Source organism: Humulus lupulus, chromosome 1 (genome assembly GCF_963169125.1).
Source record: "Humulus lupulus chromosome 1, drHumLupu1.1, whole genome shotgun sequence".
In the NCBI taxonomy this organism is placed as follows: domain Eukaryota; kingdom Viridiplantae; phylum Streptophyta; class Magnoliopsida; order Rosales; family Cannabaceae; genus Humulus; species Humulus lupulus.
Window position 1 is genome coordinate 238845598 of NC_084793.1, and position 72089 is coordinate 238917686.

At 40.5% G+C, this 72089-nt stretch overlaps 1 protein-coding gene across 1 annotated transcript; it reads left to right on the forward strand.

Annotated features, from left to right (window-relative positions):
- Window positions 1-13329: 13329 nt before the first annotated feature.
- On the forward strand, window positions 13330-51719 carry LOC133831313 (uncharacterized). The gene is made up of 4 exons (XM_062261571.1): window positions 13330-13720; window positions 50948-51095; window positions 51195-51315; window positions 51399-51719. The coding sequence occupies exons 1-4, from the start codon at window positions 13330-13332 to the stop codon at window positions 51717-51719; spliced, it is 981 nt and encodes a 326-aa protein (XP_062117555.1).
- The last annotated feature ends 20370 nt before the right edge of the window (window positions 51720-72089 follow it).

Consider the following 72089-nt stretch of genomic DNA (forward strand, 5'->3'; position numbering starts at 1 on the left):
CTGATTTACCATCAGTCTGAGGATAATAACCCGTACTAAACTCGAACTGTAAACTCATCATCTTCCGCAACCTTCCCTAAGGTTTGGAAGTAAAAACAGAGTCCTCATCTGATAAGATAGAACTTGAATTCCATGAAGGCCTACTATCTCTCTCACATAGGGCTCTAAATACTGATCAACTGGGTAACTTTTCCTTACTAATAGAAATGAGCTAACTTTATATACTAGTCCATAATGACCCAATCCAAATCACACTAGCCCACTATCTTGGGCAGCGCCACTGCAAAATCTATCGCGTTGTTTTCTTTACTTCCATTATAGAGTACACAAAGGTTGCAACGACATTACTGATTTCTGATACTCTGTCTTGACCTGCTGACATGTTAAGAACTTGGCCACGTATTCCGCTACGTCCCCTCAATCCCAGGCCACCATTACAAAGATTTTAGATCTTGATACATCTTCCATGAGATCTAGATGAAGAGAATAAGGGGGTAGTATGAGATTCATCCAGAATCTCCCATTTAATCTCAATGTCCATTGGGTCCCAAGTCTGATCCCTATACCACAATAAATTCATACCTGACACTGCATAATCCTTAGCTAATCCAGCTAAGGCATTCCCCTAAATTTTTCCCATCTATGGTTCACTTAATTGTTTTTCCTTTGATCCTCTCTAAAAGAGTAACTCAAACATAATGTTGACCATCTGGACCACCAGTAATTCTACTCTAGTTCTGATCACACCCTTCAAATAACATGATGCTTAGGCAATCACTATTTCCTATCAATGAGGTGTCATAACAACCTACTAACTGGTTCTGATCTGTAATAAGACTCAAAACTCTTCCACAAAGTACATATAATATTAAGCTCGTCCAAGGAAACTCCTACCCCTAAGGCGTTCCTTGACCTTCGCAAATATCCCACCGATAATATACCACAATACTGTCGATCAGGAAGATCACAAATCCAATTCAGATAATCTTTGAATACTATGTTCATCTAATCCATCAAAACAACCTGACATTAATCAAATCTTCAAAACATAACTCAGCACTCCTGGTGCCCATAAATGATACACAAGACAGTCTTCTGTCTATCCTTCTCCATGATCTTTAGTTGTTACTAACTAGATCAAAGATCCACATTGGAGAATACCATCTTACTCGATAACTAAGCCTTTAGTTCTTATAGCTATGCTAAAGTCGTTCAATACAATGCCCTAGACCTGATTCCGTCTCTGACACCAATCCAATCTCTCTATATATCTTTGTGCAAAGGTAATCCTAGGAAAATCCCCTGGAAATACATCTAGAAACTCACAGACTAGTCCACTCTATCCTGGTCCCACTGGCATGACCTAAGTGGTATCCACCACACTAGCTAGGAATTCTATGCATCCTCCTACAATAGATCTTCAGCTCAAAATATATATGTCATAAGCATAGTGCCAACTACTACAAGGGTTTCCCACTGTCAAACCGAAGAGTTACTATCCTTTCCTTGCAATTTATCATTGCCTCACACTTGGTTAACCAATCCATATCCAGGATCATACTGACATCAGTCATAACCAACCCTATCAAACCAGCTGATGTGTCCCTTCCACAATAATCTAACTCATAACAACATAACCATGCAATCTGTATATCAAATTTATGTCTCTCTAGATGCAACAAACACGGAACAACATGGCACCAAAATCAGTTAGCACAATACAAAAAATCAAAAATAGAAAGCTGACCTACCAACCCTGAGGAACCAGCCTTAGTCTCAGTCTCTAAATTTGACTACATCAGAGCAAACACTCGAGCTGAAGTCGAGCTGTCCATCCCCTTTTGATCATTCTTCCTTTGCTTTGGGAAATTCCTCTTACAGTGCCCAACCATTCCACAAAAGAAACATGCCTTTGCTCGGCATTCTCCCAGATAACGCCTCTTACCCCAAGTGCATTCCAGGTAGACTATCCAATTCTTATTATTGCTCAAACCAATAAATGGAGGTGTCACTACTTGAGTCCCATGCTGTCTAGCACTCTCCTTTATAATCTGATTTCCTGTGCTCTCAACAGCAAGAGCCTTCCCTACAACCAAAGCATAAGTAGAGATCTTATGCACTGGGGTAACTCTAATGCCCTAGGCTACACTGGGATTCAATCCCTAGATAAACATTTCCTTCCGAGCCACATCTGTGGGTATCATATAAAAAGAAAACTTGGCCAACCCATCGAATATGTTAACATACTCTATTATTGTTGCATTTCCCTGAACCAAGTTCAGAAACTCATTCATCTTAGCAATCTTGGCTGCATCATAGTAATATCTTTCATTAAACAACTGCCTAAATTCTTTCCAGTCCATCATAGTTGTATCTCGTGTCTGGGATACAACTTCCCGCAATACATATGTAGCACGAATCACCCTATCGTGACCTATCACCCCGACTGTCGAGAATGGAACTGATCATGCCCATCCAATGCTCAACTCTGAATGGATCGAGGCCTCCCTCAGAGAGTAGAGGGTAATACTCCTGGAATTTTCCACAAAGAAATTCCCACCTGTTCTCAACCCTAGGCTGAGCTAATACTGGTGCCACTCCTAGCATAGAAAAGGAAGATGTGTTCCCTAACAGATTCTGCTGCTGTTTCAAACACCTAATCTCTTCCTCTTGCCTCTACAATCTTAATTACATATCTGTAAGCACCTGCTGGAAATTCTGAGGGGTAGGTGAAGAACTCAAACCTTGGCTGTTATTCCCAATCTCGATATAACTACCACCAGGTCTCATTATCTGCCTTGGGTACATACCCTCTGATTAAATCTACAGTCAATAACTTGACCCGTTAAACATGATGAGCATATGTAAAAGTCTTTTCCACGGGAACAATCACAAACCCTTGCAGTGCTAAAAACATGCCCAAAGCATTTGTTCACCAATTCATAGCCCCTGCTCTTCCAACATACATACCATGCCTCCAACTCAAGCAAGTAAATAACACATTTATATATTCACTGAGCATGTAATCATATAATCAAGAGCCAGGCTCTATCAGAATCTCATGCTCCCTAATACAATATGTAGGTAAAGCATTTACATTCTATTTAAGCAGTTAAGCACATAACCACATAAATAGTTACCATACCCTGAGTGAAGCTTGTCTTTAGTGACAAGTGTACATGCCCAGCTTGTCTACAGGAACCCTTAACCTTGGCTCGCTCTAATACTAACTTGTAACGCCCTACTACCCAGGGACCGTTACATCATGCATTTTAATTAGTGCTAAACTCGCTTACTGAGTCATTTGGCCATAATCGTGTAACTAAATGTGATTAACAATTTAGGGTTAAAATTTTTGGTTAAAGATACAACGTTCCACTAAAACTTTTACTGTATACATTGGGATCCCACAAATATATTTTCAAGGCTAATTACAATAAAACATTTACAACCAGCCGACCTAAGCGGCGAAATAAGGTTTAACCCTAGTTCCTCTTTAAATCCTCGGTCGTGGCGGTCGAGCAACCGCTTATGTGCACATCGTCACCTAAGCTCTCCAACTCAAGGATGGTCCAGATTTGTTTTGCCTTTACCTGCACCACATTGCACATGTGAGCTGAAGCTCAGCAAGAAAACTCAATATGCTCATGAACAGGTAATAACATGTCACTGAATTGTAATAGGCATGCCTAGCAGTAATAATCCTACTCATGCATGCAAACAATTCCAAATAATGACGCATGGGCCCTGCCCTTTGTATATATGACTATCAAGTCATATGGAGAATAGATTGCTAATGAGTCCATCTCTGGGGATCTTCTTCCTAAATAGATGGCTTATGAGTCCATCTCTAGGGATCTGCTCCGTGAATTGATGGCTAATGAGTCCATCTCTGGGGATCCGCTCCCTGAATAGATGGCTAATGAGTCCATCTCTAGGGATCTGCTCCCTGAATAGATGGCTAATGAGTCCATCTCTGGGGATCTGCTCCCTTAGCCATGTGACGGTCGGTCACCTTAGCCTTTTGGCTATGGCTCTAAGTAACAAGCCCTTAGACTAGACAAGCGCTTTTTGATTTCATCGAACTTAAGGTCGATCAAGCATTTCATGCTTATGTTGATAATGCTTATGTCTATTAGATCTAATCTTTTCAGCTCTGCGCTCATTACGCTTATGCCGCTCTTGACTCATAGGCCAACTCCATACGACCAGTGCTTAAGTCAATACTACTGTCGAAATTGACTAATGAGTCACAGCTTCACAGTCAATACTGATACCCTTGCTGATTCCTGACTCATAGGTCAGTTCCACTCACAAGTAAGCAATGCAACCAAGCATATATCATATGGGAAATATCCAAATGTAGGGCATTCAACATGCTTACTCGACAATCACTAGCATAATTATGACAATGCACAATTACAGAGACTCAAGCTCTGATCAATTCCATATTCAGTATTTATATCATGCCCTAATCACATGTATCTTATGCATCACAAACTCGGTGCAGTTTTCTTACCTTTGGTCCAAGCACAGGTTATCAATAAATGAGCCACAAGCACGATCTTGTTTCCAAGCCCCTGGTGATAACCTAGTCATAACCATAACATAAAACCTCATCGAAATGAGTAAATAAATACTTCCAAACCCAAACCTAGCCTCCAGGATATCGAATCCTACTCAACTCGGTAATAAAATCGATCCCATGCACTTAGAGTTAAGTTCTAATGACTAAAACCAACTCTGGGAAAAACTTCCCTTAAGAGTCGCTCCCCCCCCCCCCCTAGCACTGACTTGCGACCCACCTCCAAATAGAGGCCGAGCCTCTTCTCTGTCAGCACCTTGTGTCGCGACGCTCCAACCTTGTGCCGCAGCCCTACCTGCAAATCAGCTAGCCTCCTCATTCTTCAAGCCTGGGTCACGGCGCCCAAGAATAGGGTCGCGGCCCAACCACGAACCCAGCCAAAAACCTCACTTTCTCCATTTAAAAACCTATCCAAACATCTCCAAATTCTCAAATCAAAGTTCCCAAACATTCTAATTATCTAATACCAATAAACTGAAGCCTCAATTCATTCAAGAACTCATCAAAACACAAAATCCCATCCAAGCTTAAAAAATTAAAACTTGGATTACCGCTTATTGAGTCGTTCCCCAACTAAATCCTCCGGCTAAAAAGCTTCTAATCTTCCCTAGAATTTCTATGCCTTGATCCTTGCCTAAATCCAAGTTCTATAACTCAAGTTTCCTTCGAAAATGCGATCGGGTATCGTAAATGGAACTGGAGGGAGAGAGAACGTTGTAAACGTTCTTTTATAATTCTGACAAGTTACTTCAAGCTTAAGTAACCTCAAGCAAATCCTCATACTTGGGGTCCAGAAAACGTCCCCGGGGGTAAAATAGTCAAAACTCCCAGAATTTCCCTCCTAATCTCACTAACTCTAAACTTCTCATCAAATATTTATTCCCGTTATCCAATATCCCGGTAATGTACTAAATACCCCTTGACTCACTCTGAGTTAAGTATAAATCCTGTTATGACTTTCCCACTAGCTTGCCTCCGAGGATCGTCTCGTGGTGAGTAACCCGAGCATAACCAAATAATAACGAAGCGCCACACATATATCACATATATGCCAAATATGCCCGAAATGACCAAAATATGAAAATTGCCCAATTAAACAGAAATGGGCCCACATGCATATTTAATACACCTAAACATGCATATCTATTCATATTATGATATAACTCACATATTCACATAATGATAAACATATATATCACATAATCGTATAATTCCAAGATTTTCCATCCTCGCCCCCTAATCAAGGCCCTAAGCCTTATTAGGAAATTTGGGTCGTTACATTATAATAGCAAAGATACTTGCGAGGTCAGTTGAAATAATGGCAATCGCAGTTCTGAAATCTGTTTCACATAAAGAACTAATCTTTGAAGTCATTCGAATGGCTGGGGAGGTCGATGATGCTAGTAGATTTAGGAAACTAGGTGAGGTAGTAGAAACTATCACCTCAAGTATTAACATCTAGATTGGCTTTCAGACAGAAAAAATATGAAATATTCTCTCGAGTGGGGACCTCCCACTCGTTCTTTAGGAAAATATATATTACGCGCCGCGAGGAGATGATAGGAATTTGGCAGGATCTGGAATGGGTTGAGCTTTATGTAATTCAGGAAGTCTGCGAAATACTAATCCATTGGGAGGAAGGCACTTTCCTTTAGGTGTTCATCGCTCCAGGCCCCGAAGTCATCCTCTAACTACGTACAACTCCACTCACCTTCAAATGGAGGTCGAGCGTAGAAGTTGGGTTTCCTCTCGATCACATAACTTAACATTATTTTATTTACTTTGGGTTGAGAAGTAATTTGACACACGATCCCCTCAGCCAAAAAGAATCTTTTAGGTCCTACCTCGATCTCCTTCTCCATGACTTGACCAAAGTGGGGAATGGTGTTCTTAGGGGCGACTTGCTTATCCTTGCCTTGAGAAGAGGATCCTATCACGATCCTATTCTTTTGAGATGCCATGACAATTTTTTTAGTTCACTTGATTACAAAATGACTCATTAGAGGCGACCTAGGGATGTAAAATAGTTCTAAATAATAGAAGAAACAATGACCTAAAATTCTAAGGAAACACTACTCGGCTTTACTACTGGATCTAAAGCATCAACGAGTAACGTGCAGGCTTAATACCCCGACGCGTGGTCCTACACGTGTCTCTAATTCATGCGCCCTAATCTCGAGAAGGTGTTGAAATTTCAGGATTTCTGTCAGACACAGTGGTTTTGAAAAGTGTTTCAATACAAAACCACCCTAGTATTGTGTCCTTTAAGTTACTTGGATTTGAGCCTAAACCCTTTACCTTCCAGACAAAAATCCCGCACATTTAACCTCTAAACCCTGAAAAAACCCTGAAAAATTACCTCTTTTCATGCACTAAATTTAACTATTTCCAATCGTATTTTTTTTGTTCTAGTATAAACCAAACTATACCTGTATAGAATCAAATTAAGGCAACACATAATGGGAAATTTCATGTACTTGAAGACGTATTTACAGATTGATTCTTGATCGAGGTTGTAAAAGAGGCGAAGAACAACGAAAGTTGCATAAAATGGGAGGTAACTATTTCAGGGATTTATAAGAGGGAAGAAACTTAAAAGGATTTCTGGAAAATTTTGGAAAGAAGTAAGAAAGGAAATTTGAATGTAAAATGTGGTGAACAACAAGTCTTGTTTCCCTATTTATACATCAAATTCTGGGCAAATCTGAGTCACACAATTAAAGCAGGTAGAGTTCCAAGGGTCAAAATCAAATAAACAAAACGACAACAAAAGGTTGACAAGACAACTGTCAGAATTTTTGAAACCCAAACAGACATCTATAACAAGCAAACAAGTGTCTCATATTTGAGTGAATGGGTGGGAACGTTTTTTCATAACAGAAGTCGAAAACCCTCTACTGCGCATGTCAAAAGTGACGTCATGCACGAGCCGGGGCTTGGGGGGAAATGATGTACCCTAAGAATATGAGCTCAATTATCTTGTTCGGGTACAACTGGAAAGAAATAAATAAAGGAGGCACGAATTCAAAGATATATTGCCAACTCCAGGTCAAACAGTTTGAGGCTATGTTACTTAATTCGGGATGGCCCAGGATCCTTCAAATTGTTTGAAGTGTGAATGACAAAGGTCAAAGTACCCAATGTCCAGTGTCTAGATCGCCTTCACTACGCCGAGTATTATTTGAGTCAGTGCATCCTAATCCGGTTACATCCAGTTCGAGGATGGCATCTAGCTCGAGGTAGTTCAAATACGTACATTGAAGAATCCCTACACACTTGGATGCCCGATATGCGCAACAAATGCACACAATTATTATGTACATTTATTGATTGATGTAAATGGCAATAGGCTTAGGATAATTACATATTCATTAATTAATTTTGGAAGTTACCCAATATTGTAAGTTACAATTTATAGTACAGCTACTCAATATTTTATATCATAATTCTCTATAAATACAAGGGGAATTGATAGTAAAGGGGACCAACATCTTGTATGTCGAAGCTCTGCTGAAATTGTCAAAAAAAATCTTCAAGAGTTCCAAACCAAGAATAAGAGTGACTTGTGGACTAGGTGGAATTTAACCACTGAACCACATAAATTTTTGTGAGTTTATATTTACGGTTTATTATCCAGCTTAATCTCTCTAATCAGATTTCTTAATCCCATGTTGGCGAAAAACTGCGTCAACATACATAATATGGAGTGAAATGAGAAGAAGCATGTTAAATACAATGAATAAGATAGATTTAGTGTTGAGTGTGGAGTTTTAAGACATTATGGGTAGAAAATACAATGTTGAAGATGTTCAACACGAACTGTTTATGCTCTGTGTAACGCCCTGGTTACCCCAGAACAGTTACGATGAACGGTGAACCGGAAATTTGACTCATTGCCTGAGTCCTTTGGTTAAAAACGTGTTCTAAGTGTTATTAACAGGTTAAGGTGAAAACCAATAAAAAGGAAAGGATATGCTTTATTTGATACATAAAACTATTCATCGGCCCACAAGAACATTTACAAGTTATTTACAACTCAAAAAGGTCATTACTGTTCCAAAATTTCAAACCCCGCCGACCTAAGCGACAAAAATAGGGTAAACCCCCTAGTTCCTCTGAGAACTCCTTGGCCGTGGTGGTCAAGCAGCCGTATATGTACACATCACCACCTAAGCTCTCCACTCAAGGCTGGGTGAGCTTTTCTTTCCTTTTACCTACACCACATAGCACCCATGAGCCAAATCCCAGCAAGGAAACATAAGATTATATGTAAACATCATCAAATGATTATCATTATAATCACACAGAGCTCATAGCTTTCAAACAGATGAGTGAATATCACTTGAGGTCCTGGTAAACCATACTAAGTGACTGACAAGCAGGTCACTAAATCAAATGGAATAGTGGCTGCTGGGTAAGCCACTAGCCTTCAGCAAATGAGAGACAGATGTGTAAGTCTCTACTTTAACAAATGAGTGACTGATGGGTAAGCCACACAAGCACTTATAATATTCATCGAACTTGAGGTCAGTCCGGCATTAATGCTCTTTGAGTCATCTAATGCAGAAAGTCAATTAGATCTAATCTTTATTCGCTTGCGTTGAACACGCTAAGGCCGTCCTGACTAATGAGTCAGCACAATGTGACCAGTGCCCAGTACCACTGCCGAACCTGACTAATGAGTCACAGCTTCACAGTTGATAGTAGCACCTTTTCCAAATCTGACTAATGAGTCAGTACCATGCACAAGTGAGCAACATTTGCTAGCATTCAATATTCAATCCATGTCCACATTTACACAACCAACATGCCTCATGAATAACCATGCATGTCACAAACGGTTTGCAGTTTTCTTACCTTTGATTCGAGATAGAATGAGCAAAAGAACGACCCTTGAGAACGGTATAGGTTTTAGTCCTTTAGAGGTTACCTAATCATAACACATTATAGGATACCATCAATAACATGATAATCAAGGGTTCTCAAACAAATATTTAGCCTTCGAGACATCAATCCTCACTAATCCAGGTAGTAGGAGTGATCCCGAGGCCTAAAACCATGATCCTGGGGTTAAAACATGCAAATGGGCTCAACCCTGCTCAAGAGCCGCGGCCCCCAAAAAATCCAGAGGCAAGTGCTGCGGCGCCCAACACCATGGGCCATGGCGCCCAGCGCAAACAGAACCTCCTCCTTCAACCTCGAGCTAGGGCTGCGGCCCCCCACCCTGGGCCATTCCCAAACGCATTTTCAACTTCTCAAAACCTCCAAATTCATACCTAAACATTCCCCAATCATTAAAACAAGGTTCCCAAGCTTCCCAATGCACCAAAACCCTCAAAACCCAAGGTTCAAACGAATCGAAAACCCAACAATTCACAAAGTCCAATTCAAAGCTTAGAAACTCTAAAAACTCAAAACTTTAAACTTAGATTACCTTCGATGAGATTGTTTTCTGTCAAATCCTTCAGTCAAGAAGCTTCTAATCTTTCCCAGGATGGCTATGCCTCGATCCTCGCTCGATTCTGACTCCTACAACTCAAGATTTCTTCAAATATGCTTCGAGTGGCAAAAATGAACTAACGAAGGAGAACGAGAGGTTTTCTAATCGTACGTTCTATCTGACAGCTACTTCAAGCTTAAGTAACCTCAAATAAAACCTAATGCTCAGGGTCCCAAAAATACACCCGGGGACATTATAGTCAAAATCCCCAGAATTTCACCCTGATCTCAAATATTCCCATTTTATCATCAAATAAACATTTCTATTACCCCAAAATTGACCCCGTTATGACAAAACCGCTAATCCACTAAATCTGACTGTCTCATGCCGAATAGCTCGAATATATCTCCATAATAATGGAATCTCATTCACAAATCACATCATGCACCCAAATACACAAATTACCCTCAATGGGCCAAATTAACAAAACAGCATAATATTTCAAATGTGGACCCACATGCATGCATATATCATCATATTATAATATAATTCACATAAACATGCATATATTCATTTAATGGCATAATTAAGAAATTACGGCCCTCCCGGCCTACTAAACTGCCACTAAACCACATCGGAGAATTCGGGGCATTACACTCTGTAACAGAAGTCTGAAACTTCAAGCTAAATCTTGACAAATATTTCTTCAATTTATGGTAAAACACATTGAACTAGAGGTTGAAGATCTTTCTTTTAGCTTCCAATTTCTTTTTGAATCGTCTAATATGGAGTTAAATCGAGAGAGTTATGGAAAAAATATGATCATTTGGCGTTGTAGGCTATTCAAATTGAGTTTCCGTGTTTTGTTGTACAATTAGCATCGTAATGCTAATTAATATATAGTGTTCCAAGAAGTATGAATTATCGCCCCTGTGCTATAAGGTAGCGCTACATTGCTACAACTCGTACGATTTTCGTAAAGAGCAAGAAAATAACATTTTTTATGGGGGTAAGAAAGTCTTTTCACACATAATCACTAAGGTTTCTGTTTAAACACATTTAGAGCGTTTTTAAAGCATTTTTTTGGCCATAAAACTCAGAGAGATTTCTTTTCTTCTCCTTCTTCTTATTCTTCTTCTTCTTCTTCTTCTTCTTCTTCTATTTTCTTTCTTTTATGTTTTCTTAGTTATTTTAATGGATATTATTATCATGATCATGTACTAATTTTACATTCTAGGGCTTTAATGGAGTGTCTTAAAACTCTTTATTGATTTAAAGTAATTTCTATGATTTCTTCTTCTATATTGTGATCTATTCAATTTTTGTTTATTTGATCACCATTTTCATGATTCATATATTTTTAATTCAAAATCTGAGAAGCGAGAGTTAATTATGCTATATATTTTTAATTCAAAATCTTAGACACAAATTTCGATATTAGATAAGAGCACCTGTATGGATTGTGTAGCTTTAGTATTGTTGTGCTTAATGCCTGTTATGTGTTTGAATTTATTACAGAAATGTAGAAAGTTTGCATAAAGGTTGAGATTTATATATCCTAGTACGAAAACATATTTCTTTCGTTAATCTGCTATGACAATAGGAAAAATATTAGTAGAAATCGTATTAATGAAATATTAGAGTGGATAGAAGATGAAGTTAAATGCCTTTGTATTACATCCATTGAGTTAAATATTATTATTTGTTTTTGCTATTTGTTATTTGTTAAGTATATTAATCTATGTTTTTGTTCTTGATATTCTTTAAATTTATGTTATATTAGCCAAATAGAATTAAGAAGTTAATTATTGGTCATTGATAATTCAATCCTCATGGGAACGATCTTTACTTAATCACTCTATTACTTGTAATGATTACGTATACTTGCGTAGTCAGAAAAATCCACAATAAGTTTTTGGCGTTGTTGTCAGAGATTGTTTTATTATTATCAAAATAGTTCATTTTTATTCTAATTTGGTTGTTCTTTATCAATTTTTCTAACTTGGTTATTTGTCTCAATTTTTTTCTCTTCTTTTAGAAAACAAGTTTGATTTATGCGACGTCTGAGACTTGAAGTATTACAACCTATTGATCTTGAGATAGAGAAGACTTGTAGAAAAAACTGGAAGAAGAAGAAGTTGGAGGAAAATATGGTTGGGATTCAGGGCCAAGGTTTAAATGGGGTTGGTGCTGAGGCTTAGGACCAAGGGGCAAGAAGTTTGAGAGATGATGTACTCCCCACTATGTACTCCCTCAAGCGAGCAATTCTGCAAATTGTCAATCTATTGTCCAGTTCGGTGGCCTACCTATAGAGGTCCCAAATTTGCACATTGCAAATTTCTTCGTGCTTTGTGAAACTTTTAAGATGAATCGGGTGAGTGATGACGCTATTATATTGATGTTGTTTCCATTCTTACTAAGGAACCGAGCTAAGAGTTTGTTGATTTCCTTACAAGCTATGTCTATTACCACATGGGTGGAACTCACTCAAAAGTTCCTTGACAAATTTTTTCCCTCCATCCAAAGTTGCATAGTTGAGAGGAGAGATTAATAATATCTAGCAAACTGACGGTGAATCATTATATGATGCTTGATAGTGTTTCTAAGAACTTTTAAAGAATTATCCCAATCATAGTATTGAAAATTCGATGTTGTGAGTTGTTGGAATAAATGGCCATGAAAAACTGTTAGTGGTCTGATGAGCGAGCGTCTATTAACAGAAAAGTAGCAGAAGTTCATGAATTAGGTGTTATAACTGCCTTAACTGCTCAAGTGGCAACATTGACAAAACAATTTTAGCAAAATACCATCTCAGGTCAAGCCATGCAGATGCAGATTGTGTGTGAAATATGTGGGGGGTTCTCATTCGTATAATCAATGTACGTAGGGGATGTTATAAAGATTCCTAGAGTAGGAATTTTTCCAAGACCACCTAACAATCCATACTCTATGACCGATAATCAAAAGTGGCAGAATCATCCTAATTTTTCATGGAAGAATAACCAATGAACTCAACATCCATTCCAACAAAATTAGCAACCATTCCAAAATCTTCCTCTACTGTTTTACAAACCTTCAGTCATACCACAACCTCTTGCTTAAGTAAAGCAAGTTGATGCTTAGTCTGATGTCTTGAACCAATTTATGACTGAGACAAGGCCATCTACTCGAAATTTAGAGACTCATATTGGCCAATTGGCTAACCTAATGACAACTTGTGCTCAAGGACACTTGCCTAGTAGTACAGAGGTTAATCCTAAAGAGCAGTGCAATGCAATCTCTTTATGAAGTGGAAAGGATATAGATGAACCTACAAGAAGTGGTTTCTGAAGAAAGGGTGTCTGACAAGAAGAAGGAAGAGAGTGGGTCAGAGGTTACTAAGAACCTTGGGGAGCATTCGAAAATAATCATAGATCACCAAATCAAGATCCCTTATTCGCAGAGCCTTCGAAAGAGTAAACTTGATAAGCGATTCTCTAAATTTTTGGACATCTTTCGAAAGCTACACATCAGTATCCCATTTGCTAAGGCACTTGAACAAATGCCAAGTTATGTGAAATTTATGAAGGAGATCCTGTCAAATAAGAGGAAATTGGAGGAATATGAGACTGTTGCACTCACTAAGGAATCTAGCACCATTCATCGGAAGAAGTTGCCTCCTAAATTTAAAGATCCTGGAAGCTTTAACATTCCATGTTTGATAGGGGACTCTATTTTTGTTAAGGCACTATGTGATTTAGGGACTAGTGTGAATCTAATGCCCTTATCTATATTTCAAAAACTAAATTTGGGATAAGCTAAGCCAACAATTGTGACACTTCAGATGGCAGATTGATCAAACAAGGATCCAGGCAGAATTATTGAGGATGTATTATTTAAGGTCAACAAATTTATCTTCCCTGTTGGTTTTATTATTCTTGATATGGAGGAAGATAAAAATATTCCAATTATTTTGGGGAGACCATTCTTAGCCATGGGAAGAGCATTGATTGATGTGCAAAAATGGGATTAAAAGTTAAGAGTTCAAAAAGAGGAAGTGATGTTTAAAGTGTTTGGAGCAATTGAAATTCCTACTTGTTGTAGAATTGATGCAAGGGGTGTTGAGAGGAGTCCTAAGAGTACGAAGCCAAAACTAGAGGGGGTACTCATTATGTTCATCATAAAATGCACCATATTTTCTATGGAAAGATGAAGGACGAGGATGCGGGGAATCTTAATTTTCTTAATTTTAAAAATCAAGTCTCTTCGTTGGTGATTAATGTGCAAAAGGATTAAATGGGTGGAATAGACCTTTGTAACGCCCTACTAATCCAGGACTGTTACACTTGCGTGTTTAAAATTGTGCTTAACTCGTTAAGCGATTCATTTGGACTTAAATGTGCAACTAAAATTAACTAATGGCCTAGGTATTAAAAATTTTGGTCAATGAAGTAATCATTTTCCATTAAAAGTTTAAGTTTGTACATGAGATCCCAAAAAGTGTTTAATAGTTAATTACAAACAAAAAATTAATACAAAAGAAGTCGACCTAAGTGGCAAAAACAGGGCTCAACCCTAGTTCCTCAGTAGAAATCACAGTCGTGGCGGTCAAGCAGGTTGCATATGTACACACCGCCCCTAAAACTATCCAACTCATGGTTGGTCCAATTTCTCTTTACCCTTACCTGCACCATATAGCACCCGTGAGCCAAGGCTCAACAAGAAACCTTAAATAAGAAAATACAAATAATCAATAGATCATAATTCACATGATTAGCAGCAATAACCATACTCAAGCAGGCATTTAACAAAATTATGCGACCATAGAGTCATATGAGTGCATACCGCACTTCATCTCTTTAAGCGGCTATAGAGCCAGACAAGTACAAATCGCACTTACAAAGTGGCCCAGCTATAACAGCCTGCTTTCCATATGCTTATGCCGACAACGACTTATAAGTCGATCATTTCAATCAGGTTCAATCAAGTATCTAATTTAGACATAACAAAGTCATTCAAATTTCAACAGATATTCAAAGGCATGATTATAATCATGTTCAATAATCGGAGCTCAGGCCCTAAAAATAACTCGACTGCAGTTTTCATACCTTAGACCCTATGAAAATAATGGTTCAACCCTGTAGAAATCTCTCTCTTCTAGTCCTATCAGTGGGCCCCAAATCTCCAGAAAACTTTCTCAGTATGTCAAACTTCAAGGCATAATCAGTCACTAACATGTGGCCCTGAAGTAACTTACTGAATAGAATTCTAAATCCTCCATTTCCATAGTATTTACTGCAATGGAATAAGATACCACATCCAACCATATTCGGGCATCCTCCCAAAACATGTAAGTGGCGCAGGCCACTCGCTCATTACCACCCACCCTCATGAAATCCAGGATGGTGGTTATCATAGTCATCCACTACTCAACCGTCGGTGGTTCTGACATGTCCTCAAAAACTGGAGGGTGCTGCATCATGAACCTCTCATATAGGGGTTCTCATCTATCTCCTCCTGCCTTGGGTTATACTGTCGCTGGTACCTCTGGCTATAACGCTATCGGTACCGCGGGCTGTAGGTTCTATACTGGAACTTGTTGCTGTATCAAGAGGCAAATCTCATCTTCCTACCTCTACAACTTGGCTAGCATATCAGCAAGCACCTGTTGCCAATTCTTTGGAGCTGGCGGTGGGGCCTTGCCCTGGTCATTATCTTCCCTGGCTTGAATCTCTTGGCCAACCAACCTCTCTAACCTTCAAGGAAGCATACTGATAGCTATCCCACTCTATAGTGATCAAATCAGTCGTTAGGTAAGTAATAACTATACCTCTTGCTTCATGACAGTCCATGGCCGAACAAACAAACAGATGTGATGCTAATAAGCATGCCAACACATAATAAATTCAATTATGGTGCAAATAAGCACTTTTTGATATTCATCAACAAATAACAATGCTAATAAGCATTTCTGGCATTCATAAGCAATTAACGATGCAAATAAGCATGTTCAAGCATTTATACATGTACAACAATACTAATAAGCATGTTCTTTAATCCCTACTAGTATTAGCAGTGCTAATGAGCATTTACTGGCCTATATGCAAATAACAATGCTAATAAGTGTGTCCCGACCTACATGTCCATATAACAACGCCAATAAGCGGTTCCTTTGCTTTCACAAGAAATAACAATGCTAATAAGCATGTCTTTATCATTCATGCAACAGTCAATGGCCAAGCCCGATCACAATATCTCATGCTCTCTAATAAGGCATGCAGATAAGGCGTATACATTTATTTAAACTGTTAAACATGTAATCACATAATTAGTTACCAAATCTTGAGTCGAGCTTGTCTTCAGTGGCAAGTGTACATGCTCGGACAGTCTTCAAGAACCCTTAAACCTTGGCAGCTTTGATACCAAGTTGTAACATCCTCCTATTCCAAGACTGTTACACTGTGCACTTTAAATAGTGTCAAACTTGTTAATCAAGTCATTTGGTTAGGGTTAAACATTTTGGTCAAAGGAAACGTTGACTTTTCATTTAAAAGTTTAATACATACATGGGAACCCAAATGGTTACAAACAGATGTTTGAAAAGATATATACAATCAAAAGTTACAACCAGCTAGCCTAAGTGGCAAAATAAGGAACACAACCCTAGTTCCTCTGAGATATCCTTTGTCAGGGTGGACGAGCAGTCGCATATGTACATGTCACCACCGAAGCTCTCCAACTCATGGCTGGTCCAGCTTTCCTTTCCCCTTACATGCACCACAGAGCACCTGTGAGCCAAGGCTCGACAAGAAAACTTAAACATGTGAATGAACAGTAAATGCAAATTCCATATACATATCTAGCATGCCCAGCAATAATAACCTACTCATGCATGCATACAATTAAAAATAAATGATCATAGGATCATTATATGGCATGCTGCTCTGGGTAGATGACCATAGAGCCAACTTGGGGCCCTATGCCCGAGCTAGGTGACCATAGAGTAACCTAGGGCCCTTGTATTTAGCTCTATGTAGCTAGCCAAGCGCTTTGTTTTCCAATGAACATAGGGTCAGACAACGTAATAGTACGTCCCTGATTGGGCCTAAGCCACTTGACCAGCATGCAACGAATATTGTTGCCCTTGACTAATAAGTCAAGACATTAACCAGATATTCAGATAACTAGACAAACATACACAAATGAACATAGGCATACTTCAGCAATACAAGTATACATACATATAAATCATATATCTCAGTCAACTAAATACAACCATAGTAATAATCATGTTCCTTAATGGGGTCGATCCCTAACTACGCAGGCAATGCATACGATCAATAAACAACAAGCCAGACATGGAGCATTCAAGGAGGTTTAATCAATGAGCACAAACATTACTTAATTACATTTATTCTCAGGGGTTGGGTCCTATTCATAGTTATAATCAACAACTGGCCCCTAATCACATATATAACATATTAGGTGCAGTTTTCCTACCATGGGTCCAAGTGGAATGTATATTAAGAACGACCCTCGAGCACGATCCCAGTTCCGAGCCCCTAGCGATAACCTAGTCACAACCAATAGAAAATCTCGTAAAAAACGAGTAAAGGCTTCCGAACTGAGTCCTAGCCTCCTGGACATCGAATTCTACTAAACCAGGTAGTAAGATCAATCCAGAGCCCTTAGGTTTGAGTTCTCGCACTCAAAACCCTCCCGGGGCTCAAAAACTCTTCACGCGTTGTGACTCAAAACAAAAGAGAAGTGGCCCACCCCAAGTCAGAGAGCCCAAGGCTCTCCTCTATTTCGATATGCGCTGCATAGCTCCTTTACAGGCGCCGCGACTCAAATGGAGGTTCAACGCCTCCTTCTCCTTCTTGTTCATGAGAATCATGGCGTCCCAAGAACAGGGCAGCGGCTGGCCATGAAAACTTATAAATTTCCCTATTTTTTTCAAGCCAAAATTCACCAAAAACCTATCCAAACATAGCTAAATCCCCAAGGTAAAGTTCCCAATCAACTCAACACCTCAAAACACACAAAACCCAAGCCTAAACTTGGTCAAAACCTCATCAAATCCCAAAAATCGGAACTGATTTTCTAAACTCCAGGACTTACCTAAAAACAAGAAAAACAGAAAGATTAAAGGCTAGAATCATTACCTCAGTTGCCCAAAGTGATGCTAAGCTTCTCCACAAACAATCCCGAGCCTAAGCTAGCCTCTGTTCCTCCTAGATCGCAAGAATTCCCAAGGAAAATTAAGAAAGTGGGTGTGAACTAGAGGGAGAGAGAGAGAGAGAGAGATCAATGAGAGATTGAACGTGTTTTGGTGTTTGGGTGTATACTTAGACTCCAAGCAACCTTAAGCAAATATCGAGGCTTGGGCTACCAGAAACGTCCCCGGTGGCAAAATGGTCAAAATCCTCGAAATCCCCTCCTAATCTCACTAACTCCAAATATATCCTCGAATATTTATTCTCACTACCCGATAACCCGGTAATGTACTAGATACCCAAAATACCCCTCGACTCACCCCGAGTCAGGTATTCAGTCCTATTGTGACTTTCCTGCTAACTTCCTCCCTAGGATCGCCACATGCCAAGTAACCCAAATATATCCGCATAATAATGTTTTCTCACACATATATCACATATATGCACATATATTTCAAATATTTCCCTAACGGGCCAAATTACGAAAATTTCCCTTCTAATAAGAAATGGGCCCACATGCATATTTAATACATGTAAACATGCATATCTAGTCATATTATAGTATAACTCACATAATCATATAATTCCACACATATATATCACATAAACACATAATTTTCCATAATTTTCCATCCTCGCCCCCTAATCAACACCCTAAGCCATATTAGTTAATTTGGGATGTTACAACAATCCCCTCCTTCCAGAAATTTCATCCTCAAAATTTTACCTGAACAGCTCATGATACTGATTTTGCATATCTGCCTCCAGATCCTAGGCCGCTTCCTCGACCTTGTTGTTCCTCCATAATTCCTTCTCTAAGGGTATAGTCTTGTTTCTCAGGACCTTGTCCCTCTTGTCTGACATTTGAATTGGCTGCTCCTCTTAGGATAAATCGGTCTCCAGTGCCAGATCCTCGTAACTCAACACATGAGTCTCATCTGATACATACTTCCTCAATATGGTAATATGAAATACATTGTGCACACTAGATAGTCCCAGGGGTAAGGCCAACCTATAGGCCATCTAATCGATCCTCTCCAGGATCTCAAAGGGTCCAACAAACCAAGGGCTCAACTTTCCCTTCTTTCCAAATTGTTTCACCCCGCTCAATGGTGAAACACGGAGGAAAACATAGTCCCAAACCGGAACTCTACATCTCTACACTTGTAATTAGCGTAGCTCTTCTATGTACTCTAAGAAGTGGTCATCCAAGCTCTAATCTTCTCAATAGCCTCAGTCGTCCTCTAAACTGGCTCGTGAACAAAATATTTTCTCTCACCCATCTAATCCCAATGGATGGGCGATCTACACTTCCTACCATACAGCATCTCATAAGGTGCCACTCCAATAGTCGACCGGTAGTTATTATTGTAGGAAAACTCTATCAGAGCCAAATAATTACTACCGGACCCTTCAAAGTCCAATACACATGCTCTCAGCATGTCCTCCAGTATCTAGATAGTACTCTCAAACTGACAATCGGTGTGAGGATGATAAGTTGTACTAAACTTCAGCTGTGTACCCATCGCCTTCTGTAAACTTCCCCAAAACGTGGAAGTAAAGATAGGGTCCCTATCAGAAACGATAGACATCGAAGTCCCATGAAGGCATACTATCTCCCTCACAAAGAGATTTGCATACTGGTCAAGCGTGTAATTCGTCCTCACTAGTAGAAAGTGAGCTAATTTCGTATACTGATCCACGATGACCTAGACTGAATCTTGTTGTCCCACTGTCCCAGGCAATCCTCCCATGAAATACATCGTGATGTCCCCCCATTTCCACTCAGGGATATCTAGAGGCTACCACAGCCCTGTGGGTCTCTGATGCTCTGCCTTGACCTGGTGAGAGGTCAGGCACTTCGCCACATACTCAGTAGCATCCCTCCTCAACCCAGGCCACCAATATAAAACTTTCAGATCCTGGTATATCTTTGTGGTGCCTGGATGTAGAGAATAAGGGGTAGTACAAGATTCATCCAAAATCTCTCGTATAATCCCAGTGACCATCTGAACGCAAATCTGATCCTTGTATCTCAATAAACCCATGTCTGACACTGTATAGTCCTTAGCTACTTCAGCTAGGACATCCCCTCTGATCTTTCCCAACTGAGGATCACTCAACTGCTTTTCCTTGATCCTCTCCAAAAGAGTAGACTGCAGGGAGATGTTGGCTAACTGGCCCACTACTAGCTCAATACCTGCTCTAGTCATATCCTCAACCAATATCTTAGATATCTGCCTAGAACTATACAACTATCCCAGATCCTTCCGGCTTAAGGCATTTGCTACCACGCTGGCTTTCCATGGGTCATAGAGGATCTCACAGTCATAATCCTTCACCAGCTCTAACCAACGTCTTTACCTCATGTTCAAATCCTTCAGGGTGAAGAGTATTTCAAGATCTTGTGATCTGTGTATATCTCACACTTCTCATCGTACAAGTAGTGCTGCCACACCTTTAGTGAGAAACCCACTGCTGCAAGTTCTAGATCATGTGTAGGGTACATCTGCTCATACTCCTTTAGCTGACGTGATCCATAGGCGATCACCTTCCCTGTCTGCATAAGGACATAACCTAGGCCCTGCCTTGAGGCATTACAATAAACCACAAACTTGTCCTAATCTATAGTTAGACATAGAACTTGAGTGGTTATCAAATTCTTCTTTAGTCTCTGGAAACTGTCCTCACACCTATCTGACCATATGAACCTCTTATTCGTACGTGTTAACTCTATCAGTGGTGACGCAGTCTTGGAAAACCCCTCCACAAAGCGTCTACAATTACCTGCCAATCCCAATAAACTTCCAATCTCTGAAGCATTCTTCGGCCTTGGCCAACCTCTGACTACCTCAATCTTCGTTGGATCCACCATAATTCAATCCTTACTTACTATGTGACCTAATAAAGTCACCTGTGGTAGCCAGAATTCACACTTCTTGAATTTTGCATACAGCCTGTGCTATCTCGGCATCTGTATTACTAATCTGAGATACAGCTTGTTCTCTATCTCTGACTGAGAGTATACCAGTCTATCATCGATAAAGACGATCACAAACTGATCCAAGTAATCCTTGAACACCTTGTTCATCAGATCCATAATGATGCTGGGGCATTATTCAGTCCAAATGACATCACCAAAAACTCATAATTCCCATACCTGGTGCGAAAAGTTGTCTTTGGTATATCCTCCTCCCTGATCCTCAGCTGGGGTTAACCAAATCGAAGATCAATCTTGGAGAATACCGTTCTACCCTGTAATTCATCAAACAGGTCATCAATCCTTGGCAGAGGATACATGTTCTTGATAGTCAACTTGATCAATCCTCTATAATTGATACACATCCCCAGAGAACCATCTTTCTTCTTCACAAAGAGAACCGGTGCGCCCCATGGCAAGAAGTTGGGCCTAATAAAACCCAAGTATAGTAACTCCCGTAATTGAACTTTTAGTTCCTTCAGCTCTGTCAGAGCCATCCTATAAGGTGCCCTAGAAACTCACGAACTAATTTGGTCTGTCCTAATCCCACTAGCACGACTTGAGTGGTATCCACCACACTAGCTAAGAATCCTATGCGTCCCCCCTCCAATAGGTCTCTAGCTCTAAATACTAATATCATAGGTATACAGGGTCTAGGCTTAGTGCCAACGAATACAAAGGGATCATCACCCTCAAGTTCAAAGGTTACCATCTTCTTCTTGCAATCTATCGTTGCCCCATACTTCTCTAACTAGTCCATATCTTGAATTATATCAAAGGCAATCATAACCAACTCTATCAAGACAACTGACAACTCCATGCCATCCACTGTCACTGGTAGTGATCTGACCCATCTCTTGGAAACCACTAACTCCCCAGTAGGCATCATAGTACAAAATCCCATATGATAAAAGTCACAAGGTCTACATTGTCTGTCAATAATCATACTAGAAAAAAGAGTGTGTAGCACCTTAATCAATCAAAATAGTATAAAGGGTCCCAGTAATAGAAAGTTGACCTGTAACCACCGAGGGACTAGCCTCGGCCTCTGCCTGGGTCAAGGTGAACACCTGAGCTGCATCAGGCTATCCACCTTCTTGGGCTCTTCTTTTCTGACATTTGGGCAACCCTTCTTCAGGTGTCCCATACTCCCGCAGACGAAGCAGGCCTTCAACCGACATTCCATAATATGGCGCCTCCTACACCGAGTGCACTCTGGGAATGCTTTCCAGGTCTCACCGCCACCCTGATGCCCTATCTGTATGCCTCGTGGCCTCCTATCTAGCCCTGGAGCTAAAACTATATCTGGGGTCTTTTTCTTTTGGTCACTAGGGCCTTCACCCCTACCAACGCTTGCAAATGGAGGACTCGGCCTCCTGGAATCCCTTCTGGTCACATTCTCGCGTTAGATCTTATTCTCTGAACTCTCAGCTGTAAGCACCTTCTTCACAGACTGTGCATAGTTAGTCATTCGTGGCACATTAGTAATATGAACATCCCAAGATATCATAGGTTGTAGCACCTGGAGAAACCTCTATTTTCTGGTCCCATCAGTGGGCACCAGATCCCCGAAAAACTTTGCCAATCTGTCAATCTTCAAGGCATAATCAGTCAGTGACATGTTGCCCTGAAATAACTTAATGAACTCTTCATCCTTCACAGCGTCATTATAGTATTTCTCATTGAACAGAGTTTTGAATTCCTCTCATTCCATAGTATTTACTACCCTAGTCTGGGATACCACCTCCCACCATATTCGGAAATCCTCCCGAGACATGTAAGTGGCACAGGCCACTCTCTCATTACCACCTACCCTCATGAAATCCACTACTCAGCCTTAAATGGATCTGAGCTTCCCTCAAAAACTGGATGGTGCTGCTTCTTGAACCTCTCATACAGGGGTATCCATCGATCACCCCCTGCTTGCAGTTGTACTGCCACTGGTACCTCTAGCTGTAACGTTGCCGGTATCGTGGGCTGTAGGTTCCCTGCTAGAACTTGTTGCTGTCTCAAGAGGCGAATCTCCTCTTCCTACCTCTGCAACCTGGCTTGCACATCAGCAAGAACCTGTTGCAAGTTCTCTTGAGCTAGCAGTGGGGCCTAGTCTTAGTCATTCTCTTCCCTAGCCAGTATCTATTGGCCAACCAACCTCTCTATCCTTCGAGGACGCATATTGATCGCTATCCCATTTTGCAGTGATCAAATCAGCCGTTAGGTAAGTAATAACTATACTCTTGTCGCTTGGCAGTGCAAGACTGAACAAACAAACATATGTGATGCTAAAAAGAATGCCAACACATAATAAATTTAGTCATGGCACTAATAAGCACTTCATGATATTCTTCAGCAAATAACAATGCTAATAAGCGTTTCTGGCATTCATAAGCAATTAATGATGCAAATACGAAAGTTTAAGTATTTATACATGTAAAAAAATGTTAATAAGCATGTTCTTTAATCACTGGCAGTATTAACAGTGCAATTGAGCATTTCCTGGCATATATGCAAATAACAATGCTAGTAATCGTGTCCTAACCTACATGTCCATATAACAATGCTAATAAGGGGTTCCTTTGCATACACAAGCAATAACAATGCTTATAAGCATGTATTTTTCATTCATGCAACAGTTAAGGGCCAGGCCATATCAGAATATCTCATGCACCCTAATAAGGCATGCAGATAAGGCGTGTACATTTATTTAAACAATTAAACACTTATTCACATATGTAGTTACCAAACCCTGAGTCGATCTTGTCTATAGTGGCATGTGTACATGCTCGGCAAGTCTTCAGGAATCCTTCAACCTTGGTAGCTCTTATACCAAGTCATAAGGTCCTCCTAATCAATGACTACTACACTATGTACATTCAAATTTGTTAATCAAGTCATTTGGTTATAAACGTGTAACTAAGGTTAATGTCAAGGGTTATGGTTAAAAAATTTGGTCAAAGGAAATGTTGACTTTTCATTTAAAAGTTTAATACATACATGGGATCGCAAAAGGTTACAAACCGATGTTTGAAAAGGTATATACAATCAAAAGTTACAACCAGCCGGCTTAAGCAGCAAAATAAGGGATACAACCCTAGTTCCTCTAAGATATCCTCGGTCGTGGTGGACGAGCAGCCGCTTATGTACACGCCCCCACCGAAGCTCCCCAACTCATCGTTGGTCCAGCTTTCCTTTCCCCTTTCCTGCACCACATAGCACCTGTGAACCAAGGCTCAGCAAGAAAACTTAAACATGTGCATGAAAAATAAATAAAGATTCTAGATACATATCTAGCATGCCCATCAGTAATAACCTACTCATGCATACGTACAATAAAAAATAAATTATCATTGGTTCATTCTGGGGCCCGCTGCCCTGGGTAGACGACCATAGAGTCAACCCGGGGCCCTATGGCCAAGCTATGTGACCATAGAGTCACTTGGGGGCCCTTGTCCTTAACTCTGAGTAACTAGCCATAGAGCTAGCTAACTGCTTTTTTTTCCAATGACCATAGCGCGCCATTGCCGTCCTTGACTAATAAGTCAAGGCCTAAACTAGATATTCAGATAACTAGACAAACAGATACAAATGAAGATGAGCATACTTCAGACAATACAAGTATCCATACATATCAATCATATATCTCAGTAAATTAAATGCAACCATATTAATAACCATGTTCCTTAATAGGGCTGAGCCCTAACTTCGCAGGCAATGCATATGATGAATAAACAACTAGCCAGACATGAAGCAGTCAAGCAGGTCCATTCAACAAGCACATACATTACTTAATCATGTTTATTCTCAGGGGTCGAGCTCTATTCATAGTTATAACCAAAATTTTGGCCAAGCCCTAATCACATATATCACGTATTGGGTGCAGTTTTCTTACCTTAGGACCAAGTGCAGTGTATATTAAGAACGACCCTTGAGCACGATCTAGGTTCTGAGCCCCTAGCGATAACCTAGTCACAACCAATAGAGAATCTCGTCAAGAACGAGCGAATAAAGGCTTCCAGCCCGAGTCCTAGCCTCCAAGACGTCGAATTCTACTAAACCGAGTAGTCGGATCGATCCTGAGCCCATAGATTTAAGTTCCCTTACTCAAAACCCTCTCGGGGCTCCAAATTCCATCAAGCATTGCAGCATAAAACAAAAGAGGGGCGTCCCACCCCAAGTCATAGAGCCCAAGGCTCTCCTCTATTTCGACACCCACCGTGGCGCGCCACTATAGGTGTCATGGCTCAAATGGATGTTTGGCACCTCCTTCTCCTTCTCGTTCATGAGAGTCGTGGCATCCCAAGAAAACTCATAAATTTCCCTATTTTCTTCAAGACAAAATTCACCAAAAAACTATCCAAACATAGCTACATCTCCAAGGTAAATTTCCTAATCAGCTCAACCCCTCAAAACACACAAAACCCAAGCCTAAACTTGGCCAAAACATCATCAAGTCCTAAAATTCTAAATTGAGTTTCTAAACACTAGAACTTAGCTAAAAACCAGAAAACAAAGAGATTCAAGGCTTGAAATTGTTAGCTCAGTTGCCCCAAGTGATGCTAAGATTCTCCCTAAGCAATCATGAGCCTAAGCTAACCTCGATTCCTCCTAGATCGCAAGAATTCCCAAGGAAAATTAAGAAAGTGTGTGTGAACGAGAGAGAGAGAGAGAGAGAGAGAGAGAGAGAGAGAGAGATGAGAGAGTGAACGTGTTTTGGTGTTTGTGTGGTTTACTTATACTCTAAGTAACCTTAAGCAAATCACGAGGCTCAGGGTACAAAAAACGTCCTCGATGGCAAAATGGTCAAAATCCCCTCCTAATCTCACTAACTCCAAATATATCCTCGAATATTTATTCCAACTACCTGATAACCCGGTAATGTACTAGATACCCAAAATACCCCTTGACTCACCCTGAGTCGGGTATTCAGTCTCGTTGTGACTTTCCCGCTAACTTGCTCCCTATGATCACCTCGTGTCAAGTAACCCAAATATATCCACATGATAATGCAGTTTCACACATATATTATTATATTATTTATAATATAATATAATGTAATATTATATTATTTTATAAAAAAATGTTTTAGATTAAATAAGTGTGACAAAGAGTGTCACATATTGTAACATATAATATAGAGTTACATTATTTAGATATATGTGAAATATCCAAATATGAAACTTATTTGGTGTTACAAATTCAATCAAAAATTTGTAAATTCCAAATATTTCCCATTATTGTGTAGATTTGTTGTTACACAATATTGAGATGAATTTCTTAAATCCATATGTGAAATGGCTGTTAGAGATGTGATTTTAACTCCCATAATGTGTATGGAAGTTACAAAATCAAGTGGGAATGAATTTGGAACGTTTTGGCAAATTTTGAAAATTGGTTGCTGAAAAATCGTCTTGGGTTGTGGCCAGTGTTTTTCAGGCCACGACCTAAGAGGAAGAAAACATCGTGGGCTGCAGCCAGTGTTTTTCAGGCTGTGGCTCAAGTGGCTGACAACATTTTCCAAACTTCAGTTTTGTCCAATTTTGAATGTTTCCAACAGCCAAGTAACACCCAAATCTCTATTTTAATGCCATAAACATCCAATTAATCATTGGTAACAGCCATGGGGGTTGGTGGAATTTGAAATTCAAAGGGTATCTTAAAAACTCTATAAATAGGAGCCTAATGCTCACTTGTATGGCACACCATTTTTCCATCCACAAAGCACTTGGCTGGAAAATACACCAAAAAGGCTTGATAATTCCAGAGAGCTATTTCCTAGAGAGATCCCTTAGTGCTTAGAGAATAGGGGGAAATAACCTTTTGGACAAAGGTTTTGAACCTTGTTCAAGTTGGTGATCCCCACTACTCTACACTTTGGTTGTGTGAGAGTTTGTGTTTTCATTGTTTTTTCATTCTTTTGTTCTTCTTGTTCTTCTTATTTACTTGTATTATTATAGCATTGAGTTTGTAATCCTCTTCTTCTATTCTCTATTTACATATATATTTGTATTCTTTGTTTTAGAGTTTTAGATCCTATAATTATCTTCTTTTCTCTTATTTCTACATTTACTTGTATTGTTGGTCATTAAGTTGTAAATTTATTTATCTATCATCTTGTCCATTGTATTTTTTGCATAGAGTTGTAATATTTCTTACCATTTCCATTGAAATAAAATATATTCTCTAACATATATCATATATATTCAAAATATACTCTTCATGGGCCAAATTATGAAAATCTCCTTTCTAATAAGAAACGGGCCCACAGGCATATTTAATACACTTAAACATGCATATCTAGTCATATTATAATATATCTCACATAATCATATAATTACACACATATATATATCACATAAACACATAATTTTCCAAAATTTTCCATCCTAGCCCCCTAATCAAGGCTCTAAGCCTTATTAGGTAATGTGGGACATTACAGTTATAGGGCAGGGGCACCCAAAATAAGGGCAAGGGCACTACAGCGAGAAACCACAAATCTCCTCATTCTACTATTAGAACAAAATCCAAACCTAAAAGTATCAAAAGCTTAACCAAAAATTCCCAAAATCTAAAAATTATTCAAGAGCTCAAACACTCCTCAATAACACAAAGAACAACAACAAGAACCAAGATAATTCATACCTTAGGCGAATAATTTCGTGATTGGAATGATCACTTAACAACTCTTAGCTTTAGCAAATTCCCCATTTCATCAAGAAATCCCACTCACTTCAAGAATTGGACACTAGAAAGCTTAGAGTGTGCTTAACCATTTGAAAGAAAACAAGGAGAGAAAGAGAGCTAGTGTATACGTAATTGACCAAACCCTCAGCAAAGGGTTGCCTCTTAATCTAATTGTGTGGTTAAATGACCAATTTGCCCATACTTATCCTCATAACTCAAGCACACTTTAGCCATTTGCCAAAATTCTCGCTAACCAGAAATTTCACTACGATTTTCCCAATTAAATCCATTAAACCCAAAAAAGTCACCAAATTAATTCCCATTAACCAATAAATCCCAGTAATTTACCAAATTACCCCTAAGCTCGTCCTATGCCGGGTAGGGAACCTCGTTGTGACTTTTTCGCTAAATTTATCACTAGGACCGCCTCGTGCCGAATACCACAAATATATCCACATAATATTGTGGTCTCAACCCAATAGCATATGAAATTACAGATATACCCTCAGTTAGTCTAAATTACGAAAATGCCATTTCAAACAGAATTGGGCCCACAAGCATATTTAATACACAAAAACATGCATAAGCAATCATTTTTGGGGTTTTATGACATAATTAAAACCCAAATTCTTTGTTATCTCATTTATTATAAATAAAATAATAGTTTACTAAAATATCATTTACAAGGAACTAAATGTTTTAAGGATAAAATACAATGAGGGGTAAAACGATATTTTAGTCCCATCTCATTGTAGACCGTCTATAGATGATTGAGTGACAATTATGGTTGTAACAATGGATAATTAATAACGTATCTATATTTGTTATTGAGAGTTCTATGAATTCAAGAGTGCAATTATGAATCTTTAGTGGAGTCACGAGGAATTAATAAGTTAGTAAATTTATTTGTTAGATTTACGATAACTTATTGGAACTTGATTTCATAGGCCCATGGTCCCCACTGTAGCTTGGATAAAATCATCTAGATAGTCTCAATTAATTGATTTAATTATCAAATAGAATTATTAATGTTGACTAGGTCAATTTTGGATAGTTTCACGGAGTTATGTAATTTAGAGAAGAAAAGAGAAATTAGGGTAGATTTATTAATTAACATAAATTGGTATCTAAATTAATAAATAAGTTTAAATCAAGGTTCAAATTATAAATAATTAATTTGATAAAGGATTTAATTAATTAAATCAATAGAAAATTATACAGGTCTTGATTTTAAGTCGAATGGGCTTATAATCAAATGGGAAATTTCACGGGCCTAAAGCCCATGATAATTTCGACCTAGGGCTATTAATTGACTATTATTTTATTGATTTTTTAATTAAAATAAATGACCTAAATCTGTCTATAAAAGAAATGTTAAGTGAGAGTTGAAATCAGATGACAGACACTAGTTTTCTAATAGGTTTTAGATTCTCTCTAAACATAAGTCCTTTTCTATGCCTCATTATTCTTTCTCTTCTTCTCTCTATATCTATCTCATGTGTTGAGAATTTTCCACTGTAGTCTAGATGATTCTAAAGATACTTTGGAAGGTTGTGAAGAAAATTGAAGATCGGTTCAATTTCTTGGTAATACTCTGCGACAGAAAGGATACAAGGGTTAAAGAAACTGAAGGAATGACTCATTCATTCCGCTGCATATAATGTAAGTATTCTTATCATTATTTCTCTTTGAATTCAATTTTAGAAACATGTTCTAGGTTATCTCATATTAATTTGTTTAATATTAGATCTACATGAAAATAAATAAAGATCTTGTATAAGTTTCCTAACAGTCATATCATAATATAACTTATGTAATTCACATAATCACATAAATACTCCCATAACGTCCTTCTGACACCTAATCAAGGCACTAAGCCTTATTAGGAACTTTGCAACGTTACAACCTTGGCTGATTTTGAAAAAAAAATAATAAGAAGTAAGAATCTGGCTGCTGACGTAAAACAAACTACTTTTGGTAGGAAACCCAATTTAGTTTTATGTTTATATTTTGTTTTTTTTTCTTGTTTTTGAGAAATTTTGCAACCCAAGGAGGACAACGATGAGAGTCACTACAATGGAGCAATGCATTAGAATACAAGAAAGTTTTCCTTTCGTTTTCTCTTATTTAAACATTGGGCACAATCTTTAGATTAAGTTTGAGGGAAGGGGTTTCATCTTTATTGCTTTACTCATTGCTTTAAGGTGTTAGTATGAATCAAGTTAACAATGATAGTCGATGAGAATAATTGAATATTATGTAATATAATTGAAAATTTAAGACCAACCAAGTGGAGAGCTGAAGACTGCGGGGTTATTCTTAAAAAAATCAGACTGAGGCTTCAAACTTGGGGGAGTAGACACCTATCATTTGCAGGAAGAGTTCAACTAATTCACTCTGTATTGCTTGGACTTCACAACTATTGGATGAGCATCTTCATTCTCCCTCAAAGTGTTACAAAAGAAATTGAAAAACTCTGTCGAGGATTTATCTGGGGTGTTAATGGGAATAGGAGCATAATTCATGTAGCATCGTGGGAGAAAGTTTGTCTCCCTAAAGCTTATGGTGGTCTTGGATTCAAAGAGGGATCAAAATGGAACCAAGCTATTCTAGCCAAGTATATTTGGGCTATTAATGAGAAGTCTGACATACTTTGGGTAAAATGGGTCAACAACATCTATCTTAAAGATACTCCTTTTTGGTCCTATGAGTTAAAAAGGGACACAAGTTGGTGTTGGCGCAAGATTTGTAGATTGAGACAAATATTCACTCAAGCTGAAATATCGCAAGCAGGAGGCTCGGGTAAATTCAGTACTCTCTTGTTATATAACAGTACCCTTCCTCAGATTCAATTCCATTTTCACAGGGCCATTTGGAGTAGTCTCAACTTGCCAAAGCATCATTTTATGTTATGGCAAGTAGTTAACTCCCAGCTGCTAACGAAGGACAACTTGAACAAATTTCATATTGTCTTAGATTCCAATTTGTGCCCTGTGTGTGGTGATCATCCTGAAACACACAACCACTTATTTTTCAGCTGCTGTCTTTCTCAAAGGGTGGTGGAGCTTGTGTTTACTTGGCTGGGTTTTAGAGGCTGGCCATTGGACTTCAATGGCTGGTTGAGTTGGCTTTCGTTCCCTGTTAAAGGAGTTGTGTAGATGGTTAGTGTTGCTGTTATTGCAGCAAATTGCTACAGTTTATGGTTAAACAGGAATAGGTGCATTTTTGAAGGTCTTTCCTACTCTGAAGTAAAGATTATTCATGATATAAAAAGTGTCCTGATGTACAGGTTTTATATTGTACAAAATAGAAAATTGACAAGTCAAGACAGGGATTTTTTACATAGGTTAAAAATGTATTAGGCTTTGGTTTTTTTTTGGAAGTTGTAGCCTGTTGCATCTTCTTAGTTTGTAGTGAGATATTGAGGGTGTATTTGCTGGTTGATTAATGAAGTTCTATTCTTCTTGATCAAAAAAAAAATAAAGATTTGTGTGCTTGGTTTCAATACTTCTTTGGTTTACTTTGATTCAATAAATAATTGAACACTTGATCTTGATTTTTTTATTTCTTGTATTTGAAGAGAATTTATGCATGTTGAATTGTGCTTGTTGAAAGATGTATGGATATTCTAGAACTTGTTTGCCTTCTACTTGAGATGAAATCATAGATGATGCATGCTTAGATAGATAATTTAGGCAATTTTTGGAATGATTGAGCATTTCTAGCCAACCTTGATAAAATTTTATCCTTAGTTACCTTTTGAGCCTAGTATTGATTTTTTTTTGTTATTACCGATTTAGAGCCTAGCCTGAATACTTTTGTATTTTTTACTCCCATTGAGTTATACCGTAAGTATATACATATTTAATTGGGGATGAATTGTAGTGGAATTTATTTTTCATTGGTGTTTATGGCAAAACAAAGAGAGAAGAAGGAAAAAAAAATAGTAAACTACACTCCTTATGATTATAAAAATAAACAAGTTTGGGGGACTGTAGTTGTTGAAAAAAAATTCCATATCAATGAGCTTTCTCTCTTTTAAAAGAAAAAGATACTTATAAATGGACTAAGGGATTCGGGAAAATTTTGTTGGAATCAAGTATGGTTTATATGCTTATGGTTTAATTGAGCTTAAAATATTCCGTGTCATCTACATTTACCTAAGTCGTTCCTTATAACCTTTGAAAGTCATTTTAATTCTTTAGCATGTTCTTGTCTATATTAGTAAGTTAGCAAGCTTATGGGACAAAAGATTTCATGGATTAAAGGTGAGATTCTAGCCTGTATAAATTGATTCAAATGCTTATTATTTATTGATCATGATTAGATTAGCATACTTGTTAATGGATTAAAGTAAGTTAGAGAAGTGTTTGGAACAAAATTCTGGATTGTTATTGATGGGTGAATTTTTTGATAAATAAATGTATATGATGTTCATAATTTTGAGGCTTCATTGTTGTTCTTAGCTTGATTGGTATTCAGGTTTGTGTTTTTGTTTTGGTTTTTGTTTTAGAATTTTTTGAGATAATTAAATGTGCATGATGTCCATAATATGATCAATTTGTGTTGTAGGTTGTTCGAAGCGAGTTTTAGTGTTTTGTTGTAGAATTAGCGCTGCAGCGCTATCGAAGTTGGAAAAGAAATTCCAGGAAATATGAATTAGTGCCCCAACACTATAAGGTAGAAATGTAGTGCTACGGTCTGTACGATTTTTGTAAAGAGAAAGAAAATAGCATTTTATGGGGGCAAGAAGGTCTTTTCACACATAATCGCTATGGTTTTTATTTAAACACATTTAGAGCATTTTTTAAGGATTTTTTTTCGCCGTAAAACCCAGAAAGATTTATTTTCTTCTATTTTCTTTCTTTTATGTTTTCTTAGTTATTTTAGTGGATGTTTTTCTGATGAGCATGAACTATTTTACTTTCTAGGGCTTTAATGGAGTCTCTTGAAACTCTTTATTGATTTAATGAAATGTCTATGATTTATTCTTCTATATTGTTATCTATTCAATTTATTATTAATTCTTGTGAATGCTTGATCACCATTTGCATGATTCATACGTTTTTAATTCAAAATGTGAGAAGTAAAAGTTAATTATGCTATAATAGTTTAGACACAAATTTTGATATTGGACAAGAGTACCTGTATGATTTATGTAGCTTTAGGATTGTTGTGCTTAATGTCTGCTATGTGTTTGAATTTATCACAAAGATGTAGAAAGTTGTCATATAGGTTGAGGTTTACATATCCTAGTTTTGTTAATCTGCTATCACAATAGGTAGAAGATTAGTAGAAATCGTATTAATGAAATAATAGAGTAGATAAAAGATGAAGTTAAATGCCTTACTATTACATCCATTGAGCTAAATATTATTATTTGTTTTTGTTTTTTGTTATTTGTTATTTGTTAAGTTTATTAATCTTTGTATTTGTTCTTTATATTCTTGAAATCTAAGTTATATTGGCCAAGTATAATTAAGAAATTAATTATTGGTAATTGATAATTCAATCCTCCTGGGAAAGATCTTGGCTCAATCACTTTATTACTTGTAACAATTATGTATACTTGCGTAGTCATAAAAATCCACAACACTAGTGCTTTATTTGTTTGTCCAAACATTAAAAGGAAAACATGACAATTATGACATGAAAAAGTTGAACCTAGGAAGAAACATATAACATGACAATGTTATATCCGGCAAAAATCATACTAGGAGCATAATTGTAATTGTATCACATAAAATATTACAATTCCCGAGATTAAAAGTTACTCGAACAGCCATTGTCTTGACACTACGAACAATTATGTCTGATTGTCCTAGTATTAAAAAAAGAAAAAGATCATTGATGGTCGACCCGTTCCTCAACATCCCCCTCCTCCTTGACGACCTGTGGGCTTAGCGAGATCCCTGGTTCTGGAGTTTCAGGAATAGTAGCCTTCGCAGCCTCTCAAGCAAGACACTTCTCTATCTTCTTCTTCTGAACTTTGTGAGTAAGGTAAGAGAAGTTGGCCTCCTTGTTGTGCTTCCAGAACATATAAAAGCAAGATCTACACTTCTGTATCGAGCCATGTCTGAAGATATTTTTCTTCCTTCTCCTTAATCTTTTTATCCCAATCCTTGACGAGTTGAAGAAGCTCATTTTCCCTGTCTTGAAGGGCCTATTTGTCCATGCTCTTCTACTAAAGCTCGGCTTTCTTTTCGAGGAGCTCTTTTTTCGATCTGCTCAGCCTCCTATTTGTTCTTTGAGGTGATCTCACGGGACCGTTCTATGGAAGACTTGGTCTGTTTGAGTTGCTTTGTCAACTTTTTTTCTCGTTGCCGAGCAAAGCTCAAAGTCATTGCTCTCCCTTAAAAAAAGAAGGAAAATCATCAAGGAAATAAAATTATATTAAAAACAAATGTATAGGAACCTGATAAGCAAAATACTTATCGACAATGTCTCGTAGAGGCTCGACCAAGAGTAGAATATATGGTCGCATCGACCATAGAAGAAAAAGCCTTAGTACTCATAGGGGGTTGGGAGAGTTTAACTGCTCAATTACTGGTGTCATCAGCAGAAGCTTTGAGCATTTGGAGGACAGTTGGGGTTGCATTCAAATCAACCGAACGACCAACACAACTAGTCAGAGGAAGAGCCTGCTCGGATGCCACTAGAGTAGGTGGGTCGGCAACAGAAGGATCCTTACGCTTGGCATGCTTCTCCAGTCACCTCTCTCAAATCGACCCTGCACCCACAACCTTTCTCTTTGCAAGGGTTTTTCTTTTCAAGGATGCAAGAGAGGTTGAGGCATAAATGTCGAAGGCATCGAAGTCTGACATAGCTGCATACAAGATAAGTGTGTTAGTTGAACGAGCAAAGAATAAATGATTCTAGCAACACAGTTAATGGAAAGTACAGTACCCATGCCTACATTATCTTCAGAGAAACCATTTAAAAATGAAGTGTTATTAGACCAAAAAACATTCACCTCCACTTCGAACATGTCAAGAAGGGGAAAGGAAGAATCATAAAGCCTACTATTTAACTTAGAATATAAAGAAGTAATTTTATTTTTACTTGGAGTGTTGCTCTCATCATTAGAAGAGGACATGTCTAAGGAGTCCTCGACCAACACTTGTTTCCCCTTTTATGGTGATCCTCGGGAGCCATTCTAGTTTGCGTTTTAGCCTACCTTGGGAACTTAAAGCTTATCACACAAGTTCTTCTTCTAGTTAGGGCACGAACCACCTAGGGTTGCTTGCTTTGTCCCTCTCCTTCACCCACAACTAGCTTGAGAGTTTTGTTACCAGTAGTGCTTTCATTTGCTTTCTGGGAAGTTTGGTGAGACTGGCACAAACCGACCAACCTAAGATTGGCCATGGCTACTAGTTGTTGACAGCTTTTCTCCTTGCTAAAAAGGACAGCCAAAATATCTGCTTGAATGAGCATCTCCTAGGTAGGAAGAGGTTGATACCATGGGGCTAAACACAAAGAGGAATGTAAAACTTAAGTGTAAATCTAAAGATAGAGGAAAGGATAAGAAAATATGTGGTACTAATTACCTCCTCCCTTGAATGAAAAATGTTCGGCGACAAGCTCCTTCGTCAAGAAGTACTCCTTGTGATATTGGCTAGTGTTGCTCTGAAACGTGGTCTCTATCAGGGATACCCTGGTCGTGTCACGATGACATAAGTAAAAGAAACCAACTCAATGCTGGTTGGGGTTGGACTTCAGCTCGAATAGATAGTGGACCTCGTGAGGAGTAGGCAAGTCCCATCGATCAAGAAGGTAGATGATATATAATGCAGAGAGCATGAAATACCCATTTGGAGTTCTTTTGAAGGGTTGATGTCAAAATACTTAGCCTTCCCTCTGACGAAGTTGTGCAAAGGGAGAGTTGCACCAGCCGTGATGTGGAAGTGCAACCAGGCACTTTATGTTCCACCAGGAAGATTAGCATGCTGGTCTGCTTGAGGGGTGATCATGTTCATCCCCTAAATCCCATATTTTTTTAGCATAACTCTCTAGTGTAATACTCAAGAGAGTACTTACAGGCACTGTATTCCAAGAGATAGGCCTTTTCTTCTGAGGCTTCAACTGTGCTCAAAGTCTTGTAGTATGTGTGACTTCATTTGTTGATTTAGTTCTTACCTCCACCGCATTACCTCCACTAGTCATTTTCCTAGCGACTTGTGGGTCTACGGCTGTTCTTTGGCAGGTTGTTTTCTTAACTCTTGCCATATCTAAAGGACAAATAGTAACAATTACAAGTATATCAACTAAAGTATTGTTGCTTGCTACCCTCATGCTGATTGAAACTCTGATTGGGAGAGTATCAACAATTTCTGGATGGACAATGTATGTCTAGTCCTTGGGATGGGATTTCTTACTTCCTTATTTTAATTCCCTTACCTTACAGTGATATTCCATGCCAGGAGTGAAAAGACAGTGATAGTGTTGGTGTTGAACTCCTGGTCGAGAAGCTGATTTAGATAAGGTATCTGATCGATTTTATTCAATTTCATCGACCAGCATATGTATTAAGTCTGGAGATATAGAATACTCACTTCACCAATGATCGTGTACTTACTCTAGTATGAAAATTGATGGGAAGTGAGTCATTTGACCAGGATTCTTATGTGCTTAAAAGGAAGTGTACTAGTTGTATACAAACAGACGATTGTATTCGACCAATGATTATATTTAGATTTAAAAGGCAGTTCAAAAGATTTTTACAAATCTTTCCACTTACCTTTTAGGAAGAAAATTTCCCACCATTTTTTCAGAAATGAAAATTTTATTTTCTCGTGAATTTATAGTTTTTCTAATGAATTTCTACAAGTTAAAGCCAATTCGATTCCTAAAGTTCCATTTTCCTACATCCCAAACAAGATTTTTCTAGAAAAATCCCTACTCTACCAAGAAAATTTCTAAACTCCTATTTCTTTGTCAAGAACACAGATATGATTTTTGTGATTCTACAACAACTTTTTGCAAGGAAAAAAGTACAAAGTTACGAGGGTCTGATCGAGAATTTACTTGGAAGATGGTTTTCTGGGTTGATTCGCAAGGGAAGCTTCACTGAATCTCGGAAAGCAAAAATGAAGCTTCGGGTTTCTTGGGAGTTCTTGGAAGAAAGAGAAAGATGAAGACGATAAAAGAGAAATATTAGAATGAAAATGAGGAAGAGAGAGGCTATATATAGCCTCCATGCACTTGAGCACGTTTATAAAATACCCCTAGGCTCCTCCTGAGCCGGTATTTGACCCCGTTGTGACTTTCTAGCTAAACCGCTCCCTAGGACTGTCTCGGATCGTGCATCTCAAATATATCATCACTTACACGTGGAAAAGATCACAATAATCACAAATATTACTTTGATGCCCTCAACGGGCCAAAATTACATATATGCCCCTAACAACCAAATGGGGCCCACATGCATATTTAATTCACCTAAACATGCATTTCTAATCACATACTCATCAAATTCACATAGTAATACAATAAATCACTTATTGCCCTCCAGGCACACTAATCATGGCCCTAAGCCTTATTAGCAAATTTGGGGCACTACAACTATCCCCTCCTTACAGAAATTCTGTCCTCGAAATTACCTATATAACTCGGGATACCGCTCCTGCATATATGATTCAAGTTCCCACATCACCTCCTCAACCCTGTTTTTCCTCCATAGCACATTCACCAAGGCGATGGTCTTGCTTCGCAAGACATTATCCTTCTAGTTGAGAATCTAAACCAGCTTCTTCTCATATGATAAATCTTGATCCAGCTTCAAGTTCTCAAAACTTAGTACATGCGTAGAATCTAATATATACTTCTGGAGCATGGACACATGAAAGCATCATGAACTCCTGATAAAGCTGGAGGCATCGCCAATCTGTAAGCTACCTCTCCAACCTGTTCCAGGATCTCAAAGGGGCCAACAATCCTAGGGCTCAGCTTACTCCGAACACCAAAGTGTTTCACTCCTCTCAAGGCTGAAACCCTAAGGAACACATTGTCACCGACTTGAAACTCCATACTCCTACCTTTCAAGTCTGAGTAACTCTTCTAGCGACTCTGGTAGGCAAGCATTTGAGCTCTAATCTTTTCAATGGCCTCATTGGTCCTCGGAACAATCTCTGGGCCCAGGTATCTCCTGTCGTCCGTCTCATCCCAATGGATAGGTGATCTACACTTCCTCCCATATAGCATCTCATACGGAGCCACTCCGATAGTCGCCTGGTAACTGTTGTTGTACGAAAACTCAATCAAATGGAGATACTTACTCCAAGATCCCCATAAATCCAGCACAGGCTCGCAACATATCTTCCAATATCTTAATCATCCTCTAAGACTATCCACCCGTCTGAGGATGATAAGCAGTACTAAGCCGCAACTGCGTGTCCAAAGTCGTCTATAGACTCTCTCAACACTTGGAAGTGAAGGTGGGGTCCCTGTCGGATACTATCGACCTCAGAGCACCATGAAGTCGAACAATTTCCTTCACATATAGCTCAGCATACTGCTCCATACTATAAGTCATTCTAACAGGCAAGAAGTGGGTGGACTAGGTATACCTATCCACAACCACCCACATTGAATCATGTTGTCCCACGATCGTCGACAAACCAACCACGAAGTCCATGGTGATATCCTCCCACTTCCACTCTGGAATCCCTAGAGGCTGCAAGAACCCTTCTGCCCTCTAATATTCAACCTTTACGTGCTGACAATTTAAGCACTTAGCCACATAATCCACCACGTCCCTCTTCATTCCTAACCACCAATACAAGGTTCTCAAGTCTTGGTACATCTTCATCTTACCTGGATGTAAAGAATAGGGAGTGGTATGAGATTCGTCCAAGATCTCTCGCTCGAGACCAGAATCCATCGGAACACAGATCCGACCCTTGGGCTTCAGTAGTCCCATCTCCGAGATAGAGAAGTCCTTAGCCGCTCTGACCAAGACACTCTCCCTGAGCCCTCTCAACTGAGGATCCTCCCCCTGCGCTTCCTTGATCCTCTCATGGAGTGTAGACTAAAGAGTGATGTTTGATAACTGACCAACCACCAACTCTATACCCGCTCTAGTCATCTCCTCAGATAACTTATCAGATACCTGCTCGAACTGAACAATTGTCCTGGGCCCTTCCGACTCAATGCATCAGCCACTACATTAGCCTTCCCAGGATGGTATAGGATATCACAATCATAATCCTTTACAAATTCCATCTACCGTCTCTGGCGCATATTCAGATCCTTCTGAGTAAAGAAGTACTTCAACCTTTTATGGTCGGTGCATATTTCACACTTCTCACCATACAGATAATGTCTCCAAACCTTAAGTGCAAATACTGTCGCTACAACCTCCAGATCATGCGTGGGATATCTCTGGTCGTACTCCTTTAGCTATCTTGATGCGTAGGCTATCACCTTTCCAGCTTGCATCATCACACACCCTAAACCTTGTCTAGAAGCATCACAATAAACCACAAACTTCTCATTGTCTATCGGCGGACTCAATATCGGAGCGGTGATCAATCACCACTTCAATTCATTGAAATTGTTCTCAGACATATCTGTCCACACATACGTAGTCTTCTTTTGTGTCAATTCAGTCAACGACGTGGCTATCCTGGAGAACCCCTCAACGAACCACTGATAATACCCTGCCAATCCCAAAAAGCTCATAACTTCTGGTACACTGCTCTGTCTAGGCCAATCTCTCACTGCCTTAATTTTACTTGGGTCAACCAAAATCCCCTCTTTACTGAAAATATGGCCCAGAAATGTGACTTGCGGTATCCAAAACTTACACTTGCTAAACTTAGCATATAACCTATGCTCTCTCAACCACTATAACACCAAGCGCAAATGCTTCTCATGCTATGTCTCTGACTGAGAGTACACCAGTATGTCATCATTGAACACAATCACGAATTTGTCCAGATAGTCCTTGAAGATTCTATTCATCATATCCATAAAGGCTGCTAGGGAGTTTGTTAATCCAAAGGACATAACCAGGAATTCAGAGTGTCAATACCTTGTGCAGAAAGCAGTCTTTGGTATGTCCTCCTCTTTAATCCTTAACTGGTGGTAACTTGACTGAAGGTTAATCTTGGAAAACACTGTCTTTCCCTATAGCTGGTCAAATAAATCATCGATCCTAGGTAATGGGTACTTGTTCTTAATGGTCAACTTGTTCAGCTCCCTGTAGTCAATACACATCCTAAGAGATCAATCCTTCTTCTTAACAAACAATACTGAAGCACCCCATGGCGAGAAACTCAGTCTGATGAACCCCAAATCCAGTAACTCCTTCAACTGAATCTTCAATTCCTTCAACTCTGCTGAAGCCATTCTATAAGGTGTCCTAGAAACTAGATCCACCCCTTGCGCCAATTCTATAACAAACTTGATCTCCGGTTGTGGCGGTTGCCCTAGCAAGTCCGCTAGAAATAGATCTGGAAACTCACATACTAATCTGGTCGCACTTGATCCAACCGATACAACCCTAGAGGTATCCACAATGTTTTCTAGGAATCTTATGCAACCTTCCTGCAACAGGTCTCTAGCCTTCAGTGCTGAAATCATAGGTACTTGCGGTCCACTAACTGTGCCCACAAATACAAAGGGCACCTCCCCTTCTAGTTCAAAATTCACCATCCTGAACTTGCAGTCAATCATTGCCCCATACCTTGATAACCAATCCATCCCTAGAATCATATCGAAGCCCTCCATCTCTAACTAAATCAGATCAACAGACAACTCTCTATCGTCTATCTCTATCTCTACTGGCAATGCTCTAATCCATCTCTTAGAGACTACCAGTTCCCCAGTCGGCAACAAAGTTTGAAATCCCCTAGCATACAAATCACTAGGTCTACACAGCCGATCTATCACCCTAGCATACACAAATGCATGAGTAGCCCATGAATCAATCAATGCAGTACAAGAAGAACCAGCACTAGAAATCTGACCTATCACAACCAAGGGGCTAGCCTCAGCCTCAGTCTGATTCAAAGAAAATACTCTGGCAGGAGCAAGACTGTCGCTCTGCTTCGGCTCCTCTTTCCTAGCTTGCAGGCAGTCATTCTTCAAGTTATTGACACTCCCACAGATAAAGCAGGCCCTGATCCTTCACCCTCCCTAATGTCATCTTCTGCATCGAGACACACTAAAAGCACCCTGTGCCCTCCTATCTGAGCTAGGAGAAACAAAAGAACATGGGGCCTTTCTCTTCTTCTCACTGGGGCCACTACGCCGACTGGATCTGGTAAAAGGATGCATTGTCCTCCTGGCATTGCGCCTAGTAGCGCCCTTTCTCCAAATCTGAACTTACAACCCAGTGCCCTGAGGAAGGGCTTAATGCCTCAGCTGTCGAAGTTCTTCCTCTGTTCGATGTAGTCTGGTTTCCATTTTAGCAAACATTTGTTGCCAATTCTGTGGGGCAGGTGGAGGGTCCTGACCCTAGTTGTCATCCTTGGCCCTATTGCCACGGAGTCTAGATGATTGTCAAGGCATCTCAATAATATGTCTGCAATCAATGACGTCGCTAATCAAGCATGATAACAACATCCAAAACCACCTCCCAATTCACATCAACCAACCATAACAACAATCCAAGTACACAAATCGCATACAACACTCAAGGGGCCATGCCCTGGCATCATGCATATGTTAACACATTCATCATGCTCTATATAAAATAACCAGGCAAGCATACTGATAGTGAGCGTACATGTTTAGTCTATCTCTAGGAACCATAAACCTTGGCTCGCTCTGATACCAAGTTGTAATGTCCTACTTCCTTAGATTCGTTACTAAGTGAGTTTTAAACGTGCAATTAACTCGCTAATCGAGGCTTTAGGTTAAAAGTGTGGCTAAACTGTAATAAAAATCATATAATTTTTCAATGTAATCATTCATTGAAATTATAAAGCGTTATACGTTTGGGATCTCAAAATAATGTTTAGAAATATTTCCAACTCAAAATATGATTAAAGTCGACTAAACGAAAAAATCTGGATTAATACATAGCATCTCCCAAAAATACCCTTAGCCGGGATAGCCAGGCAGGCCGAACATGTACACGCCGCTTCATGCTCTCCATATTCATGGTTGGTCGACCTTTCCCTTGCCCTTACCTACACCATAGAGCACCCGTGAGCCGAAGCCCAGCAAGAAAACTCAACACAAACAATTAACATATGCATAGATATCAATCAACATTTAACAAGGCAGCCAAAAGCTAAACCCATAGCGGCCATGCCGTCGCAGGCGTTTTACCAGGCCCTAGGTTCACAGTCTACACTGTGAGGATGACTCAAGCATCCGAGAAGGGTCTCACCCTAGCGACTTGCACACCGAGTGCTTAATGCAGCTCCAGGCCCCTTGTCGTACTCGGCCTTGCCGTTCTTGGCCTTCGTCGTTCCTGGCCCTTACCGTTCTTGGCCTTCGCCATTCCCAGCCCTTGCCATTCATTCACAAATGTGCAACACATAGCATAAATTTAACAAATACTTAAACAAATATAGACTTTATCAATAGGGCTACACCCTGCAACACAATCACATAAAGTCGTGCCCTACAATACAAACTATAGGGCCACACCCTGCTCTACGGGTACAACAGTTTTCTTACCTATGTCCCAGGCTATCCGAGCACCGTAATCACAAGCACAGTCCTCTAATCCGAGCCTTGAAGAAAATCCTAGTCACAATGCATGAATAAAATCAACTATCAAGTTCTAACTTAGTAAATAGTTTCGAGACATAACTCTAACCTCTAGGACCTTGGTTTTTACCAAACTAGGTAGTGGAAACCTTCCGGAGCCTTAATGTTCAAGTTCTCGAGCTAAAAGCCCTCAATTTGCAAAAATTCCTCTTTTGGGCTGCGGCCCAACCCCCCTTAAGGGCCGCGGCGCGCCCCAAAATGGAGGCAAAATGCCTCACTGCTAGGCAACTCGGCCTGCAGCGCCCAAACCTTGCGCCGCGACGCCTAGGAAATTATTCAAAGTGCCACTAGCCTAAAAACTCAAGCGAGCCGCGGCGCAAGGCCGAAACCCAGATAATCCCATGTAGTTCTACGAGCCAACTCCTCAAAAATCAACCCGAATCAAAACCTAAAACCCAGAGTTATCCCTAGAATTCATATCCAAACAATATCAACAGAGTAACCACCCTAAGATTTATCCCAAAAACACTTCACTTCCATCACCTAAGTTCCAGCTCCCAAACTCTAAAAAAACAGAGGAAAATTAAACAGTATTCAAACTTAAATCCTTACCTCTGTAATAATTTCGGCTTAAGGAATTCCTACACACTTCAAGCCCTCAATCCTTCAACTAAAGACCCCTAAATTCTTAAGTTCCAAGACACCAAAGGGTGCGAAAGAGAATCGTTGGAGAGAAAACCAAAGTTGAGTATTCCTTCTGTTTGCTTCTTTCCTTCTAACACCTTCTAACCTTAGCAGTCAAAGACATCCAAGCATATCCCTTACCAAAAGTCTAAAGTATCCCTTAAGCTTATCCTAACCCCTTAGGTAACCCAAGGGCAATTTAGTCATTTGTCATACCCCGTTAAGTCCCCGAGTATTCTTATAAATCCTCATTAATCCAAACATGTCCAAATCATTACTAAACTACTACCGTTACTCCATAAATCTCAAACACATTTTACGTTCCCAAAATAACCCTAGGCTCCTCCCGAGGTGGGTATTTGACCCCGTTGTGACTTTCTAGCTAAATCGCTCCCTAGGACTCTCTCGAATCATGCATCTCAAATATATCACCACTCACACGTGGAAAAGATCACAATAATCATAAATATTGCATTTATGCCCTCAACGAGCCAAAATTACAAATATGCCTCTAACAACCAAATTGGGCCCACGTGCATATTTAATTCACCTAAACATGCATTTCTAATCACATACTCATCAAATTCACATATTAATACAATAAATAACTTATTGCCCTCGAGGCACGCTAATCAAGGCCCTAAGCCTCATTAGAAAATTTGCGACGCTATACCCACATTATGTGTGTAGGGCCTATTTCACACTTGTAAGGCCCAAGGCCCACTAGAATCTCTATAAATAGGACCTCTCACTGTCATTTGAGGGGATGAGAACTTGAATTTATACTCTCTCTTGAATAAGCACTTACATACATAACCATTTTTATACTGTATTTTCTATCTCAAGTTTAAGAAACATACTTGACTCCAGCTCATCAGATCTTGAGTTTGAAACCTTTGTGATTAATAAAAGTGCAAGTGGACGTAGGTCTTTACCAACTTTTGGGATCGAATCACTATAAAATTATTTGTGTCGTTTACTTAAGTTCAGCTCTTGTCATATGAAATCGTCGTTTTAATTGACTCAGCGTCAGTTGACCAAAACACTGGTCAATATGAATTAGTATGTGTTTTTTAAATCAGATAGAAAATAGACAGTCTTTCTCAATTAGGTTCCATATTACTATAATTATTAAGCTTGTAATTAAAATTTATCTCCGTGCCTTCCATTTATCTTGAGCAAAATATCAAACATTCATTAGCTAAATATCCTTTTGTATTACAACTTTGAGATTTGCTTTAGTTTCGTACATTTGACTTAAACTCTTTGATGAGTACCTATAATTATTCAGAGAAACATTATTGGAAACATTTGAACTTGTTATTACAACTAAATACAATGACAATCAAAAAATATCTTACCTTTCAATATAGGGTACACGCAATGGTAAACTAATGGTCCAACAATTCTTGCCTGACATTCTAAGTCTATCGCCAAATTAACCATTATATCAAAAAATGTTGAGGAAAGTAATTTTTCACTATTAGAAATAATGATAGATATTTTTTATTTAAGTTGCATTAAATCTTATGGTTTAGATACTTTTGACTACATCAAGCAAATTAAAATAGTTGCTTAAAGTAGTTAAATGTAGACGAACATGCAAACTTGATGTTCACCCCAATGCTAGTGGGAGTAATTGAGTCATAATAATATGAAAATCATGACTTTTGAGCCCATAAAATTTCAGTTCTTTACATCAACACATCTAGTAATACTGGCTGCATATCCATTTGGAACCTTAAATGTCTTTAGAAATAAAAAAAAACAACAATTTTAATCATCAATGGATTATTTTTATTGTAATGAAATAAAATATATATTTTTTTAGAAAGTAATAATATACAAAAATTCTTCTAACTTTAATATTTATATTATCTTTCATAACTTTAAAGGTTATTGATTAAGATCTATAAATCCATGTTTATGATTTTAAGTGCTGATGTTTTATTGACTAAAGTTTAATGTGAATAATTTAAAGCTCACTACTAGTGTTATTTGAGTAATATAATCAATACATATAAAATTTACACTGATATGTCTTTATTTACCTATATTAATATATTTACATCAATGAGAGTATATTTTTAAGTATATTTAAGAAAAAATTACTATTTTCAATTCCACATTTTAAAACTATTATCAATTTTAGTCTTGGCTTTCCAAAAAAATATATTTTAAATCCCTTGTTATTTTAAAGGGTAGGTAACCATTTGGTACCACCTTGTATTTTGAAATCGTACATATTTAGTACTCTGTATTTTGAAATCGTAAATATTTGGTACCCTAAAGTTAATTGTAATTAATAAAAATTTACCAATTTAATCAAACAGTTCTCGATTATATTAGTTCCAAATTTAAATTTAATTACTTAATTACATATAACTTATGACAGTTTGGTCATATTGATAAAATTTTATTTATTAAATCTAAGTCTAGGGTACCAAATATGTATGATTTCAAAATGCATGGTATCATATGAGCATTATTGAAAAAAAATGTACGAAAATAATATTTTGCAAAAACACAAGGCACCAAATGAGTAAATTTTCTTTTTTAAATAGTAAAAAATATCACTTTTCAATTGTTTTTAGTTAAAAAAATTACAGAGACAAAAATCTCCTCAATTAAAAATCGTTGATATTTTTATATATAAATAGTTTGTAAAATTGATTAATAGAACTGAAAATTTAAAATTAAAACAAATAAAAATTATATTAGTAAAATGAAAAATATAGTTTTTATTAACATATTTTAAGTGATGATATTTTTTACTTTATCAACAAACTTTAACTAACTTTTTTATATATATAAATATATATATTGTTGTCTGTGTTTGCACCAAGTTACACGTGACACACTTTGAAGGAATTAAGATTCCACATAAATTGATTTAAGTCACCCAGAGCCTACTCTGAGCTCCACGGGAGATAAGCACATCATTCAACCACAGTTCACCACCACTGGAGGAGTATTTCCACCTAGAAGCATAACTTCCTGAGGACCATGTTTTGAGATGACTCTCCAAGGCTCACTACAAGACTGTCCCCTCGGCTCACTTCCTCCAGGCCTACGAGGACCTTCCTTCGGTCCAAGAGAAGAGTAGTCAGGTGTCAAGCATAGTGGCTCTGGACCACCGACAGCTTTCTGACATCCACTATCACCTAGATCATTGTGTCAACTCCGTACAAGCGGCAAAATGGTTATACCACAACATCGCTTGACATGAGAAAACATGCAGTTACCACTCTGACAGTGTTAGAGGCCTTTCCCACAATAAAATAGTCGGGTAACATTCCTCACAATGGTGCCACCAAGATACGCTAGATCCCACTAGTTCGTTTATTGGAAGAATGTTCATTTATCATGTAATAAATCTCCATTAAGGGAGAATAGTTATAATCAGCTCTAATTAATGAGCTTATTTGCCTAACAGCCTATAAATAGGGCTAGGGAACACGTTGTAAATGATCCCAAACTTCATTTCAAAGTGAGCCTATACATTACCTGAAACCGAAGACAACTTCAGAATTGCAAGTTCTTAGTATCCTAATACAAGTGACTCATGAACTAGGATTGATTCACTCTGTTTTAATTGACTTTTCTTTAAGTTTTAGTTTAATTAGTTGTTAGCAAAAAAACTAGTCAACATATATATATACAATTGTGATTTAATTCCTCTCCAATCCCACAGATACTGACACACCCAACAACTTGAGCCAACCCCAAGTGATGAAACATTGACTATAATTAGGCATAGAGATCCACTTTTTTTTTAAAAAAAAAACATAGAGTAATTTTTATTTTTTATTTTGGAAAAAAAATCAAGAATTATGGTAGTTGACTTTGTTGACGAGGTTTTTCGCTAACAGTGGATTAAGAAATCTGACAATAGAGATATTACGCATTTGCTAAACCGTAATTGAAATAACACGAAAGTATTAAAATCATCTACGCTTTTACGTGGTTCAGTGGTTAAAATACACCTAGTCCATGAAACAATCTTATTGATCTATTTAGGACCCTGAGAGAAATTATTGATGACAATTTCAGCAGATTTTCAGTCTATAGAGAGTTGGTCCATTTTTCTATCCATTCCCCTAGTATTTATAGAGCATTCTCCGGGATAGTTTTGGGTAACCGCTTACATAAATATGGTAAATATTAAATTTGGGTAAATTCCCATTAACATAAGGAAATGATTTCCTATAGAATTTACATATGTTATCTTGGGTAATAAATGCATAATAAAATCCGGGCCTTTATGAGGCGTATAAAGAATCTCTGTGTCTTTTGGGATCATTAACTGTGCGTCATGACCAGGCCTTTGCGAGCTGAACACTTCCTTCGAACTGCATGTTGAAGAACTATTATATCCTAACACGGACCAACTTTAGATTTTCTAGAAGGCGATCTATCCATCTTGCATCTCGAAATAGGTTGTTGGCGCAAGAGGCGATCTTAAGACTATCTAGTTATTGTAAGTTGTCAAGTTTGACTCGAGCTGCTCACTCCATAGTTAGCTAGATGTTCTATCTGCATGATTTCTTCACGCGCTTGTCTGTCAGCTGTACGCCGTGCTGAGTAGTTCAACTCGTGTTTATTTTGGGGTACAACAAACTTAATAAAAATAAAGGGATCAAAATAACAATATCCATTTATTTAATTAAATTATTGATGATCTATTTAAGGTGTTGATTGATGATTTAGCCAATGACATGGAGTCACTAAAACGATACAGATTTATAAGTTTAATGCAAGAACTAAACAACCCAAGGATTTATAGTGGTTCGACCCTAGATGTTGGTAATAACCTACTTCCACTTAGTATTTTTATTGATGTATTATGAAACCTGTGATCAGCAAACTAGAGTTCACTGAGTTTCACAAGCTCCAAAAAGGGCTACAAAAGTCGTGTATAAAAAGCACTTGTTCTCTCTGAATACAAATTATTCTCCATGAATAAATCTCTTTTAATCCTATTTATAGGCTCAAGTGTACATATGGGCCAATGGGTCGTGTCTAATTTTGTTACAAGCATATTTGAATAATAACAGTAATCATAATATTTATACATAAATAGGGTCAAATATCTTTAAAATATTTATCTTATAACTGTATTTGAACTCGGGTGTCGTTACTATGACCAGACTTGGTCGCATATGCCAGCACCTCTTTTGCCATACTGTTCAGAATCTTTCTTGAATCCATCGAGCAACTTATACTCTGGTCGCTGGTCGACCTGAATGTAATCACTAAATAGTCACATGCAACCCACGTGTTCACTGATTTTGCCACGTCAGCAAGTAAGTATTTTTCAGGGTAAACATTTGCCCACCAAGTTTATTTTAATGCGATCAGCATTTAATAAACTTACTTGACCAATAATCCATCTAACATGTCACATCTGTTAGTACTATTCAAAAAAGCAAGTAATTATCACTTTTACAGTTTTCCAAAAATGTTTTGACGATTATTGTGATTCCCCACACATCGAAACCCTACTCCCATCATTACCTTTTATTACTGCCCCAATCAGTATAAATATAATCCCCCGTTACGTTTTACATTTCTTTACCCGAACTTTCTCTCTCATGAAAAACTCATAAAATCCTTCAAGAAAACCCAGGGACTTTAGTGTAATTCGAGACGTCTTCGAGCAACTCTGAGCAAAAATTTTGTAATTTCTCCTACAATCCATACTCCAAGTAAGTTTTTGAATCCATCCTCTTATTTTTGTAGAAATTTTCGTATATTCTAGTCTTGATTCACGAGTTTGCGTAACTGGGTTTCTACTATTCTTGAAAATTTTCTTGGGTAACTAGGTTTAGGCAAACATACATAGAATAAGTATGCTAGAATAGAAATTTTAGGCAATCTAAAATACTATACAATGCTTAAAAAGCAACGTGGGGTATAGGTTCATTGTTTTCAGGCCCAAAATCGAAGTGAAAATTCAATTTTGAGTATTTCAGAAAAACTGGATTTTACCCGCCTGTTTTCAGAGTTGAAAAGTTTTTTCACATTCACTTTTTAATCTGTTTTTCCAACCGCTCGCATGTGTATTGTGTTTTTATCAGGATGCTACTGGTCGTATAAAAGCTTAACTTTTATACACGAGCAACGTTATCCTTGATTTTCTCTATCTTTTATGTATTGGTCGCAGATTCTCACTTCCCCCTTTGCTTGTCTCAGGTATTCATGCATGATCCCTAGGGTCGTGATCTTCTCACTTTGTTGTTCGAAGATCAAGAACAGCCTTCTTTGCCTTTTCCTGAGCCTTCGTCATCACACCCAACCCTACAACCAGTCCTACATACAATCCACCACAAAACCAATCAAACATGGGTCGTGTAAAATACACTGCTCGTCGAAAATAGAAAACCACAAATTCACCTTCCAATGCCGAGGGTCCTTCAAGTGACCCTCAACCTTTAAACATTTCTCCACCAGACATTCAGCTCAAAGCTCATCCCCGTGTCGGCCCTCGAGCAGAGGTAGACTAGTACATTGCCCCTCCTAGCTTCATATCGACTAGGATGGTGGAAAAATACCCCAAGAAGCATGGGATTACTGGGATTACCATGTAAAAACCAACACCCGACCGGAGGTCAAACGTACCCGAAGGTGCCTATAGTGCCTGGTCGAGGTGTCATAATGAAAAAGGGGCAGTCTTGCCCTTGCATGACTTTTTCTGAGGGGTGGCCAATTATTTCGAGGTCGCCCCTTTCCAAATTACACACAACGGATATAGAGTACTTTTGCACTGTATATCTTATACAACCACAAAAAATGGCATGTGCCTACTTTGCATGAGATCAACTACGTGTTTGATCTCAAATCCAACCCTAATCAGATCAACAAGGGGTTCTTCCACTTTTTCCACCTGGAATCTGCTCGCACATTCTAGGGTGATATTACCCATAAGTCCAATGTAGGAAGGTACTTTCAAGAGTACTTCCTTACAACTGACTTGGTTGCTAAAAATCTGGCCTTCACACGAGGAGGTAAACTTTCAATCTCTGGTCGACATTTATCTATTCATTTTTTCGTCTTTCCTTGTCCTTAGTTGTTTTATGCTGCATCTAGGTCCAAGGTACCGACCAGCTCCCACGCCAGAAATGGAGATAAGAGCCATAGCCTTGGCCAGCATGACAAATATAGAAAAAAAAGCGTAAAGGAGCTAGTCACGAAGAGTAATTTAAGGTTGGTCGGCCTTTTACAACCTCACTAGAAAGTGAGGGAATCCATCGTAGGGACTACCACTAGAGAGGGTACTGAAGGACAAGACATCCCCGAGCATAAGCAAGATATGTCACAACCCTAGAGGCGGCGACCAACGGGGGTGACCATCCAAGAACCAACCCCTAGCACTCGAGTTGCTAATACCCCTACCCAACATGGGAGGGGAAAGCAAAACTACCTTAATACACCAACCCTATACTCGAATCTTCAAACGAGAACGATATAGATTTCTCACTCCTAGATAATCTGTCCATCCCATGACATTTATTCCATAGGGATGGCAACTTTAAATTTATGACCAGTAGTTTTAGCTTGGACTTCTTCGAGGCAGATAGTGAGTGTACCAGTAGTTCTTTAGATAATGTAACGACCAGTAATAATAGTTCGGGTATACTACTTAGAATTTCTCTTTACTTTATTCCTTTATTATGCGAAACTATTTTTAACATTCCTACTCATTTGTTATTGTTTTGTAGTGATGCCATCTGACGAAGCCTTCGATATCTATGCCTCCGCAAATGCTCCCCCGAGCAAGAAGAAGTCGAGCAGACAACACCCTGGAGAAGGCAGTGGAAAGCCCTCCAGAAAAAGTGCTCGACCAGAGGACCCTCTAGCTCCTGCTCCGTCTAAATCAACTACGCCTCCTCCTCCTCCTCGCACTGCTCCTTCCACCAACCAGCCAGGAAGATCTCTGGCTGCAGATTAATTGAGTAATGCTTATAGCTCAACAAACGACAAGTTGCAGAGATTGTCTAAGCACCGTCGTAGCCAGGAGGCCTTTGCCTGTCTTCCTGTGTTGAAACCCAATCAGGTCCTTTCTCGTGGGTTCAACGAACTGCTCAGTGTAAGTTTCTTTTGTATTGTGTTTTAGTCGAACAACATTTCCTTTGATTAGCTCTAAAAACTTCATTATTTTATTGTTTGCAGGGTATCTTAACCATGAAAAATGGCTGGCGTCGCACAGAGGAGGTCAATGTAATACATGCCAAGGAGATCAAGGCATGTGAGGAGAGGGTTAAGGTGGTTGAAGACAAAATCTCCACTTTAACCGAGGAGCTGAAGAGGAGCCAAGAAGATATGGCCAAAGTTGTTGCTACCAAGAAGAAGTTTAAGGAAGCCTTTGAGACTAACTATAAAGAAGCAGCCAAACTTCAAGAGGATCTGGAGGCAAGCATGAAGGAGGCCTCTGGTCTAGAGGATCAAGTCAAGCTGCTCGAGACAAATTCCCAATACTTGGAGAGGTTTTGAGGAGCTACCTTCAACTGCTTATACATGTTTTGGAAGAACAATTCGGAGGCAAATTTTGACTATCTTCCCGAGTAGGCTAAACAATCTGAACTCGCCAAGCAAGTTACTCGTCTAGAATATGAAAGGAATGCCCAGAATTCCTCGGATTCTCCAGAGATCTCTTTGGTGACATGCATTTATGGTGCTGAAGAAGACGTCGGAACTTCTGTCGACCAGCAGTCACAACAAGATCCTCCTCCAACTCCACAATAGTAATTTTATCTATGTAATTAAAACATATGAACAATAGTTCGTAATGTTTAGAAAATTTTGCTACTTAAGGCAGCTTTAATTTCCTTGTGATATTATAATTAAAAATATTAAAGGCATTAAAGATGCTCGTATAACATTGTCTTAACATTACGTCGTGGTATAAGGACATTTCATTGTGATATTATAATATATTCTCATTGCTATTATAACATCTGCTCGTATGACCAAACTTAGCATAACACTTTATTAAGAATTCATAAAATTAACTAAAAAAGTTTGAAAAATACTCTAAGTGTTGTAGAATGCTTTCCCTTATTTTGCTCGTGTGTTAACATATGACTGTTGATATTCTTTGCCTGCTTAGGATCTTATATGCCCCCCAAGTGATTAAGGAGCTTAATGTTCTTAGTCACTTACCATGACCAATACCTGTTCAAACATCACTGCTCGCGTACTTATAAATAATCAATGATAATATAGCAAAACAATACACGTAATGAGCAAATACTTGTAATAAATACAATAATTAGAAAGAATAACTAGATGCGCACAATTCCTTTTATTTTTCATAATAAAATGGACAAAATTCATTTCTGTACAAGTGATCAAGAATTGATCTTACACTTATAAGCGACTGGCCATCTAACTGGCCAGCCCTTGTTCGCAAACATGTAAAAAGTAAAACTAATACCATCCAATTCTTTTAAAAATAATTTTTTATTGATAATAGTTGCGAAAGTGTTCTCCATTCCAATAGCGAGGAATGAGAACTCCATTTAAGCGAGCAAGTTTATATGTGCCTAGTTGAAGAATTTCTTCAATTTGATATGGAACTTTTGTTCCGAGTACTCCAGCATTCTGGTCGCGAGTGTTGAGAAAACTCTTCTAAGTACCAAATCACCCATGTTAAACTTTCTTTCGCGTACTTTAGAGTTAAAATATTGAGCAACCTTTTGCTTGTCAGCTGCAACACGGAGTTGAGCCTGTTCTCGCCTTTCATTGACCAAGTCCAAAGATTCCATTAATAACTTGTTATTCATTCTCTTGTCGTACGTCAGCCTTCTATGCGATGGTGGATCTAACTCAACCAGTAACATGGCTTCATACCCATAGGCCAAGGAAAATTGTGTGTGGCATGTTGTTGTTTGGTGAGATGTTCTATACAACTGAAGTACATTCTAGAAATTATTATGGCCATGCCCTCTTTGCTTCAACTTGTCTGTTGGCTTGTGGATGAGAAACTGACGAAAAACTCTTTGTAATAGCGTGTGGTCGCTGTCAAATTGTGTGCCATTATCTGAGAATTTTTTTTTGGCAACCCATATCGACATATAATGTTCTTAACGACGAAATCAAAGACTTTCTTGGTCGTGATTGTTGCGAGTTGCTTAGCTTCGACCCACTTAGTAAAGTAGTCAACAACAACTACTGCATACTTGACATTCCCTTTGCCCGTAGGCAAATATCCGATCAGGTCAATTCCCCAGACTATGAATTGCCATGGGTATGCATCTGTTTAAGCTCATTTGGGGCTACTCGTGGTATCTTAGAAAATCGTTGGCACTTATCACACTTCTTAATAAATTCCATAGAGTCTTCGATCATGGTAGGCCAAAAATATCCTTGCCAAAGAATCTTCTTTGACAAACTTTTCCCCCCACCGTGATCTTCGCAGAAATCTTCATGTACTTCTTGCATCAATTCCTTAGCTTTTTCCTTAGAGACACACCATAATAAAGGCATTGAGTATCCTCGTCTATACAAGACTCCATCGACCAAAATAAACTGAGTCGATTGTCTCTGAAGCATCCTTGCCTTATTCCTATCTGCTGGTAATAATCATTGTTCGAGATATTGTATGATAAAAGGCATTCATGTGTCAGACACTTGTATTATTAGCGAGGATCCTTCCGATTGAATGGTTGGAGCCAAGAAACGTTCGACTGATACTATGCTCAAAGTGTGAGCATCTTTTGCGCTTGCTAACTTGGCTAAGGCATCAGTGTTTGAATTATGATCGCGAGGTACTTGTTGGAGAGTATATTTCTCAAACTGTGTTAGTAAATCCTTTGCCTTGTTCAAATAAGCAACCATCTTAAAACCCTTAGCCTGATATTCTCCCACAATCTGATTAACTACTAGTTGGGAATCCCTATATATTTCTAGTGACTATATATTCATATCCTTGGCTAGTCTTAATCCTGCAAGCAGAGCCTCATATTCGGCTTCATTCTTAGAGGCTGTAAAGTTGAATCTGATCGCACAGTGAATACGATGTCCCTCGGGTGTGATTAAGATTAGCCCTGCCCTTGCGTTGTGCTCGATTGAGGACCCATCTACGAACAACTTCCAAGCAAGGGTTTGATTTTGAATATTAGTCTCTCTTATCGGTTCACTGGCAGGGAGTCCAGTAAGTTCTGCAATGAAATCCGCTAGGCCCTATCCCTTTATAGCTACTCATGGTGCATAGGAAATTTAAAACTACCCCAACTCAACTGCCCATTTTAGTAGTCGACCAGCAGCTTCTGGTTTTGTAAGACTTGCCATAGTGGCTGGTTGGTAAGTACTGTTATGGGGTGAGCCTGAAAGTAGGGTCGCAATTTTCTAGACACCAATATCAAGCAATAAGCCAATTTCTTTATGGGCGGATATCATAGTTCTGCTCCCACTAGCCTTTTGCTTACGTAATATACTGCTTTTTTAATGTTTTCTTCCTCTTTGATCAAATCAACACTAGCAGCACACTCTGTTATTACTAAGTAGATGTACAAAGTCTCTCCATCGACCAGCTTGGATAAAATAGGCGTTTGTGACATGTGGGCTTTGAGCGCCTCAAAAGTCTGTTTGCACTCCTCTGTCCATTCAAATTTTTTGTTTCCTTTGAGTAGATTAAAAAATGGGCTACACTTGTCCGTTGACTTGGATATGAGTCTACTAAGGGAAGAAATTATTCTGGTAAGGCTTTGAACATCTTTAACTTTGGTAGGAGATTGCATCTCGATCAGTGCTTGAATTTTTTTGGGATTTGCTTCGATTCCTCGTGAGTTTACTATGAATCCTGAAAATTTCCATGATCCAACACCAAGGGAACACTTTAGAGGATTCAGTTTCATCTGATATTTGTTCAAGATGTTGAAGCATTATTGTGGGTCCTTGATGTGTTCTTTGGCCATTCTCGACTTAACCAGCATATCATCGACGTAGACTTCCATGTTATTGCAGATCAATTCTTTGAACATATGGTTAACTAGTGGTTGGTTAGTCGCACCAATGTTTATTAAACCGAAGGGCATTACTTTATAAAAGTAAAGTTCTGTATCTGTTCGAAAGCTAGTGTGATCTTCATCAGGTGGATGCATACTAATTTGATTATAACCAGAGTACACGTCCATGAATGATAAAAATAAATGTCATGATGTAGCATCGACCAGCTGGTCAATTGTTGGAAGTGGGAAACAATCCTTTGGGCAGGTAGGTTTGTGAAATCCACACACGTCCTCCACTTACCATTTGTCTTGGGAACTAGTACGAGATTAATGACCCAAGATGGATAAAAAGCTACCCTGATGAATCAATTTTCCTTCAGATTCTCGACTTCTTCCTTTAGAGCCTTAGATCTATCTTTATCGAGCAACCTTCTTTTTTGTTGTACAGGTGGATAGTTTTTATCTATATTCAATACATGGCTGATCACTGCTGGGTCTATTCCAACCATGTCTTTATGTGACCAAGCAAAGACCTCCTGGTGTTTCTTCAAAAACTCCACCAATTCGTTTTTTGTTGCTGTCTCTAAGTTTTTACTGACTTTCACAACCCTGGTCGGATCTTTCTCTTCTAACTGGACCTCCTCGAGGTCCTCCATGGATCCAATGTTTTCATCAAAATCCTCAAACCGAGGATCTAAGTCCCTATCCTGGAATTGGGCAACACTCTATTTGGTGACTTGTTCACCTAATTGGGCTTGCGTTTCATTTACTACCAGCAACCTTTTTTCTGCTCCAATTCCTGATCAGCTTCTCCTTGTTTTTGTGATCGAGGAATTGTAACATTCTCTGGCTTCTCGCTGGTTTCCTAATACGCATCCTACTCCTGGATGAGTAGGAAACTTCATCGCCAGACTGAAGTTACGGCTCGTAGGTCAACGAGTATGGATCTTCCATTCACAGCATTATATGCAGACAGACATTCAACTACTATGAAAGTAGCGAGTAATGTCCTGTTCGCAGCTGCACCTGTTGGGACTGGGAACCTGATCGACCCTGTTGGTCCTAGCCCTTCGCTGGAGAAACCATCGATGGTTTGGTTGCATGGTTCTAAATCTTGCACTGACAATTTCATTCTTTCCAGTGAAGACTTATACAGAATATTGATCGAGCTTCCTGTATCTACCAACACTCACTTTACCATCATGTTGGCAATCTGAACGTCCATGACCAAAGGATTTGAGTGGGGATATCAGACATACTCAGCATCCAGCTCGGAGAAATTTATCAATTCTTCCTCTGTTCGAGCTTTTTTGGGAGTTCACTCCTCAAAATTCAGCATTTTGATGTCCTGATCATGACGTAGGGTTATGGCATATCTCTCCCTTGCCTTTCCATTGTCACATGCGATGTGCGGTCATCCGCAAATGGTCAACAATGTACCAACGACTGGAGCTGGCTATAAAGGTGGAGAGTGTTGGCGGACAGGCTCCTGCTCGTTGCCTTTGTAAGTCTCCTCTCGAGAACCTTCTTTCGCTCGTACATATCTTCTCAGAAGTCCTTGTCGGATAAGGAACTCAAATTCGTCATTGAGCTGGTTACACTCGTTGGTGTCATGAACATATTCATTGCGAAACCGACAAAACTTGGTTGTATCCCTTTTGGATATATCTTTTCTAATTGGAGCTGGCCACCTAAAGGGAACGGATGTATTACTTGTTTGATATACTTCAGCCCGGCTATCGACCAGGGCAGTGTAATTAGTAAACCTTGGTTCATATCTATTTTGTTTGGGGCACTTGCTATCAAATGTTGTCGATTTTTTGTTCGCCCTTTCCCCCCATTTTTTCCACTACCTTTGTCATTGTCATTGGGCTTACCAGACCCATTGGCGGCTTTGGTAGGGTCCTCTTTCTTTCCCTGGTCATCCTAAGGAGACTTTCCTTCATTGGCATGGCCTCCTCAAGTTTAATATACTTGTCTGCTAGATCCAGAAATTCCTGAGTGCTCTTAACTCCATTCTTTTGCAAACTACTCCAGAGGGGAGAATGGCGTCGTACTCCAGCTGTGAGTGCCATCATCTTTCCCCCATCTCCCACAGTCTTGGCCTGAGCAGCTGCTTGCATGAATTGCTGGATATACTCCTTTAGGGTTTCTCGCCTCTTTTGTCGAATGTCGACCAGCTGATTAGCCTTTGTTGGGTGTATTCGACCAACATAGAGCTGTCCATAAAACTCATTTATGAACATCTCCTAGGAAACTATGCTGACCGAAGGGAACTTGAAATACCATTTCTGAGTAGATTCAAATAAAGTGGCATGAAAAATCCTGCACCGAGCATCATCTAACACCTTTTGGATGTCCATCTGTATCTAAAATTTGTTCACGTAAGATACTAGATCTTCACCTCCTGTGAAGTTGGGTACAATTGGAATCTTGAATTTTCTTGGAACCTCTGCCACAGCAATTCTATGAACAAATGGGGTGCCCTTTCTTTTATCAAATTCTATATGGGATGCTTTATTCCCAACTAGTTGCTGCATGAGCTGATTCAAGGCATTTATCTGGGCCTGTACAGCATCTGGTATTGTTGGAGCGACTGGAGCTGGGGGGAAGTACTTGTTGTGTCTTTCTCTTCGATTATTGAGGACATCCCTCAGGGCTTCATCCCTATGCCTTTGCTCACTTTCACCTAGTCAGTCAAATACATTGGGTTGTTTAGGCTACCCCCTAGCATTTTGGCTTATCGGTCGATTCTCCATTGGTGGAGGATTTTGTCATCCACCTCTCTGCTCCTGCTGCCGACCCTCATTCCTCCTACCAGAGTCTGCCTAATTATCATCATGGCCATCTCTGAATTGTGACCTATGAGTGTGCGACCTGCTGTACGCACGTTTCCCCTCTCCCCCTGCTGGTATGTCTCGATAAACAAGGGGAGGCCTGCATTGGTCATTAGGTCCTCTGACATTACTGTGTCATGGGGGACCCCAGACTGTAGAGCCTGAGTCCACTTGTCTTCTGCTTCCTGAGGGATGTTGTGCCCTGCCAGGAGGGTTTTGCTCCCCTGCTGTCTAGCGTCTAGGGCTTCTGGGCTCCTGCTCGGCCCTATTCTGCCTTTGCTACTGAACGTTATCTCGACCAGCATGAGAAGCTGGTTGCTGCTCATTGTTTTTGTCAAGATTTTGGACTAGTCTTTCCTGTTGAGCAGCGAGAGGTTGCTCTGGTCCTTGAGGATTCCTTGGTTGTGGTGGATCGTGATGGCACTGGGGATGCTCTGACTGTGGATTTTGTTGAGGGTGATTGGTGGGTGGCTGAGCCGGTTGAGGGGTAGGAGCAGGTTGTCCTCTTGCTAACTGAATGGTCGCTTCTAAAGTTGTTGTAGCATTTCTCTATCAGTGATCCAAGTCAGCCTGTCCCTCATTCAGTTTTTGGCACTGCTGGTCAATCTCCCTTTTCCAACACCATTTTCTAAGCCACATTCTCTTGATTAGCTCTCAGAGTAGTTAATTCCTCTTGCAATACAATCAAAGTTGTTCGCAAGGTTTTAGCATCCATCTCCTCCTCTTCTAGTTCCACATGTGGCTCGTTGTAATGCCCTACTACCCAGGGACCGTTAAGGTGTGCATTTTAAAAAGTGTTAAACTCGCTATACGAGTCATTTGGCCATAATCGTGTAACTAAATGTGATTAATGGTTTAGGGTTAAAATTTTTTTGTCAATGATACAACATTTCAATAAAACATTTACTGTATACATTGGGATCCCAAAATATAATTTAAAAGTTAATTGCAACAAAATATTTACAACCAGCCGACCTAAGCGGCAAAATAGGTTTAACCCTAGTTCCTCTTTAAACCCTCGACCTTTGTGGTCGAGCAGCCGCATATGTACACATCTTCACCTAAGCTCTCCAACTCAAGGATGGTCCAGCTTTCTTTTGCCTTTACCGGCATCACATAGCACCCTTGAGCCTAAGCTCAGCAAGAAAACTTAAACATGCTCATAACACAGGCAATAACATGTCACTAAATCATAATAGGCATGCCTAGCAGCAATAACCCTACTCATGCATGCAAGCAGGTACAAATAAATGTTTGTGGAGTTCTGCACTCTGAGTAGATGACTAGTAAGTCTCTCGCTCTAAGGTAGATGACTAATAAGTCTCTCGCTCTAAGGTAGATGACTAATAAGTCTATCTGAAGTAGATGACTAATAAGTCTCTCTCTGAATAGACGACTAATAAGTCATACTCTATATAGATGACTAATAAGTCTATCCCTGTGTAGATGATTGATAAGTCTACCTCTGTATAGATGACTGATAAGTCTATCTTTGTATAGATGACTGATAAGTCTACCTCTGTTTAGATGACTGATAAGTCTCTGTCTGAGGTCCCACGCCCTTATATCCATGTGACGTATTAGTCACCTGAGCTTATAGCACCAGCTCTATGTAACTAGCCTTTAGACTAGACAAGCGCTTTTGTTTTCATCGAACTTATGTTCGGTCAAGCATATCATGCTTATGTTGATAATGCTTATGTCGATTAGATCTAATCTTTTCGGCTTGCATTAAACACACTAATACCATTCTTGACTCATAAGCCCATACCATACTACCAGTGCCTAGTACCACTGCCGAACTTGACTAATAAGTCACAGCTTCACAATCAATACTGACACCATTGTTGTTGCTGACTAATAAGTCAATACCATACACAGATAAGCAAAGCTTCTATGCATTTACTATGCAATCAATGTCAATATATAGAGCACTCAACATGCTTCATCAATAACAATGCATGTCACATATTGGGTGCGGTTTTCTTACCTTTGGTCCAAGCACGATCCTGTTTCCAAGCCCCTAGTGATAACCTAGTCAAAACCATAATATAAAATCTCATCAAAAATGAGTAAATAAATACTTCCAAACCCAAACCTAGCCTCAAAACGTCTAATCCTACTCAGCTGGGTAGTAGGATCGATCTCAGGCCCTTAGAGTTAAGTTCCCATGATTAAAAGTCAAATCTAGGAAAAAATGCCCAAGCTGGTCGCGACTTGGCCTAGTGAGTCGTGACTTGCCCTAAGTCAGAGAGCCCCCCTGCCTGGGCACTAGGGCGGGTCGTGACTTGACCCCTCTTGTGTTACGGCACACCCCCCCAGCCTTCCTCCTCCTAGCTTCTTGCTTCATCCAAGTCGCGACTTGCAAGAACAAGGTCGCGGCTTGACCACAAAACCAGCCATATCCTTTGACTTTTCCCACTTAAATCCTTCCAAAAACCATCCCAAACATACCCAAATTCAAAAAACAAAGTTCCCAAACATCCTAATTATCCAACACCAATTAAATTCAAGCTTCAATTCATTCAAAAACTCATCAAAACACAAAATCCAATCCAAGCTTAAAAACTTTAAATACTTAGAACTTTAAACTTAAAAAACCTCTGATTAAGTCGTTTCCCAACTAAATCCACCAGCTAATAAGCTTCTAATCTTTCCTAGAATCGGAATGCCTTGATCCTTGCTTGAATCTGAGTCTTAAAACTCAAGTTTCCTTCGAAAATGTGATCGGATGTCGAAAAGGGAACGGGAAGGAGAGACAACGTTCTGAACGTTCTTTTACAATTTTAACAGTTTACTTCAAGATTAAGTAACCTCAAGTAAATCCTAATGCTCGGGGTTCCGAAAACGCCCCCCGAGGTAAAATAGTCAAAATTCCCATAATTTCCCCCTGATCTCAATAACTCCCAATTTATCACCAAATATATATTCCCATTACTAAATATCCCAGTAATGTGCTAAATACCCCTTGACTTACTCCGAGTCAAGTATGGATTCTGTTGTGACTTTCCCACTGGCTAGCCTCCTAGGATCGTCTCATGCTGAGTAACCCTAGCATAACCAAATAATAATGAAACACCACACATATATACCACATATATGCCAAATATACCCGAAACGGGCCAAATATACCCGAAACGGGCCAAATTATGAAAATTTCCCAATTAAACAGAAATGGGCCCACATACATATTTAATACACCTAAACATGCATATCACACCATATTATAATATTATTCACATAATCACATGATAATACACATAATTCCTTAATTTTCCATCCTGGCCTCCTAATCAAGGCCCTAAGCCTTATTAGGAAATTTTGGACGTTACAACTTTCCCCACCTTACAGAAATTTCGTCCTTGAAATTTAATCTGAGTAGCCCAGAATATCAATCCCGCATAACTGATTCCAGTTTCCCAGGTCGTTCCTTCGACCTCACTGTGTCTGTATAATACATTAACCCAAGGTATAGCTTTGTTTCTCAGAACTCTGTTCTTTCTGTCTCATATTTGAACTGGTTATTCCTCACAGGATAACTTAGCCTAAATCTCCAAATCCTCATAACTCAACACATGAGTCTCATCTAACATATTTCCTCAACATGGAAATATAAAATACACTGTATACAGCTGACAGTGCCAAAGATAAGGCCAATCCCTAGGCAACCTGACCGATCCTATCAAGGATTCAAACGGTCCTTACTAATCTAGAGCTCAACATGCCCTTATTTCATCACCCCTTTCCATAGTAATATTCTAAGGAAGATACAATCTTCCACTTGGAATTCCATGTTCCTGCATTTCAAATTAACGTAACTTTTCCATTTACTCTGAGAAGTGAGCATCCAAGCTCTAACCTTTCAATAACCTTAATGGTTCTTTGAACTACCTCAGAATCCAGATATAACACCTCACCCATCTCATCCCAATGAATGGGTGATAAACATTCTCTACCATACAGCATCTCATAAAGTGCCCTTCCTATAACTGGATAACGCTCTCTGATTTACCAATAGTCTGAGGATAATGAACTGTACTAAATTACAACTATATACTCTTCGCCTTCTATAACCTTTCCCAAGACTTGGAAATAATAACAGTGTAACGCCCCACGTCACTATGGTTTCTTCCTGGAATGACGACTGGCCCTACAAACCAACACGAGTCTTTCCAGCGTGCTTTGTCCTCACTCGCACGCTTCTTGGGAAAACTTCCCAGGAGGTCACCCATCATCAGATTGCTCCAAGTCAAGCACGCTTAACTTTGGAGTTCTCAAGTGATGGGCTACCGAAAAGAAGATGCATCTTGTTGATATAGGTAGTACCCATCAATCCATTTAAGTCATCTTCAACTGTGTAGTCCCATACCTACACAGTCTTAGAATCATCACACTTGACATTCCCCAGGCAGTGTGGGATTGCACAACTTTACCCAGTCTTTCCCCTTACGGATCACGGGATTCTGACTGTCATAAACAGAGCTCTCATCTGATAAGATAGACCTTGACCTGCTAACAGGTTAAGAACTTTGTCACGTATTCTATTGCATCCCTCTCCATCCCAGGCCACCAATATAAAGCTTCCAGACTCTGTTACATCTTCCTGATGCCTGGATGAAGGGAATAAGAGGGGTAATATGAGATTCATCCAGAATCCCTCATTTAATCATAGTGTCTGTCAGATTCTAAGTCCGATCCCTGTACCATAATAAACTCATACCTGACACTGCATAGTCCTTAGCTAATCCAGCTAAGACATTCCCCTCAATTCTTCCCATCTGTGGTTCACTTAATTGTTTTCCTTTAATCCTCTCTGAAATAATAAACTCAAGTGTAATGTTGGCTACCTAGCCCACCAGTAACTGTACTCTAGTTCTGGTCACACCCTTCAATTAACATTGTTGACGCGGTTCTTCGCCAACAGGTAATTAAGAGAAAGAGAGGAAGGGATTAGTGCCGAATGTAGAACCGTAATAGATATAAGATCTTAGTGAATGAAATAGGTGACTCAAGACATGTTTTTGAGTGGTTCAAAGGTTAAAATCCTTCTACTCCACTAGTCAATATTATTGATATATTCTGGGTATTTGGTTACAAAGTATATCTCTCCAGGGACTATTTGTTCCAACCCTTATCAACTCCCAGGGTCTCCATATTTATAGGAGAAGGCACCTGGAAGTTGGTAAGGAGGTCATCCCGTGACCTTCTTATTTGTCATATCAACCCTGTGACATTCATGATTAATTCCTAAACCTGACACATAAGTATGGTCAAATCGATAGGTAAGGAGATAATGGGCCGCACGGTCCAACCCAGCCGTGGGTGTCTGAACACGCACGTTCCTGTAGCGTGTCCGAGAAGTCAGGGAGATATCGGACACGTGACGTCAGAAATATGCATGTTTATCTTGCGTGTGTTGACTTTACAAGGGTTCATAGCCTCCATACCTAGCTCATACCACGAGCTGTGCATCTGACCCAATCTTCGGCCTTCCGACTCCTTGCTCCAGTCTTGGGAGTCTTAGCGAGTCCTTGAGGGTTCCTCGAGCTAAGGGGGTACAACCTCAAGACAGGAGCTCCGACCTGGGGGATGTTTATGGACTAACCATGATTAGTCCGAAGCTCAGCCTGCTAATCAGCCCGTGGGAAAAACAGGGCGTACATCTGCCCCCCAAGCTCCTGCTCGTGGTATATGACGTCGTATATAAGACCATAGCAGGGGCTTTTAGACTTCCCCACAACTCTTCGCATTCCACTCTTTATGCAGGTGCCTGATACGTGGCACACCGTGGGTGGTGACGGTACGTCTTACGAGAACCGCATTTAATGGCCTAGCCTATGCCCAGCCGTCGTTTCGTATTTCGAGTGGAAGGCCTCGGATCCCTCATCAGGGCCATCCAAGGGCCTTCTACACGTGATCCTTCACGCATATAAAAAGGGGGTGGCCACCCTACGCACTGGCCACCCTTTCATTCAAAAATTTTCAAACCTCTCTTCCTCTTTCCTTTCCATATTCCAGAAGAACGAAACCCTTGACTCTGTTGCTGCCATTTTCATCGTTCAAGAAGCTTAGGCGCACGGATTTCTCCGAAGCTTTGGAAGCTACTACACCGACGAAGCTCTTACCAACGCAACACTCTCGTCTACCTCCCAGTCAAACACAGTAAGTTTCCTGACCCTGCGTACTTTGAAAACATGCTACTGTAGCTTAGGTAAAAAATTTCACTGTAGCCGCATGCAAGGGTTTTCTGGGTTTTGTGGATATGGAGGGTGACAGCCCTTTTTAGGTTAGGGTATATTTGTTGTAGGAAATCGCTTTAGAGTATGGGTTTCAGGATACTTTTTCTGGGGAAAATTTCTGGGTAGGAGTTTTGGGAATTTTGGGTGCAAAACCGGGTAGCTTAGGGAACATGCCTTATAAGCAGTTTTGTAATTTTCTGCCTATTGAAATCTTCCCCCCAAGGCAAATTCTATTCTGAACCTCCTGACACACGAATTCTGAGTAATCTGGGATCTGTTGGGAGTATACGCGCGTGTTCACTGAACCGCGTGGTTCCACTCTCCACGAGCTGGGCTTACCTCAGCTCATGCAAATAATAATTGCTTCTTCCTCCTGCTTGGGTCGCCTTTTCTAAAGTGTTTTCTTTTGTTCGCTAGGCGACCAGATGGCTCCAAAAAAGAATCTCCCCCAGAAGAACGTTGGAAGCTCGGCCTCCCAGCAGGAAAAAGGAAAGGCGGTGATGCCTAACTCCCCGATCCCCCGTTTCGGGCCGGCAGTGGAGAAGGAGGTCGAGGTGGCCCCTGACGCATTCTTTGAGGCGGAGAGAATCGTCTCAAAGATAACCGATCAGACAAAGATTAACAAACTCTTCCTCAATCACAACATCGCGCTGGGGAAAGCCTCCGTCATTGCCCGACCTGCTGCGGAGGGCGAGCGGAGCTGCTCGCCGCTCGACGAGTCGTTCGCGGCCTGGAGCGGTGAACATTTTAAGGCAGGGGCCTTTCTTCCCCTGGATCAGTATTTTGCTGATTTCTTGAACTTCGTGGGGTTGGCCCCATTTCAGCTCCCCCCCAACTCCTACCGTCTGCTGGCAGGGTTGAGGTACTTATTCCAGAAGCATGAGTGGGAGGTCCCCACTCCTGCGGATATTTTATATTTCTTTTGCCTCAAAGCCAGCCCGGACCAGCGGGGGCGAGGCGACGGGTTTTACTATTTAACCTGTTTTCCCAACACGGCGGCGGTCATCGAGCTGCCCAGCCACCCCAATGATTTCAAGGACCAGTTCTTCATGTCAACTGGGTTCCGGAACTGCGAGCACCATTACTTCAATCGTCCTCGTAAGTGCTCCCGTCCTTAGCTCGCCTTTTAAGCATTATTTTAGCTCCTCCCATACTCCACTCTAACTCAAACTAATCTTGCAGCCATCTTCGCGAGGACTGGAAATTCTGTGACCCTTGGGGGCCAATATGACACGCTGGCGGGCTTGCCCCCCAGCGAGAAGGATTATCGCGCGCTCGTGACGGACGAGACGATGGTGTTCTGCAAGCTAATTTTTCCAAATCAGACCTTGAACCTAAAGAGGCCTCGGGGGCCGCCTCCAGCTCGGGACATCAGACCTATCAATGTGGAGGAGGTCGCGGAAGATGAAGACGAGGAGGATGAGGGTGACGAAGTTCCGCTCGTGAGGAGCAGGAAGAGGACTTTGGAGGTCGCCCAGAGGACGGGCGAGGAGAGGATCCAATCCGGAGCAGCCGCGGGTCCTTCTGGCCAAGGTAACCCTTACTTGTTTAGGAGTCTAGATAGAGCCGCTGCAGACCCCCGGCTGGCTAGGTTCAATCCTAGGAAGCTCGTCCATCGTCACAGGAGCAATCCGGACCTAAACAAACTTCTGCTCCATTGTGTCGACGGGCTCGTGCTGGATCACCAAGAGAGCCGGCCTAGGGGTACCGCAGTAGTAGATAATACCCTAGCCTTTAGGTCGATCCTTTTCCAGGAGTATGGGACAAACCTACGAACATGGTCATCACTCCAAAGGGGTATCTATGCTCCGGGGCTTAGGCAGTACGTAGGAGAATCTAGCCCGGAATCGGACTCGGAGCCAGAACCTGCGCCAGTTCGGGAAATAATCGTCTTAGGTTCTTCCAGCTCGGGGGGTAGGGTTTCCATTAGTATTCGTATACTTTTTTAGCTTTAACCTTTTGTCTTTACCTCTGTATGATTGTTAACTTGTAATAACCATGTTCTTTGTTTGACAGAAGAGATGTCTCAGCCCGAGGGGAGCTTGCGAGGCGCAGTCTTCGGGGGAAACCCCTCAGCCAGGCCAAGACTGAAGAGGCTCCGGGGGTCCAGGAACACTGCTGGGACCTCCACCAAGTCCCCGGCAAAGGAGAAGGAGAAAACCCCGCCAGCCCAGGACGCGGGAGCGATTCTTCTTGCTGCCGGAGCAGGCCAAATGCCTCCGCCACCTCAGCGAACTCCAACCGTCACCCAGGACGCAGGGATGGAGCTCGGGACTCCGTCTGTGGTGGCCTCCGATGTACGCATCCCGGTCAATCCCCAGGACCTGGAGAAGATCTCAGAGGCCTTCCGGGGAACGGTGTACGAATCGGCGAACTACGCCGTTAGCCATATCTATAAGTTCACCGAGAAGGAACTCTGGACTATTGAGACAATGAGCCCGGTTGACGTTATGGACTCTTCAATGATCATGACCCTAACGGTAAGCTGCCCTATTCTTTTAAAGCTTTTACCATTATACTCCGCCTTATTTTTCCTCTGAGCCAATTTATCTTCCATTCCTCGCAGGGTGTCGTCGCCCTTCACCGGAGCACCATCAAGGCCGGAACTCAGCTTGATGACATGAGGACCGAGCACCAGGCCACCCTTCAGGAGGTTAAGGCGACTAAGGATGCCCTGGCGACCTCGAAGGTCAAGTTGGAGAAGACCCAGGTCGACCTGGAGAAGACCCGCCTGAAGGTCCAGGAGCTCGAGACCTCCCTTGCCACCTCGCAGGCAGACCTCGAGGCGGCGAAGACTGAGGTCCAGGCCGCCCTGGAAGCCGAACGAGCCACATCAGAGCAGTCCCTGCAGGACCTATTCTATCACTGCTGGGCTTTCAACCCGGAGGCTGACTTCTCCTTCTTGTCACCAAGCCTTTGGGCGAACTTGGTGGTGAAGTTTCAAGCTCGCCTTGAGAAAGAGGCGCCGCCTTCGGAAACGGGGGAGGCCTCTTGCGCGGCGGAGCAGGGTGAAACAGCGACCTCCAAAGGGCCAACTGATGGGGCCTAAGGCGCTTTTTCTTTCTGCCTTTGAGTATTTTTAAGTTCTTTTTTTTTTTTTTTTGTATGTAACCTTTGCATGAGGTGTTTTCACCTCGAGACAATTTGCCTTACACCTTTAACTTATATTTTTTCGTGCTTTTGGCTACAATATATATATCTTTTTGATAAACTTAGTTCGTGTTAACCGCTATTTATATCTCGAGCTCTTTGAAAAGAACAGCGATAAATAGATTTACATCAACTTCTAAGTTTTGTGACCCGGTTAAAACCAGGAGCTTATTTGGAAAACTTAGTTCGTGTTAACTTTTATCCATATCTCAAACAACGAAAAATGGATTTATATTAACTTCTAAGTTTTGTGACCCAGTTAAAACCAGGAGCTTATTTGGAAACTTAGTTCGTGTTAACTTTTATCCATATCTCGAACAACGAAAAATGGATTTATATTAACTTCTAAGTTTTGTGACCCAGTTAAAACCTGGAGCTTATTTGGAAAACTTAGTTCGTGTTAACTTTTATCCATATCTCGAACAACGAAAAATGGATTTATATTAACTTCTAAGTTTTGTGACCCAGTTAAAACTAGGAGTTTATTTGGAAAACTTATTTCGTGTTAACTTTTATCCATATCTCGAACAACGAAAAATGGATTTATATTAACTTCTAAGTTTTGTGATCCAGTTAAAACCAGGATAGGACATAGTTAGCGTTAACCCTTATCCATATCTCGAGCTCTTAAGAAGAGCAACGATCCATAGATAAGGATCAATATCTAAGTCGTTAAGGAGACCTGGTTATATCCAAGCACCATATGCCCCCCAAGTAACTGGGAAAGGGTCTTTCGTGGTTACTTTAAGATTACAATTGCAAATATGCATAAAAAGCTGATTTTTATTAATACATAGAAAGTGGCTTTCCAGGCCTTACAAGTGGATCATTGATAATATTTCTTTAAGTGGATGGCGTTCCAAGTCCGTGGGACGGCTCCTCCATCAAGTCGGGCTAACTTATAAGTTCCCTCCCTGATGACTTTGATGACCTGGTAGGGTCCTTCCCAGTTCGGTCCCAAGACTCCATCTTTGGGATCTTTTCCAGCCAGGAAAACTCTCCTTAGGACCAAGTCACAAACGCTAAAGGCGCGTTTTCTGACCTTAGTGTTAAAGTAGCGAGTGATCTTCTGTTGATAGTGGGCGAGCTGGAGTTGCGAATCCTCTTGCCTTTCATCAACTAGGTCTAGGGAATGGCACAGGAGCTCATGGTTCTGATCTTGGTCGTAAGATTGGACTCTATGCGACAGAACCTTAACTTCCACGGGGAGGACTGCTTCACTCCTGAAGGTTAGGGAGAAAGGAGTATGACCCGTAGGAGTCCGATGCGAGGTCCGGTATGCCCATAGGACCTAGGGGAGCTGTTCCGTCCAGACTCCCTTTGCTTCATCTAATCTTTTCTTGAGGCTTCCCTTTAGAGTCTTGTTGACAGCCTCGACCTGGCCGTTCGCCTGAGGATAGGCCACGGAAGAGAAGCTTTTCACAATTCCGTGCCTTTCGCAAAACTCGGTGAACAGGTCACTGTCGAACTGAGTGCCGTTATCAGAGACGATCTTCTTGGGCAGGCCGAATCGACAGATGATGCTTTTAACCACGAAGTCAAGCACCTTTTTAGACGTGATTGTTGCCAACGGCTCTGCCTCGGCCCACTTAGTGAAGTAGTCGATGGCGACCACGGCGTAACGGACCCCGCCCTTTCCAGTGGGCAGGGCGCCCACTAAGTCTATTCCCCAAACAGCAAATGGCCAAGGAGCCGAGATCATTTTTAGCTCGATCGGAGGAGCTCGGGTAACCGCAGCGAATCGCTGGCACTTGTCGCAGCTCTTTACGTATGAAATCGAGTCTTTGGACAGAGTCGCCCAATAATAACCTTGCCTGAGAACCTTTAAGGCCAAGCTTTGCCCCCCAGTGTGGTCTCCGCAGAATCCTTCGTGAATTTCCTGCAGGATGGCCTTCGCTTCACTTGGAATAACGCACCGGAGGAGAGGTAAAGAGTGCCCACGTCGGTACAACACTCCATCGACTATCGTATATCTCAGAGCTTGATATAGGACTCGCCGCGCGTCGTTACATCCCTCAGGCAGCTTGCCATCGACGAGATATTCAAGAATGGGGGTTGTCCAGGTTGGCCTGGCGTCAATCATCTCGACCTCTGCCCGATATCCTTCTATACTTGGTTTTTCCAAGAATTCTATTGGCACCAATCCCAGGGTTTCTGTCTCTCCCGAGGTGGCGAGCTTGGCGAGAGCATCTGCATTGGTGTTCTGTTTTCGAGGTATCTGTTTGATCGATCCTCGCCCAAACACAGACAGCTCGGCTTTTACCTTCGCCAGATAGGCGGCCATATTGGCTCCTCGTGCCTGATATTCGCCCAAGACCTGGTTAACCACGAACTGGGAGTCACTGAAGCACTGGACGGACCTCGCCCTTAACTCCCTGGCTATCCTAAGGCCGGCCAGCAAAGCTTTGTATTCCGCCTCGTTGTTGGAGGCCTTGAACCCGAACCTTAGCGCCGAGTGGAACCTATGTCCCTCGGGGAATATCAGAATGATTCCGGCCCCAGAGCCGTTTTCGTTGGATGAACCATCTACAAAGATCTTCCACAACGATTGGGGCGAGGTGAGCTGAGATGAGTCCTCCGCTAGATTCTCCTGGAATCCCGTGCATTCTGCCACAAAGTCGGCCAAGGCCTAACTTTTTATGGCAGTTCGCAGAGTATAGAAAATCTCGAACTGACTGAGTTCGACCGCCCACTTTAACAAACGTCCCGATGCCTCAGGCTTTTGCAAAACCTGTCTTAGAGGTTGATCGGTCATGACGTGTACCGAGTGAGATTGGAAGTAGGGCTTGAGCTTTCGTGAGGCTGTGATTAGGCAGAACGCCAATTTTTCCATCAGCGGGTATCGTGATTCTGCCCCGAGGAGTCTCTTGCTGATGTAATAGACTGGCTTCTGAGCTTGGTCCTCTTCTCGTACTAGTACGGCGCTAGCCGCGTCCTCAGTGATGGCCAGGTAGAGGAAAAGAGGCTCTCCTGCCTTGGGCTTGGATAGCACGGGCGGTTCAGCCAGATGTGCCTTCAGGTCGAGGAATGCGCTTTCGCATTCTACTGTCCATTCAAACTTCTTGTTTCCCCGTAGCATGTTGTAGAAGGGCAAACACTTATCGGTTGACTTGGAAATAAACCGGTTCAGTGCGGCCACTCTCCGTGTCAGGCCCTGGACATCTTTCCGCGACCTAGGCGAAGGAAGCTCGAGCAGTGACCTGATCTTGTCGGGGTTTGCTTCGATTCCTCGGGTATTAACTATGAACCCCAGATATTTCCCGGATGCGACACCAAAAGTGCATTTCTGGGGATTGAGCCTCATGCCATATTCTCATAGTATTTTAAAACATTCTTCCAGGTAGGAAACATGGTTGTCGGCAGTCTTTGACTTGACGAGCATGTCATCAACATACACTTCCATGTTCTTTTCGATCTGGTCCACGAGCATTCTATTTACTAGCCTTTGGTAGGTAGCTCCGGCGTTCTTCAGACCGAACGGCATGACCTTGTAGCAATAGACATTAGTCCGGGTCATGAAGCTGGTGTGTTCCTGGTCCGCCGGATTCATCGCGATCTAATTGTAGCCTGAGTACGCGTCCATAAAGGGCATGAGCTCATGTCCCGCCGTGGCATCCACCAACTGATCGATCCTTGGCAGTGGAAAACAATCCTTGGGGCAGGCTTTATTCAGATAGGAGAAGTCAATGCAGGTCCGCCATTTCCCGTTGGGCTTTGGAACCAGCACGGGGTTGGCGACCCAAATCAGAAATTCGACTTCACGGATAAAGCCACATCTTTTGAGTTGGGTCACTTCTTCTTCTAGGGCTTCAGCCCAGGTTGTTCCTAGACGTCTTTGCTTCTGAGACTTGGCAGGAACGCTTTTGTCCAGATGGAGCGTGTGCATGATGACACTCGGGCTGATCCCTACCATGTCCTCGTGCGACCATCCGAATACATCTAAATTAGCCCGGAGAAACGTAATCAGCTCCGTCTTCCTCTTGCTACAGAGGTTTTTCCCGAGCTTGACCGTCCGTGAAGGATTCTGTGGATCAAGGTTCGCCTCCTCGAGCTCCTCAACAGCCTGGATCTCAGACCTGTCTTCACCTATTCGGGGGTCAATGTCCTCATTAAGGATGACACCTTCCCCTTTGGCGTTTTGAGATTTTTCTCAGGAGCCGCCAAGGGTTCCTGGGATTCCTCTTCACTCAGAATGGCCATAGTCAGCTGCCCGGGTTTAGATTTTCCCTTCATGGAAATGCTGTAGCATTCCCTGGCAGCGAGCTGATCGCCCTTGATGGTGCAGATTCCTGTTGAAGTTGGGAATTTCATGGCGAGGTGTCGAATGGAAGTGACCGCCTCGAAAGATATGAGCGTAGGTCGGCCCAAAATGGCGTTGTAGGCCGTGGAGCAGTCAATGACCACGAACTCGAGTAGTCTAGAGACTGTCCGAGACTCTTCTCCTAGGGTGATCACCAGCTCGATCGTCCCTATCGTTGCCGATCCTTCTCCCAAAAAGCCATACAGCATCATGGAGGTTGCCTTTAGATCGGCGACAGTCAGGCCCATCTTCTCTGAGGTGGATCGGAATAAAAGGTTCACCGAACTCCCGTTGTCTATCAGCACCCTTCTTACTTTCCGGTTGGCGAGCTGGACTGCCACAACCAAGGGATCATTGTGAGGGAACTGGACATGGCCTGCATCTTC

What these genes read in the sequence shown, in the direction of transcription:
- LOC133831313 (XM_062261571.1), top strand. Translation starts at nt 13,330, where the DNA reads ATGAACCTACAAGAAGTGGTTTCTGAAGAAAGGGTGTCTGACAAGAAG. An exon ending in TGGAAGCTTTAACATTCCAT is followed by an intron (nt 13,721 to 50,947) that starts GTTTGATAGGGG and finishes ATTGTTTTGTAG; the next exon opens with TGATGCCATCTGACGAAGCC. An exon ending in GGTTCAACGAACTGCTCAGT is followed by an intron (nt 51,316 to 51,398) that starts GTAAGTTTCTTT and finishes TATTGTTTGCAG; the next exon opens with GGTATCTTAACCATGAAAAA.